This window comes from Ipomoea nil, unplaced genomic scaffold (assembly GCF_001879475.1).
Source record: "Ipomoea nil cultivar Tokyo-kokei standard unplaced genomic scaffold, Asagao_1.1 scaffold3169, whole genome shotgun sequence".
Taxonomy (NCBI): Eukaryota; Viridiplantae; Streptophyta; class Magnoliopsida; order Solanales; family Convolvulaceae; genus Ipomoea; species Ipomoea nil.
Window position 1 is genome coordinate 992501 of NW_017619597.1, and position 66253 is coordinate 1058753.

At 33.5% G+C, this 66253-nt stretch overlaps 6 protein-coding genes and 1 non-coding gene across 8 annotated transcripts in view; 4 read left to right on the forward strand and 3 right to left on the reverse strand.

Annotated features, from left to right (window-relative positions):
* Positions 1-8290: 8290 nt before the first annotated feature.
* On the forward strand, positions 8291-12406 carry LOC109167734 (monosaccharide-sensing protein 2-like). Of its 2 annotated transcripts, none has more exons than XM_019316850.1 (6): positions 8291-8369; positions 8671-8821; positions 9190-9756; positions 10191-11092; positions 11231-11418; positions 11629-12406. In XM_019316850.1, exons 2-6 carry the CDS (start codon positions 8743-8745, stop codon positions 12059-12061), a joined length of 2169 nt encoding a protein of 722 aa, XP_019172395.1. In that variant the 5' UTR covers positions 8291-8369; positions 8671-8742; the 3' UTR covers positions 12062-12406. The 2 variants fall into 2 exon arrangements, with proteins under 2 accessions (XP_019172395.1, XP_019172394.1); XM_019316849.1 differs by having other exon boundaries at positions 8308-8517.
* A 4323-nt stretch (positions 12407-16729) lies between these two features.
* Positions 16730-17852, reverse strand: LOC109167735 (RING-H2 finger protein ATL8-like). Its single transcript, XM_019316851.1, has one exon. The coding sequence runs from the start codon at positions 17761-17763 to the stop codon at positions 17179-17181; it is 585 nt and encodes a 194-aa protein (XP_019172396.1). The 5' UTR covers positions 17764-17852; the 3' UTR covers positions 16730-17178.
* A 12107-nt stretch (positions 17853-29959) lies between these two features.
* Positions 29960-30319, reverse strand: LOC109167518 (classical arabinogalactan protein 9-like). Its single transcript, XM_019316539.1, has one exon. The coding sequence runs from the start codon at positions 30317-30319 to the stop codon at positions 29960-29962; it is 360 nt and encodes a 119-aa protein (XP_019172084.1).
* Positions 30320-38336: 8017 nt separating this feature from the next.
* Positions 38337-38410, reverse strand: TRNAI-AAU. Its single transcript has one exon. It is a non-coding gene; the product is annotated as a tRNA-Ile (tRNA).
* A 14710-nt stretch (positions 38411-53120) lies between these two features.
* LOC109167747 (protein SCAI-like) lies at positions 53121-57477 on the forward strand. The gene is made up of 9 exons (XM_019316874.1): positions 53121-53972; positions 54997-55203; positions 55376-55618; positions 55702-55768; positions 55891-56082; positions 56162-56253; positions 56556-56735; positions 56814-56950; positions 57034-57477. Exons 1-9 carry the CDS (start codon positions 53481-53483, stop codon positions 57212-57214), a joined length of 1791 nt encoding a protein of 596 aa, XP_019172419.1. The 5' UTR covers positions 53121-53480; the 3' UTR covers positions 57215-57477.
* A 1984-nt stretch (positions 57478-59461) lies between these two features.
* Positions 59462-61252, forward strand: LOC109167707 (histone H3.3). Its single transcript, XM_019316798.1, has 5 exons — positions 59462-59569; positions 60302-60373; positions 60461-60537; positions 60646-60736; positions 60818-61252. Exons 2-5 carry the CDS (start codon positions 60302-60304, stop codon positions 60986-60988), a joined length of 411 nt encoding a protein of 136 aa, XP_019172343.1. The 5' UTR covers positions 59462-59569; the 3' UTR covers positions 60989-61252.
* A 2385-nt stretch (positions 61253-63637) lies between these two features.
* LOC109167496 (pentatricopeptide repeat-containing protein At4g02750-like) overlaps positions 63638-66253 on the forward strand; it is a 2883-nt gene continuing 267 nt past the window's right edge. Inside the window, exons 1-2 of the mRNA XM_019316518.1 lie at positions 63638-64494; positions 64752-66253. The exon at positions 64752-66253 is cut by the window's right edge and continues 267 nt beyond it. Coding sequence (XP_019172063.1) covers positions 63723-64494; positions 64752-65710 — 1731 coding nt within the window. The 5' untranslated portion in view covers positions 63638-63722 and the 3' untranslated portion in view covers positions 65711-66253. The remainder of the gene's footprint in view (positions 64495-64751) is intronic.

Below are 66253 nucleotides of genomic sequence, written 5' to 3' on the forward strand. Positions count from 1 at the left end.
TAGTCAATCAATATTCAATAGTACTAAAAGTATTATTTGAATTTTTATACATAAGATATAATATTATTAAATCGAAATAATTAAAAATAATGTGTCCATATTACAAAAAATTTTATAATAGTAATTTTTATTGCATAATAGAATTTGGCAATTATTAAACATTGTTTATGGTAATTATTGTATGACTTTTAATACTAAAATTATTAGGTAGAATTTTTATAATTAAGGTATAATATTCTTAAGGTAAAATATTGCTTATATATGGTTTACCCGTATTAACCATCACTATATTAAATTAATAAATAATTCTTTTAATATAATATATTATTAAATCTAAACATATGATTAATATTTATTCAATATTATTACGGAAGTATTACAATTATAAATTTTACTCCGTATTAAATTTTAAATGGCTTAGCATATCGAAGCAAACATGGTAAGTCAATAACATTATTTTACATTAGTAAAGTGATTTTATATCAAGGAATGTCAGATGAAGAATAAAATCAAAATAATACTCTATTGAAAAAAAGCCACAGTACTTAATCATTTTTTTCCTAAAAAAAAAAAATTAAATGGCAATAAAAACGTCTTGAAGGGAAAGACAAACTACTCTCTTATTACAAAAAATGTACACTTTAAAAACGGAGAAATTGAATCGAAACAAAGTCCAATGCTTTGATATATTGACAACTAAAAAATGCTTTTAATTTCATTTTGGTTTTATTGTATTCTTAGTATGGGTCCCTCTATAAGTCTATATATATTTACATATACACATAATTCGTCCCTCAATCACAAAACTTTATCATCTTGATGAGCAAGGAACCGTTTTGCTTCCCGATCAATCTTTCTAGATCTGTATCTTCTCCACAAAAAAAAAAAGAAAAAAAAAAAAAGACAAAAAAATATATATATCAACATTTTTTCTTATGAACCACTTTTGTTGTTTAAAAACCATAAAATACAAAAAAATAAAAACAAAACAAAACCCAAAAAGAAGAAAAAATAAAAGAAACTAAGATGATGATAACCTCACCAATGTAAATCACGTATCAACCTCAACTGTGGAAGATCACATGATGATTAGAAGTCTATTGCTTCCCGGTCAATCTTTCTAGATCCGTATAGTATCTTCTCCACAAAAATAGACCAAAAAATATATATATATCAACATTTTTTCTTACGAACCACTTTTGTTGTTTAAAAATCAAAAAATACAAAAAAAAAATAAAAACAAAACAAAACCCAAAAAGAAGAAAAAATAAAAGAAACTAAGATAATGAAAACCTCACCAGTGCAAATCACGTATCAACCTCAACTGTGGAAGATCACAGGATGATTAAAAGTCTATTGCTTCCCGATCAATCTTTCTAGATCCGTATCTTCTCTACAAAAATAGACAAAAAAAGAAAAGAATATATCAACATTTTTTCTTACGAACCACTTTTGTTGTTTAAAAATCAGAAAATACAAAAGAATAAAAACAAAACAAAACCCAAAAAGAAGAAAAAATTAAAGAAACTAAGATAATGAAAACCTCACCAGTGCATATCACGTATCAACCTCAACTGTGGAAGATCACAGGATGATTAGCAAAAATCAATAAAATAATTAACCTTAGTTGGGGTTGTGTATGATCATATAAGGTGTATTTGTACACAATGGATGAGATCAAAAGGGTTTAGTATTGAAATTATAAAATGGTAAGAGATCTCAAGAAAGGTAAAATCTTTAATATTATTAAAATGCCATATTTGTCTAAATATTTGATATTACAAAAATGCCTCTAAATTTTGGGGGGAAAACTTGGCTAGGAGGATTTTACTTTTATATATATATAGATATAGATATAGATATAGATTACTAATATTTGTTATGCTCTATGCACAAAAATAGGTGCATAATATTAATATTTTATATTAAAATTTTAGATTTATTTAAATTTAAAATATTTAAATTATCGTAAATAATAATAATAATCTAAAATATTTTAATAAAATTAATATATTTAGAATTTAGGAATTAACTAAAATATAACTCTAATATATAATGTATATAAATTATTATTATTGAAGAAGATAAGAAAATATATGGTGGATGCATGTGCATTATAACAATAGTGGAAAATATAACGGAAGTTATAACGGTAGGGGTATATTTGTCCAAAATATTGTGTAGTACAACTTTTATAGCATAATGTATATAAAAAAAAAAACATAACGGAAAAAATGGACATAAATAAATGGTATAACCATCATTCACACTTATTATGTTTTTAGATTATTAAATAACAGTATCTCTTGAATTTAGGCATTTAAAAGGAAAATAAAATGTTGGTGTAATTGTTTGTTAAATAATGGTTCATATTATTTTGACTAGTTTTCCACTCACGTTGCACGAATGTGATAATGTATAATAATTATTTTTAAATAAGTAATTCAAAATATATCAATGCAAGATTATATAAAAGATGTTCATGCATATGTAATTGAATGTTAAATTTAATTGCTTATTTAAATCAGTAATTCAAAGTATATAAATGTAAGATAATATATGAGAGATTGATTATAATTGTCACTCAAATAAATGTTACCAACTTTGTAATAACGCTAGTCTAAATACTTAGTCTAAAAATGATAGTCTAAATAAATACTACTTTTGATTTACATTTCTCTAAGTCTTCTTAATTGTCTTTTGGGTAGCGTTGTCATTGTTTTCATCTTCAGTACTTGTCATCTTCTTTTTTATTGTTAGTGTGTCATGTGCAATTGGGTTACTGGTGGTATCATAGTGGGCAGCGTCATGCAATGAGATTATGGTGTATGAAGTTTTAGATTTGTCTTGTTGTGTATATGATTGAGATCTTAGTTGTACCATGAACTCTTTATCTTGCAAGCGTTGTTGATATTTGGCAATGGTAGTTTTTTCCCTACACGTTTCATGTGTTGTACTGTGAGATGTGTGGCGTAGATTATCATGTGAAAATACTGAACAAAATATTAATATTTATTATATTTGTATAAAATACTTGGTAATAAATATAACACATTTTGTATTATAACTTTGATATTTAATTAGAAGATAGTGTAAAAAGAAGACAATGAGCTATAATTAATTAATGAATTTGAAGGTAAGGAATCTTTGCATGGTAGAAAAATAAAGATAATATAACTATTGAAATTATATCTCTTTTTAAATTTTTTATAATGAATAATTTTTTTTTTTAAGAAAGACATTATAGAATCTAATTCTAAATTAATTAATAAGAGTGAGGTACTTACTTTAATTTAATTTAATTTAATAAGAGTAATAAAGTGAGGTACTTACTTTTCATCATAATAATGAAATCATTGATTTTTTTATTCCATTCGTTGTTGAGACAAATTGTTTTGGGAGTTTGTCAATTGTTCATACAGTTGCAAACATTTATTTTAGAGATTATTACAATCAATCTCTCATATATTATCTTGCATTTATATACTTTGAATTACTGATTTAAATAAACAAATTCAACATTCAATTACTTATTCATGAATATCTCCTATATAATCTTGCATTAATATACTTTGAAATACTAATTTAAAAATAATCATTGGGCACATTATTCCATTTGTGCAATGCGCATAAAACAACTATTAACAGGGCGTTTGGTTGGAGGGATTTTAAATTCCCTTCTCACTTAATTCTCACATAATTCTAAAGGCCATTAAATTCCGTAGTTTGGTTGGAGGGAATTGCAATTCCCCCATTTTCATGGAATTAAAATCCCATGTCCCTCCTGGGATTTTAATTCCTGGGAAAAAAAGATAGTGATGAGTCAAAATTACCCCTTCATTTTTTAACTTAAAATTAATGTCTAACAACAATAATGGACATTTTTTACTTTATACTACTTAGCGTTTGGTTGGAGGGGGGAATTATGTGGGAAATGAATTGTAATTCCATGGGAGTTGAATTACTGGGAATAAAGTGGGAATTTAAATTCCAGTGTTTGGTTGATAGGAATAGAATTACTGGGAATTTCAATTCCAATGTTTGGTATACATGGGAATTGAAAGAGAATAAGTAGTATAAAGTCAAAAATGTCCATTATTGTTGTTAGACATTAATTTTAGGTTAAAAAAGGAAGGGGTAATTTTGACTCATCACTATCTCTTTTTTTTCCAGGAATTAAAATCCCAGGGGGGACATGGGATTTTAATTCCATGAAAATGGGGGAATTGCAATTCCATGAAATTGTAATTCCCTCCAACCAAACTACGGAATTTAATGGTCTTTGGAATTAGGTGGGAATTAAGTGGGAAGATAATTTAAAATCCCTCCAACCAAACGCCCTGTTATTCCCTTTCAATTCCTATGTATACCAAACATTGGAATTGAAATTCTCAGTAATTCTATTCATGTCAACCAAACACTGGAATTTAAATTCTCATTTTATTCCTAGTAATTCAACTCCCATGGAATTACAATTTCTTTCAATTCCTACATAATTTTCCCCCTCCAACCAAACACCCTGTAAAAGTTTTAATAAGTGGGAGTCATGTAGTTAAACGTAGTATTTTCAGATCTAAAATGTTGGGAGAAGATCTAAAATGTAAACGTTTTGGGTTGGATATTTATTGTGTTGGCAAGATTTCATAATCGGTGTAATACACTCGTAAAGCACAAGACATTTCCGCACGTTTGGTGACTTGGTGTAATCTGTGATTTTAAGGAAATTAAAGACGTTCATTTATTTGATTTGCGTAAATTAATAATTGATGAGTCATTGACGAGTCAGCCATTAGACCCGTAAACGTTATTGATTCTTTGTGTTTCAATAGGTTGAAAACATATATGAACAAATATTACATTGTAATAGAGCCAGTAGCATTAAAAAAAAAAAAAGTTCATTCATTTGATTTGCATAAATAATAATTGATGAGTCAGCCATTAGACCCTTATTAAAGATAGGTATCTCTTGGACCTATTTACATATTTTTTAAAAAATATTACTCATCTAAATCTCTTGAATTGGATAGACTCGAACTAAATTTTATGCAAATACTTCTTCAAATATTAAGTTTCATAAGCTTACATTCAAAAAAACTTCATAAAAATAAAAGTTTTTTTTTTTTTTTTTTTTTTTTTTTTTTGTTTGAGAGCATAAAAATAAAGGTTTACCGTTTACAATCTAATTAAACATAATAAAATGTTAAGTGTTTTAAAAATTTACATTCAAAAAAAATCATAGGAAGGGTTCATCATGGTATGATCGAGGGGAGAAGTCAGATATCAATTTTAGGTTAAAGAAGAGAGGTCTAATTTTGTCTTAATGTTGAATAGGGAAAATGGCGAGTGATGGATATCCATTAAGATAACACTTGATCATTGTCTTAAAAAATGTTAAACACGTAATCCTAAAAGTTCCTGATTTCCCTTACTAAACATAATGGTAATCAAACCATAACTTTTGAAATACAAGAATATCAAATTTCTCATGTTATTTTTAGGACAAATTCACCAAGGTAGTAACTTGAGATTTTTAGTACGTAAAATTCTTCATATGCAATATATGAAAATTATATATATATATATATATATATATATATATATATATACTAGTTTTTTACGCGAATTGCGCGATTGAGATAATGCCCAATATTTTTTTAAATAAGTACTCTAAAGTATATAAATGCAAGATTATATTGGAATTGTTCATGCATAGATACTTGAATGTTGAATTTGCGTATTTAAATAGGTAATTCTAAGTTTACAAATGCAAGATAATATAGTCAAAATTGATTATAATTGTCAATAAAATAATTGTATAGGTATGGTTGAAACCAAATACGGGACATAAGGGAGAGCAAATAAAAATTAAGGCACAAAATATTAAATATATACTAATATTGAAGAGCTAACTGCTAATTGCCAAACAAGGACATTACAAGGTAGTTTTCCACTTCAATTTGTTGTGTAAATGATTTAAATACTCTTTTTGTCAATAAATCCCCAAGGTAGTTTTTTTTTAATGCTACTGGCTCTATTACAATGTAGTATCTGTTCCCCAATGTAGTATCCCTATGGTAGTTAATATGATTGGTTTAATTTTATATTTATATATATATATATATATATATATATATATATATATATTTTAAACAATTATTATTATTATTATTATTATTATTATTATTATTATTATTATTATTATTATTAGGTCATTTTACATGGTAATCTAAACAGCTAATTTTTTCAAATATCTTTTTACCAATCGTTGATATAATTCGCTGATCAAATTCGTTAATATAATCCGCTAACGCTAATCGTTAACTGCTGATTGTCAAACAAGGACATTGCGAGGTAGTTCTCATTTTTTGTTGTGAGATTTGAATACTCTCTTTGTCAACAAATCTCTCAAGTAGTTAATATGATTGGCTTTATTAATTATATTTTTTTTAATTTTTTCATGGTATTAATAAAATACTTGGTAAATAACTATATAACATTATTTGTATTATAACTTTGATATTTAATTAAAAAATAATGCACAAAAAAAATAATAGACAATGTAGTGAATATAATCAATTGATGAATTTGAATGTAAAGAATTTTTACATTGGAGAAATATAAAGACAATATAACTAATAAAATTATTTCTTTTAATTAATTTATTGATAATGAATAATTTTTTTTTTTAATAAAGACATTGTAGGGATAATGTAGCGAATATAATCAATTGATGAAATTGAATGTAAAGAATTTTTATATTGGAGAAAAATAAAGACAATATAACTAATGAAATTATTTATCTTATTTAATTTATTGATAATGAATAATTTTTTTTGAATAAAGACATTGTAGACACATAATTCTAAATTAAAGAAATGCATATATATGCATGTATTATTTTTTGTTGTAGCTACTAAATTATTATTTTAATTTGATAAGAGTAAAATAGAGTACTAATTATGTCAACTTTGATTGGGATGGAGTTCGAACCTAAAATCTTTCTTATTGAAATCAATGAGTAAGTTAACGGTGAACTAACAGAAATTAACGGAAAATATAATATTTAACGGAAAAGTTAACGGAAAATCATATTCATTAAGGATAAATTAGTAAATCTTAAGGAAAAATTAAAATCTGATCAATCTGAGCCATTCATTTGATTAAAAAATTTGACCGCCATTTTTTCTACCCATTATAGGCCTAACTCTCTTGGGCTCTTATTAGTATAGTAGAAAAATTTGACCGCCATTTTTTCTACCCATTATAGGCCTAACTCTCTTGGGTTCTTATTAGTATAGTAGATATATCCTCTGTCTTCTTAAAAACCAAAGTGATGAATGATGAACCTAAGACTCAGTTATGAAAATTCTAAAAACTTTTATAACTTCTAAAAATGATTATTGACTAAACTACTGCATACGAAAAATTTTTACATACTAAAAATCTCAAAGTTATTCCGTTGGTGAATTTATCATAAAAGCAACCTGAGAAATTTGACATCATTTTGTATCTCAAAAGTTCTGGTTTGATTATCTATGTTGCTTAGTAAAGAAAATTGAAAATTGATAGGATAGTGTGTTTCACATGTCTGAAGAGTGAAGACAATGATCAAGTGTTTCTTTGTTTGTGCTAAGTCTTAAGTTTGTTATACGAGAGCCAGGTTCCTAACAAGTCATACTAAAGTTATTGAAATGCTTTTAGAATTGAATAATCTTGAAATAAGAGGCTAAGAAGTGAAAAATAATGTTGTGAAAGTAGTTTTGATATAAGGAGAATAAAATGTGAATTTCCTACTTTACCCCTCAAATTTTAAATATTTTGTAATTTTTTCATCAATTTTAACGATCGGGGGCCAAATGCGTCACTTCGTTCATAACCGAGGGACTAAAACTGCATACAGTAATAACTCAGGGATTGAGTCAGAACTTGGGTATAACTCATGGATCAAAGATACAATTTTTCCTTTTTTTATTATTATTCCTAAAAATCATGGGATTGATACCAAGAAAATTGTAATTCTGCAGATTTGTTTTTACAAGAATGTAGGTATAGTACATGTGAATTATGATTCAGTTGTAAAGAAAAAATGCAAATCCAGCTGGGGTGTAATGCGTTTTGGAGTGAGAAATTTTCGTCTGCAAGAAAAAGTTGAAACATTCACTGTCATAATCACTGTCCAATCTAGGAATATCTAAATCCTTTTAGAATAACTGTCACCTATATAATTGGAAGAAAATGAAAAACACAAACAGAGAGAAAAATAAATTATTATAAATTGTAAAAAACAGATCAGCGATCCACGTTCATCGCTCACAATCACCCTATTTTGAACTGGTTTTACGATCCCATCATCCCTTCTTCTTATTCAGGTTTGTGAAGCCTCAATGTCGCGTTTAATTGCCTATACTTTTATACATTGTCTGTTCTGAATACACAGTTCCTGTTCCCCCCTTTGCTATTCTCTCATTCTTTCTGTTCTGGGTGGTTATTGGAGAAAGGGGCATATGATCCGAGATTGTAAGAAAGCTGTCGTTTTTGCGACCCGATTTTGTATTGGGTTGTGTTAGTGTTTGCATGTTTGGAAGATTCCTGCATTATATTCAGAGATTCGATTCGTGAATAGGATTTCTGGGTTCTATTTGAATATCTTCATTATTTCCATGCATACAGATATTGGATTCTTGCTCCACAAAATACTTTGTTAAAGGTATACTGAGAGAGAGAGAATTCAATTCATTGAGGATGAGCGGAGCTGTGCTTGTTGCACTCGCTGCTGCCATTGGTAACCTGTTGCAAGGATGGGACAATGCAACTATTGCAGGTATATATATATTGTTGATACTGTTGAGCATATAACCATTAATGTGCAATCCAACTATCAGCTTAGCTTAGGCTTTTAGTTGAGATGGAGCATATGTTTCAATTTGGTATCAAAGCCATATAACCAACTATCAGCTCAGGCTTTTAGTTGAGATGGAGCACATGTTTCAATTGATATGATAGTTCTGTGAGTTTCTTTTCTATCCATGATAGTTGAATATTTTTTTCTCAATGTGTAAAAGAGCCTTGATAGATCTGATGGGTATTTTTCATGTTGGTAATTATGCAGTGTTTCAAGTATAGTACAGTAAGTTTTCTTTTTATATGAAATCATGGTTTTTGAAAGGAGATTTCTTGAGTGTGTTTCAGGATCTCTCCTTTACATCAAGAAGGAATTTCATTTGGAAACCCAGCCAACCATGGAAGGGCTAATTGTTGCGATGTCACTGATCGGAGCTACAATAATCACGACGTTTTCTGGACCTGTATCTGATACAGTAGGACGGCGTCCATTGCTCATAGCTTCATCTGTTCTGTATTTCCTTAGTGGGTTGTTCATGCTGTGGGCTCCAAATGTTTATACCTTGCTTTTGGCAAGGCTACTGGATGGATTTGGAGTTGGTCTTGCAGTCACACTTGTTCCAGTCTATATCTCCGAAACGGCTCCTCCAGAAATAAGGGGGTTATTGAATACTTTTCCCCAGTTAACTGGCAGCGGTGGGATGCTTTTTTCGTACTGCATGGTCTTTGGAATGTCGTTGAACGAATCACCGAATTGGAGGGTAATGCTTGGAGTTCTTTCGATTCCTTCTCTTGTTTATATCCTTTTGGCGATATTCTACTTGCCTGAATCGCCTAGGTGGCTTGTCAGTAAAGGGAAGATTAAGGAAGCTAAGAAAGTTCTGCAGCAATTGCGTAGCAGAGAAGATGTCTCAGGTTTGTGTTCGGCTGTTGAGTATATAACCATTAATGTGCAATCCAACTATCAGCTTAAGCTTTTAGTTGAGATGGAGCATATGCTTCAATTTCTGCAACTCAATGCATTTTTCTGCATTCAATAGTGTTTATACATTTATTTTCCATGAATGGTTAAACTGATATTATCTGCTGAGCTTAGAGAATGTGTCTTTTTCCAGAGGACTATTTTACCTTACCTAGAGAAAAATGCAAATTTTTTCGAGTAAAACCTTTTAGAATTTTGTAGTCCGAAACGAGGCAGCTGAAGTAAGTGTCAGGTCCCCTTGAACCCTCTGTCTTTAGTGCAGTTTGTCCAAACAGATGCATCATCAAACTGGCTTTGCTTTAATTTTTTCGATCTCAAGAAAGATTGAGCTTTTCTATAACTGAAAATGGCCCGCTTTTATCTATAGGTGAAATGGCCTTGCTGATGGAAGGTCTAGATGTTGGAGGCGATGTATCTGTAGAAGAGTATATTATTGCACCAGACAACGACCTTGATGACAACCAAGAACAAGTAGTAGACAAGGATCAAATTAAGTTATATGGTGCTGAAGAGGGGCAATCGTGGGTGGCAAAACCTGTCACCGGGCAAAGTGCTCTTGGCCTGGTTACCCGTCGTGGAAGTATGGCAGCGTCTCAGAGCTCTTTTATAGATCCTATGGTCACTCTCTTCGACAGTGTACATGAGAAGCTACCCGAGAATTCAGGAAGCATGAAGAGCATGCTGTTTTCGAATTTTGGCAGCATGTTCGGTGTGGCTGAGAATAAAACCGAAAATTGGGATGAGGAGAACCAAAGGGAGGGGGATCGTAATGTATCCGATGATTCTGGGAACGAGTCCGATGACAATCTAAGGAGCCCACTCCTCTCACATGAAGACACAAATGCAGGAAAGGATATGGAGGCAAGACAAGGAAGCACCCTTTCGCAAGTAAACGAGGACAATGAAGTGAGTAGTGTTGGTATCGGTGGCGGTTGGCAGCTGGCCTATAAGAAAGACGAGAGAAAGGAAGGAGCACTCCGAAGGATTTATTTGCATCAGGAAGGTGGCGGTGGATCACGGCGTGGCTCCATGGTCTCCCTCACTGGTGGTGATAACCCTGCTGCAGATGGCGAATGTGTTCATGCCGCTGCTCTAGTCAGCAAGTCAGTTCTTCGGACATCGGACATAATGGGTCAAATACCTATCGAAGAAGCAATGGTGAAAAAATCCAAGCCCACCCCAGCTAAAGAACCTGGCTGGAAGGAGCTCTGTGAGCCTGGAGTCAAGCATGCACTTATTGTTGGTGTAGGACTTCAAATACTTCAGCAGGTAATTAACCATTTTGATATATAAAACATTTCTAGATAGTAATATGGTCAAATTGCTATTAAGTTTAATTTGTTTGAAGCATGGTTTCTTTTCCTGGTTATCTATATCTAATTCATGCTGTGATTGACCATTGCTCAGTTTTCTGGAATAAACGGAGTTCTCTATTACACGCCTCAAATTCTTCAACGTGCCGGTGTTTCACTTCTGCTTGCACATTTGGGTTTGAGCCCAGACTCGGCATCTATCCTCATTAGCGCTGCCACAACGCTTTTGATGCTTCCCGCCATAGGTGTTGCAATGAAACTGATGGACCTTGCAGGCAGGAGGTAATATTGAATTTTATTTTAATAATAATGACCAATTATGTTCTTGAGAGATCAGTGTTGAGAGCATATAACCATTAATGTGCAATCCAACTATCAGCTTAGACTTTTAGTTGAGATGGAGCACATGCTTCAATTATTAGAAGATTTCCATTTGCTTTAAATTCAATTAAACACACATTGGACATTGGTTTGAGTCTGTCGTCGTGGCAGGTGGCTTTTGCTCACGACTTTGCCAGTCTTGTTTCTATCACTTGTGACGCTAGTCCTGGGGAGTTCGATCGATATGGGGCAAGTGGTGAATGCGGTTGTATCCACGACTGGCGTCGTCTTCTACTTGTGCTGCTTTGTGATGGGGTATGGCCCGATCCCTAACATCCTGTGCGCTGAGATCTTCCCCACCCGAGTTCGTGGCAAATGCATTGCGATATGCGCTCTCACATTTTGGATTTGCGATATCATTGTCACGTACTCGCTCCCTCTAATGCTCTCTTACTTTGGTCTGCGTGGAGTGTTCGGGATCTACATGGTTGTGTGCGCGGTTTCTTGGGTTTTCGTGTTCTTGAAGGTTCCGGAAACAAAGGGCATGCCCCTTGAAGTCATCACAGAGTTCTTTGCTGTTGGTGCAAAGAAAACAAGTGATTAAATACCTTTTGTCTCCATGCATCATTTCAAGGGGAATTCAGCTTACTGTGAAAACCAGAGGGCATCTAGGATTGAAAATATTGAAGATTTTGTGATTAAGAAGAAAGATATGATGATCAAAGAGGAGAACAGAGAACTCAACAACAAGCTCTCATAATTTTTCTTCAAAAAATTTATTTATTTTGGTTTTTCTGGCTTCTTTTTTATTTTCTAAACCTTGTTTTTCCCACAAATCCTTCAGTTGGGCTTGCTAAGAATATAATGTAATCCAAATGTGGACAGAAAAAATTTGTTGTGTTGATTTCTTGAGATTTTGATGAATACAGACAACATTTGCATTTGTTAATCATTTATGTTCTTGCCTTTTACTCCCAGCATCCTTAGTGGGTTAACTTCATTAATTCCTGGAAACCTTATCATTCTGGGCAGGTCAAATCTTTGGCCTCTTGTACCCGCACCCACTTTCTTACCTTTATGCACTCCACAAACCAACCAATGTGTGATGTGTCCATTCTTTAGACACAAAAATGACAGTTGGCCTATAAATCAACAATCACTTTTTATCTGCAATCTCTACTTAGCCGTAAATCCTGACCTTCATGCTCAAGAAAATTAATTAATAACTCATATGGCCTGGCGTGGACAAGATGACGTAAATCTCTTTCGCCTTGTTCAAAAGTTTCGAGTTTAATCAGACATCTCAAGTTTGAGCCCTGAAAATACAGACGTCTCGAGTTTGAAGCCTGAAAATACAGTCCTAGAGTTTCTATACATACAAGTTTGAGACCTGAAAATACAGTCCTAGAGTCGAGTTTGAGCCCTAGAGTCTTCTATACATACAAGTTTGAGACCTGAAAATACAGTCTTAGAGTCGAGTTTGAGCCGTGAAAATACAGTCCTAGAGTCTTCTACACATACAAGTTTGAGCCCTGAAAATACAGTCCTAGAGTCGAGTTTGAGCCCTGAAAATACAGACGTCTAGAGTTTGAGCCCTGAAAATACAGTCCTAGAGTCTTCTACACATACAAGTTTGAGCCCTGAAAATACAGACGTCTAGAGTTTGAGCCCTGAAAATACAGTCCTAGAGTCTTCTGCACATACAAGTTTAAGCCCTGAAAATACAATCCTAGAGTCTTCGACACATACAAGATTAATTTTATTTTTAATGTGCGGGGTTTTAGTGTATTCTATTGAGGAAACATGTGATCGACAATTAAAAAAAAAAAAGAAATTTAATACTAAGTTGTTTTGTGTTTTTGATGCTGTCACACACTCACCCTGCAATTAGATGAAGATTAGTTTGGCAGTGGTAGGCAAATAATTACTCCATTAATCAAAGATTATTTGATTATTTTATAGAGTTGGGTATGAGAGTTGGGACTTGGAAGTGGGTTTAATAATAATAATTTATTATAGAAAAAGCGAAAAGTATCTTGTATATATTTACTTTCTTCTTTAACAAGTAAGATATTTTAGTCTCATCAACCTTTTTGCTTGGATGGATAACCTTGGCTTTGTCAATTGTCATGTATCCTTTTCACACTGTGCTTTGCTTCCAACTTGAGATATAGATATAGATACACTGATATTATATACAGTCTGCCAATTTGTCACTAAAACAAGTTGTTATTAACATAGTTGCTGTTATAGATCAGACAGGCAGTTTGTCACTAAAACAAGTTGTAATTAACATGGATGGAAATTAGGTTGTAGTTACAGACTGTCAATTTTGTCACTAAAACAAGGTGTAATTGTCATGACAGTGGATGCAGGTCACATTACAATGCCACACAGATCTTTCCACCCACTTTTTTTTTTGGCTTCTTTACATCTTCTCCAACTTTAACAAAGTTACATACATAAAGTTGGCATAGCATTGCCCGCAGTATAGACTGTGCAGTCGCTTATGAGTGGCATTGCTCCTTCTCAACTAAAAGCCTAAGTTTATAGTTGGATTGCACATTAATGGCTAGATGCTCACAAAGGTGTGGGGCACTGGGAGCGAGGACTTTGTGTTTCGTGGGTAATGAATCTTGTGGCTAATCAAGGCAAGAAAAGCAGGGACTTAGATGCCTAGGATGTTGGGCGGGCATTCATGTAAAGCTAAAAAGAGTGGTTGCAGTTTGCAGATGTAGCTAGCAATATGGTCGAAGACATTAATAATATTGTTTGGCAGAAATGTAAAGGTGGTTTGAGGTTTGAAGGTATCTTTTTGGTGAAAAAAAATTAGCGTATTTTGTGAGCAAGATCTAATGAGTGTCTGGGTGGATTGGGAATCCGAATACCAATTATTATAAAATGCCAAAAGGGACGGAAAGTAAAGGAAAGGCATCACCCATTTTCTTCTACCTTTCACTTCTTGATATATATATATATATGTATGTTAGACAACGTATGGTGAGATAAGAGTCATTGATCTTGATGAATTTAATTAATTCGGTGTAGTTCGAATTACTAAACCCGATAATAATAGGACTAGGATAATGTGGTAATAAAGGCAATAAATGTGTGTAGGAGAATTACAAGGTGAAGGTAATAATAAAACTAAGAAGTAGTTGTCCTTAACAAGACAATGATCCCTCTTTTTATATTAGCAAACCTCCCAACCGCCCCCCTCCCCCCTCCCCCCCTTATTCTCGCGAGACGGTTGGATCGCAGTTTAACCGAGTCCACGCGGGTACCCGGGGCAGTCTTCTGCCCCTGGGTCGAAGTAAGCTCTGGCCGAGGTCGCCCCTGGCCGGGCCGCGATTGGCCCCTAGCCGAGGCCTTGGTCGGCCCACGCTGGGGCCGCTCTTGGCCCCTCGCACCACGCCTTCCCGGGTCGGTTCGTCCCGAGCCCATGCCTAATATACCCATCAGATCGATCTTGCTAAACTCAACATCCAGGATTAATAAGAATTTTTAAAAAAGGCTACAATTTGGTCATTTTTCGTATTGGTCAAACTTAAGGTGTGTAGTTTTTGTACTTAAGGTGCGTCATGTTCTTTATTAAGGTACACGGTTTCTGTGTTTAAGGTGCGTCAGTTATTCAATGAGAACTTAATGTGCGTTTTTGTTGAAACTTAAGGTGTGTCATTCTAAACCTTTAGGTGCGTCTTTCCATAGCTTAAGGTGCGTCATTTTAACATTTAAAGTATGTCAGTTATAAACTTAAGGTGCATGAGTTTTATGTTTAAGGTGTGCTATTTTTATACTTAAGGTGCATGATTTTACTATTTAAGGTGTGTCTTTCCATAGCTTAAGGTGCGTCATTTTAACATTTAAAGTGCATCAGTTATACACTTAAGGTACATAAGTTCTATGCTTAAGGTGCGTCATTTTTATACTTAAGGTGGGTCTTTGTAACACTTAAATGTGTGTCTTTGTAACACTTAAGGTGCGCCAATTTTAGCATTTGCTTCTTATCTCCAGACGCGCGTTTTTTTTTTTTTTTTTTAATTTCATTGATTTGAGCCGTTGATCTAGATTTGATCAACGGCTCAGATCTCGTTCGCACTTAGGACATCATTCGCACATAATCTCATCCATATATATATACTAGTCGTGGACACGCGCTTTGCGCAAAACGTCATGCCCAACAATCAATTAGTATGTTCTAATTTTTTATTTTTTATTTTTAAAACGAGTAAGTTCTAATTTTTAAATAATAATATATATAATTTTTAATAATTGTTATATGACAAAATAAATAAGAATACATAAATAAGTTATTTAGATACCAACATGATATACAAGAATTGAATTAGGAACATGCGGGAGGACATTAGATTTGATTTTGAGGGAGAGAATGGAGATGTTAGCTAGAATAATGTAGTGATTTTTTTTTTAAAAAATTGTTTAAAAAAAAAAAAAAGAAAAAAATCACATCAAGACAAAGAGGAAGAAGACAAAAAAATAATGGTAAAGTTGTTATTTCTTTAAAAATTGAGGGCAATTAAAATGAAAAAATAAATAAATAATTAGATAAAAAATTTCATCCATTAGATTTGAAATCAATGATAAGCAAGGAATATCATTTTTAAGGGGTAAATGGCAACTCCCAAATATAAGTTTAGGAAATATATATATATATATATATATATATATATATATATATATATATATATATATATATATATATAATGTGTGTGTGTGTGTGAAGTGAAATCTTGATGTCTTCCCAATTATTCCTTTATTTTTGAAAAGGATATTGTTTTCGTTAAATGAGCTCCCACTTCCCAATATAAAGTATATCTTGCAAAATACAAGGTATAACATTATATAACACACGCAACATTGTAATTTGCAGCATTGTAATGGCCTCATATATTAAATACCTCGTATTGTAGTCTTTTAAGAGAGAATATAATATGACAATGTTATTATGGTCACTGGCTCGATCTAATTAAAATAATGCTGAAAACTACATACGAATATATAATAGTTTTCTAAAATAAATAAATGACCTATAAGGTACGGTACTCACAGCAGCAACTTAGAACTTTCACTAAATTTGTACTCCGTATTTTAGCCAAAGGATCTCAAATGCCAAAGTGCCAACATTCTAATTTGTTTTAATCTATCCATTAAGAAACATAATTGTTGTACGAGACTCAAAACCCAATAACGTGATTCTGCATTATTTATCTGTAAATCAATTGATTTTACTGTAAATTAAGCAGCATTAATCTATGTAAATCTAGAGTAATGCATCCATTAATACACGCTAATAAAATCCTCGTTCAGCTACAATATTAGGTGAATTATGACCAAACTCATTAATTTAAGAGTTACCAAACATGTTAAGTTTTTAATTTGTATGTACAAAAATAAGTATTATAAGTCCGTACGAATTTAACTAACTGGTTCAGTAGGTAAATATTTGAGAGAAAATGAAGAGAAAAAACACTACAACTAATACTAGGAGTAACTAATCCGTGATAACATCCGGAAAACTGCCCTTGTCCTTGCCCCGACCCGGAAGTCACATGAGATGAGATGAGAGCGAGCCGTCACATGGCCTTGCCGGAAATCACGGGTTACAGGCGTGGGTTGTTGGGTCCCACAAGTCAACAGAATTGTCCCGATACAGTTTTTACGGTTACGGCTTTACAGTGGAGGGGATCGGGGCCCAGCTAGCTATACCAGAAAATTAGCGCCGCCGCCGCCGCCGCAGCCGCGGCGGAGCTGAGTTTCATCTCCGGCAGCGGGGATTGGCGGGAACTCCCCTCCGCCGCACTTCCTGCAGCGAGCGACGATGAGGATCTGTCGGCACGACGGGCAGGAGGAGTGGGACCCCAGCCACGTGTCGATACACTGCACGTGGAACCCGTGGCCGCACTGCGGGAGCATTCGGATCTCCTCCCCCTCGGCGTACTCCGCCAGGCATATCGCGCAGTCCGCCGCCAACTGCTTCCCGCCGTTCTCGGCGACGAAAGCGGCGCCGTACACGAACTTCGGCAGCGATTGGAGCACCTTCTTCTTCAGGCCTTTGTTCGCCGCCGGGTGCCCTCTCGCCCGCACGTTCTCCCCGCCGCCGCCTCTCCTCAGCCACGCACACCGAGCAACCGCAATAAGCCCTACCACACAAATCAACGCGCACAGCAGCGCCGCCAGTATAACCACGAAATCAGATTCCACAGTCACCTCAGACGGCGGATCCGCCACAGACGGCGGACCTGTCGACGAATTATTGCTTGATAGAAATCTCCGTGCAATCGCCATATATCATATCAACTGTTAATCTTTACTTCACTTTCTCAGTTTCTTCTCCAAGAGAGAGAGAGATATATATATACATATATATACATATATATTATATATATAGGTAAGAGTGCGAGGCATAATTTTGTCCATTAATGAGGGTACTTAAGATGGTGAACATGTGGTAGGATGAGGTTGCTGTTGAGGTGGTATGTTTCCATCCTACTCGCGAGAGTATAAGAAAAATCATGTACTCTCTTCCGATTGATGCCACGTTTACGCTTGAAATTGTAATTAAATCTAAGTTTCCAGACATAATATAACCTTAATTAATCATTGTGGGGTTAATTATTGTGTCAAATTGTCAAAAGAGAGTCTGAGTGGAAGTGGAACACTCTTTTATATGGCGGCTTCTCTCATCCACCGCTAAAAAGTGTATATAATATTCCTCTTTCAGATTATTTGATCGATATAAATGATTTTATGAAATACATACGGAATATATCTTTATTTTGAGTTTCATGGAAAAAAATAACTTTAATATAAATTTAGAGTTTAAATTTACTTATATCATTAATTTATACATTGATTCGGTTTAAATAAAATTGTTTGAATCCTAAACGGAGAATTTAATATTTAGTTTTCAAATTTTCTATTTATGAGCCAAAAGTTCTATATTCGAGTCATAAAATGCAATTATTTTAAAATTTATGAGAAAGTATCATTTAAATTTCAATTCCTAAAATTTTGCATATAGATTTAATAATAGAATATTAGAACATAGTTAATTTATTTATAATTTAATGTCTTATTATTAGTAGGGCAAATCTTCCTATCTCCCTACAATATCTAAAAACAAAATCATGAACTTTAACTTCCCTCCAAAATCCTAAAAAATCTCTCTTTGTAATAAAATATATTATTTTCTATTTTTCTATTCGTACTATAATTCTAGGTTAAAGTTCATATTCTAATATGATAAAATAGTAAAATACAATTCCTAATAGAATATATTGTTTCCTACTTTCATATTTGTACTATAATTCTATATTAAAATTTCTATTTGTAATACAAAATATATATATATATATATATATATATATATATATATATATATATATATATATTAACAGAACGAAAAATAATAATAATATATGTGGTAATTAATAATAATATCTAAAAGTAATTATGTGTTAATAATAATAAGAATATTAACGTACAAAATATGACGGTGACTCAATGATTCAGTAGACAAGGCCAAATGTTGGTGCGCACAAGGAATCTGTCCACTTTGGATATAATTTCCACACTGTCGCTGTCGAGGTTCAAACCTTGGTCTCTTGTCCTAAATACTACCCACTAAACAATTGAGCTAAACCAAGGACCTTGTGGTCCAATGGTATTCGGTTGCTCCTCTAAGTGGGAAGTGATAGGTTCAAGCCTTATTGGAGGTACTTAGTAATTTGGGTATCCCCCTTCCCTTGTAAAAAAAAAAAAAAAAAAAAAAAAAAAAAAAAAAAAAAACCATTGAGTTAAAATTCTTATTCTAATATTATAAAAAAATCTATCTATACTATCTTATACAATATATATATATATACAAAATCCTGAAATTTAAGCTTAATTCATAAAAAATCTCTCTTTTTAATAAAATATATTGTTTTATACTTTTCTATTCGTACTATAATTCTAGGTTAAAATTCTTATACTTCTCCCAAATTAAAATTATTATTCTTTTTTTTTAATGCTATTGACTCTATTACAATGTAGTATCTGTTCATATACTTTCTCAACCTACTAAAATACAAAGAACCAATAACGCTTCCACTGAGGCTCAAACTCACAACCTTCCAAATGAAAGTCTAACCCGGGTTCATTAGACCACATAGTCTTGATAAAATTATTATTCTAATATTATAAAATAGTGTAATTCAATTCATATTCTAATCTATACTATATATAAAAACAAAATCCGATCCTGAACTTTAACTTCCTGTCCAATTCTTAAAAAAATCTCTCTTTCTAATAAAATATATTGTTTTCTACTTTTCCTATTCGTACTATAATTCTAGGTTAAAATTCCTATTCTAATATGATAAAATAGTGTAAAACAATTCCAAATAGAATATATTGTTTACTACCTTTATATTCGTACTATAATTCTATATTAAAATTCATATTTGTAATACAATAGGACTATATATATATATATATATATATATATATATATATATATATATATATATATATATATATAAAAGTAAAATCATCCTTCTTGTATTTTTCGGCACAAACTCATTGTATTGGCCAAATTATTTAATTATGGTACATATAGACATTAGCTATTAATTTGAGCAATTATTTGCACAAATTCAAGCAATGATAACATCAAAATACATTAACGATTCAAATCATATATTTAATTGCACTATATAATATTTGATGTTCTAATTTAAATAATTATATATCGATTCAAATATTCTTAATATATTACAACAAATCCATTCCGTGCATCGCACGGGTGAAAATACTAGTTATATTATAGACTATATACCTACCGTTAACAAATTATTATGTGTTTGTAAATAAATTAAGGGAAAATATCATTTTTTTTCCCTGAGTTATATACTTATAGCACTTTTTCCCCTGAATTATTCAAGTGGCTGACCCCCCCCCCCCCCCCTCTCCTCCTCTCTGAATGATCGAAATAACAAAACATAACAAAAAATTGATGATTTTGTTAGGACTGGGTATAGAAATAGGAGCCAAACTAGGTGTTCCTATTAGAAATTAGTATCGTGACCACCAAGTAAGGATCAAGTTAAGAGATGATATCTTAAGAGGAAATACAGGAATCTATTTAGTGTAAATATCTGCTTAGATGCTCAACAAATGTACGACTCTAGTTTGCTTTCATTCTCGGTCATACTATACACATGTTCACCATTACCTGAATATCATTGATCTTCACAGAGTAATAGAGCATTCTCCCTTCTAATACATGATATCTTGACTGGTTTATTGCGCCATCAACTTTATAACTAAAACCAAAAATTTTGAAGGATTTGATTATTGTCGACTTTTTTTTCTTTCTTTTTTGCCAACGCCTAGGTATCAGTCAAAATCATATCGTATCATTTAATTGGGGTCTGAAATGGATGTTTGATATAAAAAGTCATACTCCAAATCTGATATATGTAGAATGGTGAGATGAATGCGGGTGGGATCTGACGGGGGCGGCGCCCAGTGGTCTGGAAAACCACCTTGGGACTTCGCAATTGAAACTGGAATCTGTGAACGGTCCAAAAGCAAATTAAAGTGGACAAAATGGTATGATACCATTGTCACAACCAAACACGTACCAAATTCCCTTGCCTTATTTTATTGACCTTCCAGTTTTACTTATCATTGGATTTCGATTGCGTTGTTATCATTCCATTCCACAACACTGATTTCTACAAATCTCTCCTAACATTATAGCATCCTTATCGATCAGGGATATTAGGGGAGAATGTAAGAGTGAACAGAAAGAAAATAATGTGGGAAGAGAGGAAAAAAAAATCAAAACTGATTTAAAAAAAATATATAAAAAATAAGCATGTCAGAGAAATTCATTTTCTCTATTGATTCTCTATTTTCCATCATTAACTAGAGTAATATTCCAACATTTGCAGATGCTCCCCACCCCTTCTCTCTCTGTCACCGTGACGTTTTAACCTCAAAAGTAGTGAATTCTCTCCCATTTCTCCTCTGATGTAAATGCTCTTAATCGGTTAAAATAGTATCGAATTCATTTTTGTTTCTCAATTATACTTAGTATTTTTTAAAACTTTTTCTGTTGAATTTAGAAAGACAGGTATTCTGGTGACATCCTAAATAGATGGTCATACTTTCGAATCTCGATGGTGAGAGTTTATATGTTATTTGTGCTGAAAATGTTTGAAAAAAGCTACCACTGGCTACTGTATCTATCTTGGTGAAGCCTTGATTTCTTGGAGGACTAAGAAGCAACCCACAGTATCAAAATCTTCTTCTGAGGCTGAGTATAGAGCTTTGGCATCCACTGTGTGTGAAATTCAGTGGCTTCACTATCTATTAGCAGATCTGAGCATCACTTTTTCCAAGCCAACTACTTTATTCTGTGATAATTTGTCTGCTATTGCCATAGGGGAGAATTTTGTCTTCCACGAACGTACCAAACACATTGAAATTGACTGCCACATTGTTAGGCAGAAGGTGCAAGAAGGACTCATCAGATTGTTGCCAATTCCATCTCATCAGCAGATTGCAGATGGATTTACAAAGTCTCTGCCCCTGCCAGCTTTTCATACTTTCCATTCTAAGCTGGGCCTTCATAACATTCATGCTCCAGCTTAAGGGGGGGTGATGGACTATCAATATATTGACAAGGGCTTTGTAGTCTTTTCCAATCTTTTGTCAGTTATAATTGTCAGCTAGCTTCCCCCTTCGTTTATATATACTGTTCTATTCTTTCCTTTGGCTGCTGTAAGAGAAAAAAACGGTTCCATGAATAAACAGGTGATGGTTTCCTTTCTCCTGCTCTCTGTTCCAATCAGTTCATAGTGAGTAGAAGTGTTTGTTGAGCCGCAATCAATCCAACAAACAAATACTACATTAAAGAACAAGTAATAATTTTCACTAAAAATATACTACTTATTGATTTATATTTGAAATTCATATCTCGTGAGATTGTTTTAAACATTTTTTCTTTTAATTTTAATGTTTTTACAAATTAGAGGAGCTGAGCTATTGACTCAAATTGAAGGGAAATTTTATGGTGTTGTGTTTTAAGCAAGCTAATGTTACCCGATGTAGTAGAAGACAAGATAGTTTTAAAGTTGGTAAAATTTAAGTTATTTAAATAGGTAATTTAAACAAAACAAAACAAACAAAAAAAGTTTTGTAAGGGGAAGAGAAATAATAATTTAAAAATTGTAGTGAAAAAAGATACTTTGCGGGGCGAAAATATATAGTTGAGATATGAGAGGAATCTTTCTTTATAATGAATGGGGACGATATGTGATGTGACGGAAGCGATTTAAATAAACATCAAAGAAGAAATGAAGAATTGCGTGAATAAGAAAGATTTGATATAATCCCATCACATAATTCAAGTGACAAATGAATTCTTTTATAAGGAAACTTTTAGAGATAATTTGAGTTTGATTTTTACAATTCTAAATTAACTCCTGTGTTTTTCAGGTATTAGTCGAATGAAATCAGACCATAAAATGAAGGAAAAAAGATCCGAAACACCTTATAATTTATACCCCAAAATAAAAAGAAAGATTTGATATAGTGATCGACACTCTCGTAATCCTATCTTATTAGCCTGATATGATAAAACCAATGCCTGCCCAAGCTGGAACCATGTGAAATACCATCGGCAGTTGGGCCCACGCCACATCTACTTCTTCTCCTTAAAAATAAAAATTAATATTACATTTTTTTTAGATAAAAGCTTTTATCATATCCATCAGTATTATACTTGATTCAGTTGATTGTAATGTATATTTCTAATAAGAAAAAAGAAAAATATGTCAAATAAATCACTAAATTTATTGAGGTTGTGCATAAAATTTAAAAAAGTGTAACCGAATCATCGAACAAACAAAATATGTGTAATTAAGACTTGTTTTTATAATTTCTTTTAATGTAAGTAATATGATAAGATGAGCCAATGATCTTGTGGTCTAGTGGCATGAAGTGACTCTCTCAAATGGAATGTCATGGTGAAGACAGTATTAACTTTTTGTGTTTCTGTAAGTTGAGAACGTAGTTATGAACAGATACTACATTGTAACAGACTTTTTGTGCTTCAGTAGGTTGAGAAGTAGTTATGTACAGATATTGCATTGTAACAGAGTCAGTAAGACTAATATATATATATATATATATATATATATATATATATAGATTTTGAATCCGGTGCACACCCCTAGTCAGCCGAGCCCGTGAGCACACTCCCTGATCGTTGATTTTAATTTTTTGACGATTCAGATTGATTACCATTTGGATCCCATATTATACTGATTTTAGATGAAGCATGGATCTTTTTGTCCTTAAGCACTATATTTATTACTTTCCATTTCATTTATTGTCATCTTTATAAAGATTTGTAGCATTATTTCAGCTCTCCTTAATCAATATTTCTCTCTCTCTTAGTAATTTTCTTTGTGCGTGGGTGTGGAATGGTGTGTGCGTTTTACTGTAACAGGGCTCGTACACCATGGCGTGTTGTTTTTTTCATAAAATTATGCGTTTTGGTACGTGCATTTCGTGATACAGGTATGTACATTTTGGTTTGTGTTTTACTAGTTTCGGGCATGTGCGAAACGTAGATATAGTATTGGGCTTGTGTTTTTTTTTTTTTTAAATTGTGGGGAATTTTACGATGGTGTGTGCGCGGGTGTGGAATGGTGTGTGCAGTTTTCTGTAACAGGAGGTGTACACCATGGAAAACTATAAAACGCACACACCATTCTACACCCACGCACACACCGCCGTAAAATTTCTCATAATTTAAAATTTCATATGTACAAAATATAATTAATTATTAGCATTGATAGGGTCCCTAATAATTTAAAATATCAATTTTCATTCATAATCTCCCTAATATAATGCTTAAGATTCCAATTGAATTATATCCATAATTAAACATATATCTACAATTACTATTTAATTCTTTTGATTTAAATATATCCTTAATTACTTTCACAATCTCTTATAATCTCAACCATTTATGGAAAATGAATCAATGGATATCATGAGATCTCATGATCTCATCTAGTATAGGGGTTGCACCAGATTCGAAGCCTATATATATATATATATATATATATATATATATATATATATATATATATATATATATATATGTGATAGGGTGGATTCTACTGAAAAATTTAAAAAATATCTCAATTGCACATATTTTACTTGTTTGATAATTCAATTATGTAATTTTTAAGTTCGGTGATCCAATTGCTCATATGCAATAAGTTTAGTAATTTATTTGACACTTTTTATTTTAATAATACATGATATTAGGGATGACAATAGTGAAATGTAGCGAGGAGAGGAGAGAGAGCACGAAGTATACTCTCCATCCTCAAAACTATTCCCCATTTCCTTTTCTTGTCTCTTGTTAACCCTAATTAAATTAGTACAATTTTTATTAAAAAATTTTAAATATTAAAATTTTGATATTAGAATATGTAAATCTTTATCAAACTAACATTCAAACCCTTATTTGACAAATGACAACTTAAATGCCAACTAAAAATTGCAAATAATCTTTATGAAAACAAGGCCTACAAATTGACAACACATAAAATATCTAAATACAATACAAATAATAATATAACAATATAATCTTAATAATCATAAAATAAAAAAATGGGGTTGGGGCAAGACCATAGAGCTGAGGAGTATTCCCATCACTCTCTGGGAAAATTTCTATCCTTACCTAATGCTACCCCATATGATATACATGATTGTATGTATATCACAAAATATTAGTACCTTAAATATTCAATAATCAAATTAGCAAAAATGATTTGAAAGTGAATTTTGAATAATTCTAAATTTTACTTAATAGTTAAAGAAAATCAAAACCTTCAAATTATGTCGGTGATACTTCACGATTATCATCTTTCTATTTTTACCAGTCTAATCAATCACACCTAATTTCGTCAGTGATTTCATATTTGATCTATATGCATGGGTTTTTGTTTTTATTGTCATGTTTTCATTATCTTTGGGGTGAAAGAAGTGGTCCAATTTCATGCAACAGTTTGATGGAAATTTTAATTTGATTTGTTCAATTCTTCGAGTGTGGACCATTTACTTCAAATCGCCATTATTGATTGAAGCATGCAATAGCTCTTTGGAATTATTAACTTTAAAAAAAAAAAAAAAAACAAAATTCAACAAATTAAAGGAAGGCAAGCAAACAACGTAAGTGCCATGGTACGTACGGTGTCAACTTTTATTCGTAATTAGTTATTTGAAAATGAGAGTTAATAACAGCCTAACACATGGTTGATCTACTATTCAACCTCCTTTATTATTGTTTTGAGGTAACAACTTGTACGAGACTGGCTCGTAGATTATTGTCCGTTATATTAAATCAGGATTAAAATATTTAAGGAAAATGTCACTTTTTCTCCCTAAATTATATACTTATAATATTTTTCTCCCTCAATTATTTATGTAAGCACATTAGCCCCTCAATTATTTTAAAAGTGGTGGTTTTTCCTCCAAATATATTAAATTGACATTTCTACCCTTAAAGCAAACATTTTATTTATTTTACTTCTCCAACAAATTATTGCGTATATGTAGCGATTACCACGGTTCGGTTCCAACTGAACCAGATACTATAGCAATCGAATTAAAAGTTTTCAGTTATGATTCAGATCTAGAACCCAATATTTGGATTTCAATTTATTAAATTTAAGAATAAAAAAAAAAACTGGATCATGAACCGTGAACCGGCGGTTCCGGATCCAGTTCGCGATTTTGAACCGTCTTTATTTTAAAATTTTATTTTTTATTTTAAAATAGTCTAAATTCAACAATAAATGTATTTTATTTTTTCAGTTCGGAACATGAACCGGCCATTCCGGTTCGCGATTTTAATAAACTCTAAATATCGCGTTTTGATTATAAATTGTAATTGAAATATTTTGGTTTGTTTGCTATAGTATCTGTTTGGTTTGAACCAAATTATAGTAATAATTTGTTGGAGAATAAAAATAAATGAAATATTAATTTTAAATATTTATTTGAAGGGTAAATATGTCAATTTAACATTTCAGGGGGAAAAAGAGCCACTTAATATGTGATTACATTTTTGTAATTTTGTGCACCATGTATATTTCCGTTGTGCATTAAGCATTGGTATGTGGGGCACTAAGCCATGGTTTGTGGGTGCCCCACCAAGTGGCTAAAAAAATGTGGTGGGTTTAATAGAGTTGTTGAGTAATACCGTTGAAACAGCGGGTCTATTGAATCCGTTGACAAGTTTATTGAGCTCGTTGATATACCCGTGACCAATGGGTTTGACACCCCCGTTGAATGGTGCACTAAGGGAGGTTTGTGGTGCACTAATGGTCGGTCTGTGGCGCATAAGTGAATACTTGATGGTGCATTGGATTCAAAGTATCACATTTTTTATTGAGCTATCAAAACGGGCACAACCCGCCAAGTTGAACTCGTTTAACCCCGTGTTTTAGGCGAGCTGGGTATGATAAATCACAACCTAATAACCCGCATTCAAATCGGCCCATTTAATCCATATCAAATCCGAGTTATACGGGTTGGCTCGTGTAACCCACGGTCCAATCCGTACCCCACCCTCATATTTATCTAAATTTATTTTGTGTAATTGGAATTTGTACTAGTATTTAAAAATGTTATTTATTACAAATATCAAACCCTTAAGCTTTCAACTAATCTAATACTATTGAAACCACTATGCTGAGGACACTTCTTAAACACTAAATATTATAATTATATATTAAAATTAAAATCTAATTTTGTGTGTGTATTGTATCAAATAAGAAGAGAAATAAGAACTCATCTCAGCTTTACATTTGGAAAAATCGGATGAATCTAATTAATTTTTTTTTTTTAATTGCGGTAGTGTTAACTCTTAACTTAGAGGTTAAAAGGGATGTATTCAATAATGAATTTTGTAGACTTTGAAAGACTTCTAAAATGATAGATTTTAATAAACTTTGATTGACTTTTATAGAGTCGTTCAAAACTTTTTAAAACTTTGTAAGACTCTATAAAAGTCCATTTAAAAAAAAAACATTCATAAACTTTTATCAACTTTTTTTTTTTATTTAAAAAAGTCTACAAAAGTCTTTGAAATTCTAAATTTAATACATCCTTACAAACTTTCAATGGTTCGATTCTTATCATTTATAATTTTCTTACAAAACATATATGTTATAATATATCATAAAATTCTTATTATTATATAGTTCTTCACTCACATCAACATTCTCAACATTATTATTTTTATCGACCTATATGCTAACTACTTATATATTATTAATAACTATCGATAAAAAAAAATATTTCATAAAAAATTCATAACAATATTGAACATTAAAAATTATAGTAACAGAATTGTTCAAATAAAATATTTAAAAATAGAATATTAATGATATATATATATATATATATATATATATATATATATATATATATATAGAGAGAGAGAGAGAGAGAGAGAGAGAGAGAATTACATTCAGGTAAAATCACAACTTAAAATACAAACATGTGGATTAAATGAGGCCGTTAGATCTTAAGTTGGATGGCTTGGATCTGCGCATGATATGTGTGGGTTTGTAGTGTTATTTTATTAAGTTTTTATGTTTAAGAGGGTAAATATGGTATTTGTCTATTGTAGAAACCTAGTCAGATAAGTCTTACAATTCCACGCGTGTGTGCACGCTAAACTCTAACTGTGTGCACGGGTTCAAAATCGCATGCTTCGTCGTCCATTCACTGCCCTAAGAATGTATTACCATGTATGTTTATTTATTTTTCCAGCCGTATGGGGATTTCTAATGTGTGCACGATCGTCTCTAATTGTGTGCACAGGTTCAAAATTGAATTCTTCGTCGTTCATTCTCTACCCTAAGAATGTATTACCGTGTATGTTTGTTTTTTTAGCCGTATGGGGGTTTCTATTGTGTGCACGCTAGTCTCTAACTGTGTGCATGGGTTCGAAATTGCATTCTTCGTCATTTATTCAATGCCCTAGGAATGTATTACTGTGTATGTTTGGTTTGTTCATGCATATGGGGTTTTTGTATGGGCTGGCCTGGCTTGTTTTGACACCTCTAATTTTTTTCATTTTTATTAATTTCAAGCTGTTGATTTAAGCTCATCCAATGGTTGCGATATCCTCACATGTCTGTATGGGAGGAGGCAACCGCACTAGAACCAGACCCTATGTATGTGTATATGTATATATTATATATTTTTATATTTTTTAAAATAAATAAATAATTAATTAATTATTTTGATTCACATTCATATTTACTATCAAACAAAGTAATTCTTCCTACTTAAACTTATTACCATTACTAAGTATTTGATTCTCATTATTATTCTGATTCCAATGTTTGAACGAAACACTCCCTAAGCTAGTGTTTGGTAACTTATAAATTCAAACTTTCATGATAATTTAAAAGTAGTAACATTATTCTCACGCTTGGTGTAATTTTTTACTTAAAAAAAGTTTGAGTAAATTAGGATTCTAATTTAAAAAAAAAAAAAAAAAAGTAAATCCTGTCTACAGCCGCCAGCATGTACTATTCTTTTTTCCAATACCTCTTTGGAATTATTAAATTTTTAACGAAATTCAACAAATTAACGGAAGGGAAGCAAACAACGCAAGTCCCATGGTACATACGGTGTCAACTTTTCTCGTAATCACTTCTATGAAAATGAGAGTTAATAGCAGCCTAACACATGGTTGATTCACCATTCAACCTCCTTTACTATATATTATTTATCTTAAATATGTTAATATATAGGTGCTTTATAAACTAGCTTCCTAGTATTATTTAGAACAAATTGCACTTTTGGTCCTATGACTATTAGGGTACTGATAATTTGAATACGTGACTTTCAAAACTCTCAATTTAAACCTTTAACTATGTAATTATTAGCAAATTTGGTCCTGCCGGCCAATTTTGGCCGGAAAAATTAAAACTATTTTTAATTATTTAATTATGAGGGCAAATTGGTCATTTTAGAGTCTTCTTCTTCACTTCCTTCAGATATTGGGAGTTCTTCGTCTTCCTTCATGCAACGACGATCGGAAAAGAAAAAAATGAGAGGTAGAAGTCGAAGCCAGAGTCGGAATAAACATGGTGACCATATGGACGCTTGCGCCGCCAAAAGTCTCAACCAGAGCCACTCGAAGTCGAAGCCGGCGAAGAAGCTGAGCCCGACGGCGACCGGCATTCCGACGAGGCAGAGAAGCCCGACGTGCTTGCTTTCCCTCTGATCACGTTGAGATCTAACCTCGGTATTCTTCGATTCCATATAATTGGTTGAAGACGAGAATACATATGTAAAAAATCATTGTCTTAAAAATAATATAAAAATGTAAGATATATGTTGATGATAACAATGGCCCTCGGGCCTCGACTAGGCATTTATTACTCGATCAAAACAAAGCAACTAACACGATAATGTCAACCGTTATAGACCATACGAAGTTAAGGATAGCAGTGGCGGTAGTGGATGACGGAGACGGCGGAGGCATGGCGATTGAAGGCGAGGGAGCGGCGGCGACGGCGGCACTGGACACCGGAGAAGCGGCGGAAACAGGGGACGACTCAGCTTCTGCGGCGGAGGAAGGCGATGGCGATGGAGTCGCAACGAGAGGAGCGGGAACTGGGGTCGGTGGCTCCGCGGCGGAATACGGCGATGGAGTGGCGGCAAAACTCAGTGCAGGGGATTGAGCAACGGATGAGGCGACTAATAGTGCCACAAGAAACATTACCAGAAACTTGGAAAAAGCCATTGATGACCGTCGAGAGGAAACTATTTATTCCGACTCTGGCTTCGACTTCTACCTCCCATTTTTTTCTTTTCCGATCGTCGTTGCAAGAAGGAAGACGAAGAACTCCCAATATCTGAAGGAAGTGAAGAAGAAGACTCTAAAATGACCAATTTGCCCTCATAATTAAATAATTAAAAATAGTTTTAATTTTTCCGGCCAAAAGTGGCAGGTAATTTGTCCGGCAGGACCAAATCTGCTAATAATTACATAGTTAAAGGTTTAAATTGAGAGTTTTGAAAGTCACGTACTCAAATTATCAGTACCCTAATAGTCACAGGACCAAAAGTGCAATTTGTTCTATTATTTACCAAAATTTGTATCTTCAAGGACGGATTCACGGTGGGGCCACTTGCCCCCTTCTCTTCCCTCACTTCTCACCCTATCTCTATATATATTGTGTTTGGTTCACAAGATGAATTTTGAAAGAATAAGGATACTATTCCATAAGGAATGAAATAGATAAGGAATAAAATATAAATTATATTTTTTGTGTGGTTCACTAACGAGGCATTTGGTTGAAGCGAGGGAATTATGTGAGAAATGAATTACAATTTCATGGGAGATGAATTATTGGGAAAAAAGTAAGAATTTAAATTTCAATGTTTCGTTTACAGGAAAGAATTACTGGCCTTGGAATTTCAATTCCAATGTTTGGTATACATGGAAATTGAAAGGAAATAAGTAGTATAAAGTCCAAAATGCACATTGTTGTTGTAGTTATTATTAGTATTATTATTATTATTATTATTATTATTATTATTAAATTAACGCCATTCATAATGCAAATTATAGTTGTTGTACATGAAATTATAAACAATGCAAATTTTCATTCATTATTGTATAGATTCATTCACTATTATAATCAAAATTAAGAAACACACAACTGATGAGATTCACTATTGCATATATTCATTCACTATTATAAACAAACACACCATCCACGCTATATACACATTAAATTAAAATACTTGAGAGTTTTGAGAAAACATACTTAATTAAGGTTGACCTAAAAATCTAAAATGATATTGTTCAGGAACGACGTTCTTTATGTTGATTGAAGAATAATACGCGGCTATCATCTAGAAGGAAAGGTCAGGCAAGTAAAGTCACTTACAAGTGCAAGTAATTTACCTTGTTAACATTCGTGCACGTAGGTGTCTTTAATGATAACGTTAGGTGCACTTAATATTGATGTTCAGTGTACACTTTACTTGCACTTAGGTGTACTATATGAAACTGCCACTTACACTTGTAATACATTATACTTGCACTTCGATGTTCAATTATTTACAAAAATATCGCCACATTTTTAAAAAAATTTAGTGTTTCTGATCCGTTAGATCTACACACGTGGACGAATGTCATGCGTTCTCTTGCAAAGCAAATAGCTCATTCCTAGGAATGCTATTACCATTTACCATGACAAAATGACCAAAATAAACAATGAAATATGCTTATTCACAAGAATGTTATTGTATTCCTGACCTATTCCATGAACCAAACATGCTAATAGTAAATAGTCCCTTGTGTGTATCAGTGTATGTATATATATAATACATGTTTAAATATAAATTTGTCAAGAAATTTATCTTGCATTTTTAGATAGATAACAACTTTCAAATTCTTTATTTTAACGTCACTTTCTTTTCTGTTCAAGCTAGTTTTAGATTATTATTATCACCACATCGTCGCCGCCACAACTATCACCACCACCACCCTCACAACCATGACCACCACTAAACTAACACCATGTACCACCATCACACCATCGCCAATTCCACCACCACCACCATTTTTCAAAAAATGTCTTCCTAAATTTTTAGTCAAAAGATATTTTTTGGATTGTATATTTTCTTACTTGTGTCAGCTTTCTTCATGCTAGTTTTTATATTATTATTACCACCTGTCACATCTCTCTTCATTGTTATTATTATTATCACCGGTTCACCATAACTATCACCATTATTATTATTATTATTATTATTATTATTATTATTATTATTACTCCCTCCGTCCCGAATTGCTTGTTACATTTGTTTTTTGCGTGATTTTTAATGCAACAAAATAAATATTACTAACTTCTCAATTTTACCCCTCAAAAGTAGGTGTCATTAATTGTCTAGAAATTTGAAAAAGTGAAAATAGTAAATTGAGAAATGTAAAATTATTCATGTTCAATTTTGAAAATAGGACATTATTTTGGGACAAAGTAAAAAAGTAAAGTAAGACGAATAAAATGAGACGGAAAGAGTATTTAATAACAAAAATACGTTCATTTTTAGAAAAATGAATCAAATAAAAAAAATGTAATTTTTTTTTTTTTTTTTTTTACTTTCAACCAAACAAAAAAAGAAAAGATAGTTTCCTGTATTAGTATATTGAGTTAGTAGGTTTGACTATTTGATATCATTAACTAATTATAGAAAGATGTTTGGTAAATTAGATATAACTGATTACATGAAAAATGATTTTCTCAAAAAAACTGATATGAAAAAAAAAAAAAACTACTTTGAGCAGCCTTTTGAATTTTAACATTTTGGAGTAATAAGTTGTTATAAAAAGTTAATTAATCAAACACTCATATGAGCTGTTTAACCAAGTCAAACAGCTAATAATAGTAGGTAAAAATAAATAAAATTGACTTATAAACTAACTATGTTACTAAACCAGGCCTAAACTAAACAAACATGCAACCTTAAGAAACAGCAGAATGCACTTAAGACTGCTGCAGTGTCGGACAGATTGCATCATTGTATTTACCTTTGAAAAGCAGGCTATAATTTGAGAGTTCAAAATCATCGATCATCTTCTTCTTCATTCTTAATTCCCTCTCCAGTCTCCACCATGATCATCTCAGCACATTTTCACTTCATTATCATCGCAATCAACTTGTACAATTGCATCCTTTTCCAGGCCACCCTGCTCATTGAATTGTCATCATCAAAGATACATAATGCAGGAGAATGTTTACGAGTAGAATAAAATGTGGCCAGCGTAGTGCATTTCCACCCTGAAATGGATCAAATAATGTGTCCATGACCCGCTGGTAGCTTGGCGCGACTTTATTTTCTTATACCGCCACCACATTTTCGAGTGACAGGGTGCTGGATTTGACCCTTTCGACCTTTGTCTAACAATTTTCTAGCCACTTGATGCTAGACTTGGCCTTTCACCGGCCTTTGTTCAATAATTTCCCTCCCAACATCTACTAGTCTTAACTGCACAGTTTTTACTTTTGTTGAGACTCGAATTCTTGACCTAGCTTGCTCGTAGCAAATGCCCAAATTTATTTCTTTATATTGTCACCATATTTTTTAGATACATATATGATATTGTACTTGACCCTTCAAACTTCAGCCAAACAATTTAATTTTCTAATAACCTGGTGCTGGACTTGACTCTTCCCTGGCATCTGCCCCTCCAACAAAGTGAAATAGCCAAAGACAGGTCTTAGCCATTTAAAGTGGCCACTTCCTTATCCATTGTCCTACCTTGTTGACCTTATATCTACTTTGGCCTTGCACTCACTATATATGCCACTTTATGTCAAAAAACACATATGATCAAACGCGTTTTTCACTATAAAAGTGTCTTACGATGTGAAAGTATATTGAAATCCTGGTACAGAAACTGGTGTGATTCCATCCATGCATGAATCTGAAGAATATAGTTTCGGTGAATATACCATATCCATATGTAGTTATTATAGATGCACATAATATAACCTCTGAGTTCTTAGGACTGAATAACAATTTTTATGCACTTATCTGATTATCTCTCCAATTCAAACAGGAAATGGAATCATCATATCAATTGTGAAGACCATTCAGTCGAGGTTAATCAAGTTTATACTAACTTATCAATTCAAAGAACTAAAATTTAGAGATAATCTCACAGGAAGAAGTACAGAAAGTCTAGTGGCTGGTAATAAATCATTGTATTCAGGGGCGTTTGGTTCACGAATGTTAGATTGTTGGGAATAAACCGGGTTAGCAAAATGGTTCGGTAACATATATTAAATAAAATAAATAAGACAAAGATAACATATATTAGTACATGATTTAAAAATACATAACTAAGAGATTGAACTTGAAAAACAAAATTGCTTTATAAGTTAACATGACGTAATAAGAAATAAAATGAAATATATAATTATAAAAAATAATTAAATATGATACATATAATAAGGTAACATAAAATATATATTTCATACTAATTAGAATTAAAAAGACAAAAATAGAGATTATGCAAAGAAATCTTACAAAACCTAAGTGATGTAAGGGAATTACATTCCTTTTAAAATCTAATGTAGAGGAAATACTTGAACCAAACATTAGAATGTGATATTGTGAATCTTACATTCCCTTAATTATGTTATATAACTTGAACCAAAAGATAATTACTAACGATTATGTGGAGTCAGTTTCATTAAGGATCGGATAAGGAATCAATAAACACAAAACACACAGAACTGAAATTAAGTTCAGCTGCCTCAGATAAGGAATCAATAAACACAAAACACATAGAACTGAAATTAAGTTCAGCTTCCTCGGATAAGGAATCAATAAACACAAAACAAGGAATCAATAATCACAAAACACACAGAACTGAAATTAAGTTCAGCTGCCTCAGATAAGGAATCAATAAACACAAAACACATAGAACTGAAATTAAGTTCAACTTCCTCGGATAAGGAATCAATAAACACAAAACACATAGAACTGAAATTGAGTTTAGCTGCCTCGGATAAGGAATCAATAAACACAAAACACATAAAAATAAAAATAAATTCAGCTGGCCCATACAAGTGTCAAACCTACAACCTTCACGTTATTAACACAACACTCTAACCAACTGAGCTAATAAGCCATATTGAATATGTTTCCTTATATTTATCATAAGAGTTAATCAGTCGAACATAAATGGAAGTACAGGCCTTCGGTGGTAGGTCATAGTGTATTGAGTTGAAGGAAAGCACGAGAATAGTTGTTATATATGGTGCCATACAATATTGTGTGGATTATGGTTCAATATGGTGCATTTTGTCATTACCGTAAATCATGACATAGCTTATACAATAACATATATTGTCAACTGAACATGAAATATAATTAAAATGATACTGCAGCGTTACTACAATAAAACTAGTGTATGGAAAAAAAAAGTTCATCCAATAACATATATTATCAATGAACTTGAAATGTAATTAAAATGATATTTCAACATTTTTTTGTACTCAATCTTTTGTCATTGATCTTCTATTTTTATTTTTTTTTTAAATAAGACATCTATTATATCAAGTTTTATACCAAGCTAACAAATATTTTTCAAATGATACAACTATCAAATTAAAGTTTGTTTTTGGGGGCTAATTTGGGGCCAAACCCCAACTATTGCTAGAGAAGGAACCCAACACAAACTCAAATTTCTAATGTTTGTGACAGGATTTTAATTCACACATTGCCACTAAACAAGTCTTAAGTGAAATTCGCATCCATTAGATCAATTTCCCAAGGACCCACACACCCATGTCTAATGAGGCGCCTCCGGAGGCAAATTATGCTGTGGAGCCGTGTCCACCTTGCAAGATAGACACAATTTCAAGACTATTCATAATTATGAATATATAGTACAAAAATTATGAACATATAGTTCTATAATTATGAACATAGAGTTGTGAACATATAGTTCTGTAATTATGAATATAGAGATTCAATAATTCTGAATATGAAGTTCAAAAATTATGAATGTATAGCTTTATAATTATGAACATATAGTTCAGTAATTATGAATGTAGAGTTCTGTAATTGTGAATATAGAGTTCAATAATTATGAATATGAAGTTCAAAAATTATGAATATATAATTTTAAAATTATGAACATATAATTTAGTAATTATGAACATAGAATCGTAAGATGGACACGGTTCTACAGCATAACAATTGCATTCTCCCTATCTAGTCTATAATAAAATGGAGAAAATATAATAATATCCATTTCTATAACATAAAAACTCACAAAACAATACGAAGTATAACGCTTTTTACCTCTGATTGAGTGATTTCTTTGTTTCACAGTTCACCTTCAAGTGCCCAAATTTATACATACATAACCCTTTGTTCTCAATCTTCTATCATATATTGACCTTTCATAAAAGCTTTTAGACAAAAGATATATCATATCAAGTTTTACACAAAACAAAACAAACATTCTTCAAATTATTATTGCAATCGCAAGTACAAATTCATTCATAACCCAACATTAATAAGTTGGCCCACGTTGCCTCAATATTAAGAGGCATATGTTTAGACATGTAGTATATTGCGAGACAGTTTTATTCGCATTAACCATTCTCATTTGCCTATATAACGAGTAGTGTTATGAAAACGGGCCCAACCCATCAGATTAGGTCTGTTTAACCCGTATATTGACGGGCTAGGTTGGAGAATTTTCAACCCGACCAATATTATCCGTGCTGAGTTGGCCCATTAATAATTATAATTATATTTAGTAATTTAAGTTCAAGATTATGTTTATAAGTTTTTTGTTATTAATAATTTTAGTAATAGGATATGTGATGGGGTTCTAGCCTCTAGGGCCTGATTAGTCAGTCCATGAGTGGTTTACTAGTTGGACTCAGACAGGTACTTGGTAGACGGCCTAGAACAATTATTATTGTATGGACCATGGTTCACACAAGTTGTGTAGACCATATTTTGTCTACTATAAAATAATGTACATTCAATATAAAAATAATGTACATTCAGTACAAAAATAATGTATATTGTATACAGGGAATATACATTATTTTTGTTTTGAGTGTACATTATATTATATAATGTACATTCAGTACAAAAATAATGTACATTTAGTATATTAGAAATGTACTTTTTGTTATGGTCCACATAACATTATGTGGACCATGGTCCATACAATAATTTGCCCGGCCTAGAAGGCGCAAGTGCCCAAGATACTTGTAGTGATTCGGTACATGGTATGGAAATGGTTTGGTCAATATTTTTGGACAAATTATATTATGGATCAGGGTACCTTGCATGGTAGATCTTGGTTCAAAATTAATCTTCAAATTCTGTATTTATAGTTGACACATTTTGTACATGCAGTTAATAGTTTTTGCACATGTAGCTATCGTATTATGTGTGAGCAATTATTAAGTCAGATTCTGTATCTATAGTTGTCACATTTTGTATCTACAATTGATTGTTTCTGTACATGTAACTATCATATTATGTGTCACCAATTATCAAGTTATTTGTTTTTACGTACAAAAACTGTTAACTATAGGTACATAACGTGTTAACGTACATAATTATTGTATTAGAAGTTCACAATGCAATATAAACCTTAGTCCATGGGTATAACAATTAATATTTTTGAGAGATAATTATGACAACAATCAAGTATTAAAGGAAAGAATTACATAGCAATCGCTCAGTTATGGAAAGACAATCAAGTCAACGTAAATAAGCACCTACTAGTTACTACCTAAATATCTTTCTCTTTCCTGTATCATCTCCACATCCCATTAATTGTGTTCTTCTACCATAAATATTTAGTTTCCGTACGAGGGCCAATTATCATATGTAGTACTATAGCCATTAAAAAAAACAAAAACAAAAAAAAAAAACAAAAACAAAAAAAAAAAACAAAAAATAGAGCCAAAAAAAAAAAAAAAAAAAATCTACATCTACACCTTTCTTAAACCCGAAAGCTCTCTATACATGTATAAGATTTTCTAGTGTGGGGGGGTCCTTAGGGTTACGGTTCAGCCTTTTGGAAGAATGTATAAGATTCCCTAGTGGATTTATTACTATTAATTGTGGTTAAATATTTAGTTAAATCAGGAGTGAAGTAATTGGAATTGATAAATGATTTATTTAAAGTGGTAAGCTAAATTTCACAAAAACTAAGCGTCAAATCCAAACAGTAATTGGCGAGGGGAGAACTTGACCAAAAATGGCCCATGCAGGTCTCGAACCTGCGACCTTCGCGTTATTAGCACAACGCTCTAACCAACTGAGCTAATAGGCCATGTTTTAAAATTTCTGATTATATTTACTTATTCAGATAATGATTCTTCATCTCCTCTCCTTTGTTTGGATCCAATGAACTAAAGGAACCTCTAGGCCCAATTACTCGATATATTGTATAATTTATAATAATTAATGCACACTATTTAATTGGCCCAATGAACCAATCCATTTATCTGATCCCACAATCATCAGACGTTATGCCATGGAACCGTGTTCACCATTCATGGTGAACACGGTTCTAACGGTGTTAGTACACCGTTATCTTTTTTGTTTTTTGTTTTTTTTTAAATTAATTGCGTGACCTTTCTTCTTTATTTTCACATTTTGCGGTTTCACTTTAATTTGAGGTGAACAAAGATTTCGGACATTCATAAATTATGAATTCATGCCTGCACATTCACTTTGGAACCATGCCTACACATTCCTGTCCGAAATCACGGACATTCATAAATTATGAATCCATGGCTGCACATTCACTTTGGAACCATGAGATTATGAATTTTCTGTTATGCGATTATGAATTTTCTGTTATGAGATTATGAATTTTCATTACATTCATAATTTCGGACATTCATAAATTATGAATTCATGCCTGCACATTCACTTTGGAACCATGCCTACATATTCCCGTCCGAAATCACGGACATTCATAAATTATGAATCCATGCCTGCACATTCACTTTGGAACCATGCCTACACATTCACTTTGGAACCATGAGATTATGAATTTTCTGTTATAAGATTATGAATTTTCTGTTATGAGATTATGAATTTTCAGTTGTGAGATTATGAATTTTCTGTTATGCGATTATGAATTTTCTGTTGTGAGATTATGAACTTTCATAAAATTCATAATCTCATAACAGAAAATTCATAATTTGATCAAACGCGCGCCGTTAACTCCACATCCGCGAATTTTTTTTTTTTTTGGCCTAAAAACGACGTCGTTTTGCCTTGTGTTCACCATTCTCGATGAACACGATTCCATGGCATAATTTGCGCACAATCATAATGGAGGTTTTTGGGTAGACTTTTTTGAGATTTTAGCTTATTTTGTAAGAAAGAGGGGAAGAGAGGTTATTAAGGTTTACATGTAAACAATTGGATTTTTATTGAGAAACTATTATTTTTAGTTCCTTGATCATAATACATGTATTAATTTTGGTCAGTGACTATTAAAATTTTCAAATTAGGTGTACGATTATTCAATTTGTATCATATTTGATCCTTTATTATTAACATTTTCAAATTAGATACATGACTATTTAATTTGTATCACATTTAGTCTTGCCGTTAAAACTATCCGACCAAATTTAAGACCAAATCACCGGTGATCGACTAATTAATTTAATTTTTATTTTAAAAATTATTTTTAAAATTTGTAAATTAAAAAAAAAAACATTAAAAAAAAAATCACCGACCACCTATACCCTCCTCCTTCGTCTCCGGGGGTGGCCGGCATTCCCCCTCCCTCTTCATCACCACTGGAGATGAACAGAGCTCTCTAGGTCTCCAGCAGAGATGAAGGAGGGGGGGGGGGCAGAGAAAGCCGATCATCCCCCTCCAGCGGTCGTTTTTTTTTTAATTAAGTTTTTTTTTTAAAGTTATTAAAAATAATTTTAAATTAACAATTAAATAAATTAGCCGCTCACCTATGACTTGGTCAAAAATTTGACCGAAAACTTTAACAACATGACCAATGTGATACAAATTGAATAGTTATACACTTAATTTAAAAATGTTAAATAGTCAAGGGACTAAATGTAATACAAATTGAACAGTAATGCTCTTAATTTGAACATTTTAATAATCATGGATCAAAATTGATATATGTATTATAGTCGATGGACTAAAAATGATATTTTTGCTCGATTTTTATCTAAATAGAAAAGAAAATATGGTGTGGATGACACTTGATTACTCAACGGGCGTGTGTTCTTCATGTAACCAACGGGCAATTGAGAGTGGTCGTTAAACGACAGCCACTCTCCTTTTTTTTTTTTTCCTTTTATCATTTTGTTTTAAATCCATGTTGGCACCAAAAACCTAGACCCAAAAAAAAAAAAAAAAAAAAAAAAAAAAACCTACTCCGTAATTGACTAGGTTGGAAAAGCATTTGGAGTTCATGTTGCATCACTTGGTCTTGCCTTAAGGCAAAAGTTTTCATGGAAACAGAACTTTCATTTAGTAAAATATGGGGAAAGAATACATGCATTATTCTTACCCAAATTAAAAAACAAAAAAGCACAATACATTATTGACAATCCAGAGAATAATAAAAATGGTAATACCTCTAACTCATTCATTCAACATCAAATTTATTATTTAAAAAAAAAAAATTACCTTCGCATTGACTTAAAGAATAAGATCTTATGAGTTTAGGGAAAAAAAAAATTACCTTCGCATTAATTTAAGGAATAAGATCTTATGAGTTTAAGATTAGTTGGACGAAATTGAAAAAATAAAAAGGAATTATTAGTTTCAAACTCTGTCACGGCACCTAGAAAGAAATAGGCGGCCTAAAACTGGTGAATCACAAAACAACAATTAATGCTTTAGAAGATTCTCAAATCTCAACAACTATGATTACAAGAGGGCCATATTTGCACTCACCCATTTTCTTGTGGGCTTTAATTTGGCTCTTTCTTTACAAAGATGGCCCCTCTCTATCCACTCTCAACCTCCAACTTCTTCGTTTTTACCCATTATGATTGCACTCACACGTAGGCAACAAAAGTAAAGAAAAGGGTTTGCACTGAAAAAGTGGCAAAAGAGTCATGCAGGTTTAAGATTGGCACTATATAGTACGCTTTCCTTAGGAATTAAGAAATGATATTTTGTGACCGGACTGACTCAGTTTAATGGTCCAATAAGTAGTACTTGAAAAAATAGATTAAAGTTTCTATCTGATGAGTTATTGAGTCACAGTGATTTATATCCTTCAAAATGTTTTGTCAGGTCAGAGTTTGAAAGGCTCTTGAGGTTGGAGATTTAACCTTTTGAGAAAAAGACATGTTATTTTGTGGATCAAAAATACTACGCGTTTACTTCTTCTTTTTTTTTTTTTTAGTTTTCATTTACCACACATATGAATCGATTGATCATATTATAGATTAATAATATTTAACAAAAAATTGCTCATGCATGTCAAGTGTCAACCATAATTAAAAAATTAAGAAAGAATTTAATACAAAAGTGACACTTGAGAAAATAAAAATTAGCATATTAGGAGTGACCTTATTGAGAATAAAACATTACTCAATTAAATATGAAATAGGCTCTCAAGCCATTTCAAAAATAACAATTCCAATTAAACTCTTGAAGTAAAAAGAAAAAAGAAAAAAAAAATTGTTTTAAGTGCACAATTCAACTAAAAAAAAATTTGCGTATTACTTATTAATTGAACAATAAAATTCAAGACGATGCCAAAACTATACACGAATCATGAATAACAAATCTCTTATAAATACTTCATTTGATTTATAGTAATTATCTCATTTCTACTTTAATGCAACAAATGTACAATTGCCCCTTTGTATACATATTTATATAGAAGTTAATAAATAATAATGAAAAGTGGAAAATTTTAGCATTTTTCTCTTCCCTTTACTATTCTCTCTCTACTCTTTGTACTATATGGTTCATGTATAGAATTACGTTAAGATCGTCTCAGAAGACTATGCTAAAGAATATTAATTTATAACACGTTATCATTACGATTTATTATTACACTCTCTGGTGAATGATATGCTCGATCGATTTCTTATATATGTATTTTATTTTCCGAAAACTATAGCATTGTACATGTATTGATTATTAGTATGTATGCATGAGTTTGAACATGAATTTTCAATTCTTGTTTCTGCGTAATAAACTTCCTTCCCTATGATTATATTATATTATTTATATACATATATACATATATGAATAGTTATCTCGTACGTTCTGCAACTTTGGATGACAATTATAACGCTTGCATGAGATCAGAATGATAAATTTACATGTAAAATCATATGAAATGTTGTTTTTCATCCACTATTTTGAACATGCATGCAACTTATGTTTTTACCCAAGATTGTCACCCACTGCTTTGTAAAGTTGCATGAAAATGATAATTTATGTAGATCATGTCGCCTTCCAATGTAAAATGTGATTTATTGAGCTCGCACCTAACAGAATCAATTATTTAACTTAGGCGCTTAATATTGAGATATATTTGCCATCTAAGGAATTGAGCCAAATTATTATTGCTAAGTCACAAAGCACCGACACCCAGAAGGCGTAAGCTCTCATTTTCATATGTCATCACTTGAATCACGACCTAAAAAATGAGTATCTAATTGAAAAAGACCTCATTGCATTATGGAAGTCCCTGGAAGATCGTTTCAACTAGCAGCCATCAATTGTCCTTCCTCAACATAGTTTGACTGGTTTAATATTAGATTTCAAGACTATAAGGCTACTGATTATAAATCAACTCTGCATAAAATAGTCTCGTAACTGAAACTCTATAAACAGGAAGTTTTAGAGAAAGATTTAATTGAAAATACTATCTACCTTTCATGCGACTAACCTTTACTCCAGCAGCAGTATATATATGACAACGAATTATTATATTAGAAACATCCTGAGCTGATTTTAGCACTATTTGGGGTTGAGAAGCACAATCAGTTGTTGATGAATAATCATAATGCATGTCTAGTTGGTTTTGCACCAGTGCCTAAAACATATATCGTTGCCTAGTCGAGCAACTTTAGAAGGGTCACAGTAGAGGTTGCGTTCAAAGTTATAACCAAGATGGTAGAGATAGAGGCGACAATAATGAGTTCCTGACCCAAAAATAAGAAGTGAAGTGATAAAGATAATCAGGGACGACCAAGCTCATCGAAGTAGAATTCTAACTAGAAACAAGTTTGCTATCGATGTGGATGTGAAGAGCACTGGTCTCATACGTGCTGCACATCAAGTATTTATATGACTTAAAATAATTAATAATTGATTAAATGTTTTTCTTCCTGGAGAAGAAACATGCTAGTAATATGTGACATGCATTATATGTTCATTAAAGAAAATTGCTAATGAAATTATTTATTTATTATCTTAGTCTATGTTGATAGTATAAGTATTATTGAAATACATAAAGAGCTTAATGAAATTGGCTCATACCCAAAATATGGAGTTTGAAATGAAAGACTTGGAAAATCAAGTATTGTCTCAACTTGCAGATTGAGTATCTCCTTGAAGAAATTTTATACACCAGTACAGTCAACCTACCTTCAAAAATGTCTTAGAGATGTTTTATAGGAATAAGTATCATTTACTTCTCACACTAATGGTTTTCAATTCCAATCTCTTAAAATAAATAAGGAACCATTTTGAACTCAAAGAGGATAATGAGTATATTTTGAAACTGGAAGTCCATTACTTATTTGACATTTGATCACTACTTTATGACTAGAAGTTTCATAACTGTATCAAGCATGATATTGTATTTGCGATGAACATGCTAGCAACATTTAGTGCTTTTTCTACCATGAAACATTAGAAAAATGTTGAAAATATATATGATCTGGTATTTTTGAGGTGCAAATGATTTTGACATATTTTAGGTAAGAAACCTAGATATGATTTTTGGTGGACTATTTGAATATCACTAGCTATTTGTTAAATCCCTATAATGTTATCTTCCAAATTGGTTATACTATGAATCCCCCAATGTTCTATACTTCTATGTGAGGACTGATAAAATTGTGTTGCACAAGAAAGTAGTGGGTTTGTTAATGAGAGCCTAACAAAGTATATTGCAATTAACTAAGTTATTTTATCTACTTGAACTCCAAAAGAGAGATAAAATATTTGTTGAGAAAATTTACTCTAGTGATAATTTGACAAATTTGTTCACTAAGTTCCTGCCTAAGCTACATCCACTTTTGAAAATATATGTTCACAAAATTGTGATGCATAAACTTGGAATGTTGTTGACTTCAGGGGGAGCGACAACGTCTAGGTGCATTTAAATAGATAGACCCTGAAAATCTTGAAGATTATGTTTTGAAAACTCATGATTGTACTCTTTTTCTTTTAGCTAGGTTTTTTTCACTGGTTTTTTTTTTTTGCTAAGATTTTTAATAACACAAGTGGTGTAACACTACATGGTTTCACATACATCATGCACTATTTTTCTCGACTAGAATGTTCTAACAAGGCTTTGAACGAGGCATGAGTATGTATGGTATGATAATGACTAAGGGAGAGCGTATGAATATTTTATTTGATGTATGGTCATTATCCCCCTTCTTCTTGCCCCCCACCCCCCCCCCCTTTTTATTTTGGTTGGACTCAAGTATATATTTAAAAAAAAAAATTGTGAGATAATTTAATTATTACTTTTAAAATAATTTTAAAAAATATTTCAACTTTAACCTTATTTTAGTTTAAATACAATTAATATTACAATGAATAATCTTTAATCAATTTAAGGGAAATGGTCAAACGGAATATCAAATTTTATATGAAAAAAAATAATTAGATCATGAACTTAAAAATGTTGCAATTAAACATATCAATTTGCCAATTGTTGCAATTAAATCAAATAGTCAATTATATAAAGGTAACTAATAAAAATACTAACATGACAATATTTATTGGAATAAATTAATTTAGAATTTTAAAAACATAAAAAATTTAAAAAGAAAAAAAAAAAAAAAACAAAGAAAGAAAGAGGGAAGCCAACTATGGCTTCTCCATATAGATGACAATGAAGTGCCGAACAAGATGGAGAGCCAAATTCCCTAACCCTAGTCGGTAAAATATTACATAGAGATAAATCAATCAAGGTTATCCATAGCTGCATTCAAAAAAAAAAAAAAAAAAAAAAAGGTTATCCATAGCTAATTGACTCAAACTAAGAACGTCAATAATTTTTGTAATTATCAAGTCAACTGTCTAACCAACATGCATGGTTCCAATTATAACACAAGATTTTCTTCTCCTAAAAGGTTAAATCCACACCCCGGACTGACAGAGCATTTGGGAGGATGTAAATCACGGTGATTCAATGGCTCAGCAGACAGGGTCAAATGCCGGTGTGCACAATAGATCTACCCACTTTGAGGCATAATTCCAACACTGTCACTGGCGAGGTTCGAATCTTGGTCTCTTCTCCTAAATAGTACGTACTGAACCAGTGAGTTAAATCTGTGTGGACAATAACACAAGATTTTCTTACTGTTTGAACATGCGGGTTGAAAAAGTAGCTAAAAGACACGCATATGAATGGCTCATAAATTTCATTTTATCCTTATTTATCTTATACTATAAATAAGCACCTCAGCATTCAAATTACAAAAATAAAATATAAAACATTGTCAAAAAATTTTCAAATTTATTGACATTTAATTTGACAGTGACGTATATCAGTAGAGGCAAGGCCCAAGAGGTCTAACAATGTCGAAATGTGAAAATGATTGACCAACCACTACCATCTACCATTTCTGTGGCGCTGAACTGTTATTCCAACCAATATTTTAAGTTATTTTTTATCAAACGAATAATGGGTAAATTTTGTTGGAAAAAATAGCTTAAAATGGCATAAAATGACATGTTAAGTGGCTATTTTGTGGTACAATTATCAGTGGGGTCAACTTCTGATTTGGGTCGGGTTAAAGTAGATTCAGGATTCTTCGTAGTGAGACGAAGAGATCGATATATTGTGCGCTCAAAACGGATAATGGGTGAATGAGATATTGATTCTCAAAGTAGACCCATTTGAGTTGGAAAATGAAGGGAAAAAAGTGAGTTTTTTGTCCCACATTGCTTTGGAATGAAGATTTCCCCCCCTTATATACAAGAGCTCTTTTGAAGCTTGTAGAATTGTATAGCATAGAGGCTCTCTCGCGCGGGGGGGTGGGGTGCAAATCAAATTCCAACTAGCAGAGATTGAAAAAGGCTTGATTCAAGCCCGAGCTCGTGTGCGCCGGCACCTGGGGGCATGAATGTCGTCCGAAAATTGGTTGGCCTTGCGAGCTAAGGTTCGGCTAGAACCGAACCGAGAGTGAGGTTGTGGTGCACCGAGAGCACAACTCTCGTGCAACAGCCACCTACTCTCGTGTAGTGGTGCACCGAGAGCACAACTCTCGTACAAGGGCCGAAACTGGATGAGGTCGAAAGTTGAGACCGAACCCAAACTGGATGAGGTCGAAAGTTGAGACCGAAAGTTGAGACCGAACCCAAACTGGATGAGGTCGAAAGTTGAGATCGAACCCTGTACGCTAACGGTCAGGAACCCGAAAGTTCTGACTGTTGAGGTGAGGGGATTGAATTCATCTGTTACGGAATTAATTGTCTATTAATTCCAATTTTGAATTCTGAATTCAATTGCCAGGTAGTGGCCTGCTGTTATAGCTATTGGAAGGCAACTTTAATGTCATTTTTAATTGCCATAATAAAGGCTATTGGCTCCTTCAACCCTATATAAGAGAGGGTAGACGCAGGTAGTGGCCTGCTGTTATAGCTGTTGGAAGGCAACTTTAATGTCATTTTTAATTGCCATAATAAAGGCTATTGGCTCCTTCAACCCTATATAAGAGAGGGTAGACGCAGTAGAGTTTTACACACAGAAACATAGAACACGAAAGTTCGTTTTTTCAGCTTCAAAACCTCTCTGCTTCTACTCTTTCTTGACCTACTGTGTTCATAACCACGTCTTGCTCGCCGGATTCTTTGTTTGAATGCTCAAACACTGAGTCATAGCAAGTTTTATCCTGGGAAGCCTAGGTCACAACGCTCCTAGCATCTTTGGGAGGTGGCAAATAAGGTTTTAAGGAAAGAGTGCTCACTCGACTCTTGCAAAAACCCAACACCAAACACTAGCCACTTTTCTTCATCTTTTCTTCCCTTCTTTCCAGAAAATAATAGTCAATTTTATTTGATTATTATTTGTTTTCCTACCAACGGTACCAACAAATTTAAGGTTAAACTACTTTTTGTTAAAATCGAAATTAAATTAAAATATTATTTAAAAGTTTGATGATACTATCAATCTTATATGAATGTAATGTTAGCTCTCGTAATATTCTTGAAGTGGAGATATGGGTGATCCTAACGAGCCTCTATCACGGGTGAAATGGTGGGTTGAGTCTTTATTATGTTAAAATGCAATTCAAAATTAGTGGTGAACTGAGTAATTAAAATTTATGCACATGAAATTTGTTTATTCATTTATTTTTAAAAGTGCAGATGTTTTATTTGCGAGATGACAATGTAAGTATTTTACAATTATACATGAATGTCAAAAATAAAATAGAGTGAAAAATTAGTTTGCAAGCATCTGTTTAGCGTGCTTGTAGGTTACGAGAAATTATTTATTTCCTCATTAGGAATCCAATTGTCCGAGAAAAATATACACTCATAATGGCTCCCTAACAAACTCTTATTACTCTATTGCTGAAGTAGTGACTTTAAATCATGTAGCTTATCAGGTGAGCTAGCTTCGTAAACATTGTTCGTACGGATTTAATTTACTGGTTCAGTAGATAGTATTTGAGAAAAGAGACCAAGGTCCGAATTTCGGCAGCAGCAATGTTGGAATTATGCCTAAATTAGACAGATCTCTTGTGCGCACTAACATTTAGTCCAATTAAGCAGATCCCTTGTGCATACCGACATTTGGCCCTTCACTAACATTTGACCCTTCACTAACATTTGACCCTATGTACTGAGTGTTATTATGATTTATATGAAGGTTCTTGGAGTTGGAGATTCATGTTTTTGGGAGAAGTTTTGTAGACTTTTTCTAATTTTAAATATGGTTATCATTATCTAGGTAGTTGCTTCGTGGGGTCCTCGCATTTGACGACAGTGGTCATGGTCATAGACTCATAGTACTAATAAGTTGTTGGAGAGATAGTATGACCAAACAAGGGAGTAAATTAGGCAACTAAAATGCGTCGGTTGTAACTAATGATGAATATTATGTAAACATACTTTATCTTCAAAATGATTAATCCTAATTTAGTAATCTCCAGTCTCCACTACTTAGGTGGACTGAAATTACATGACCACCAATAATAAAATCCAACCATTCATACATGAATGAAAATAATTTCTTAAAAAATAATTGTTCCAAAAGTATTTCAAAAATTAAATAAGTCATTAAACTATTAAAAAAACAGCAATTAGGCTATCAGGTTTTTTAAAAAAGCAATTATATATATAAACTCAATACATCCATCAATATAAGTCCTATTCACCAATTAAAAAATAATAACGTAGTAAAACTTTTGCTTACAAGTTTTTTTAAGTGAAATTTGATTGTTATTATTGTTTTCAAACTTGTTTCCTGTCACTACCACCCGTTGCGTCATCGTTCAACCAGTTGAAGAAGGCAACAACCTTCTTTAGATTTGGTTGGAAAAAGTGGCTGCAATGTCATTGATGGCTGAGGTCAGCGCAATGTTGCCACCGGCTCGAACAATGATAGCTGTCGTGATTCGTAATTTTTTGACGCAAAATGTACAATATAAATATGTTGTTGTAGGTGATATGACAATAACAGGAAAAACAATTGTAAATAGGATTTAGATGTATGATTTATTGAGTTTGAATGAAAAAATTTATTGAACTTTTTAAAGTTTGAGAGTCTAATACTTCTTTCATTAATGGTTTAAAAGTTTATTTAAATTTTTAGAAATTGAATCGATGATCTTCTTATCTAACTTAATTTATTGGACTTACTTTTCTGATAAATGTTTGATTTGTTGAAAAATTTCAACATAAATAGATATTTCTAATTAATATTGTTGACATTAAACGGTGATATTTCTAATTAATGAGGTTAGTTATCTTTAATTCTGATTATCAAGTAGCGTCGAAAAGTATGCCAAAAATACTGTTTTCTTGGTAGTGACGTGATATGTTAGGTGCAGGGAACAGTCAGAATTTCTTGATCCTTTACTTATTGTATGTACTTCATTAATCATTTTCCTTGGGATATACGATTATGCGTGGTGAGTTTTGGCGATAGATGGATAAACGTTTTAAGAGCATCTCCAATGGTATGCCAATTTCCATCCCCAAAATACCATTCTCTCAAATTTCTCTTTTTAAGGTGTGTGGCCAAAACACCAAAACGCCAAAGGAAATGGCGTTAATGAACAGTGTAGCGCTATATTTGGCGCTGCACTGTTCATTTGCGCTATAACCCCAAATTGTCCCTTTTGTCCTTATTTTATTTTATAATTTCAAGTATATCCTTAATTGTTTAGAGGTAGAGATAATGAAAGGGGAGTATTGAAAATTCATTTGAAATCATGTTTGAAGTCTTCGTATTTTCCTTAAATTCCTTCGCATGTCCCTTGTGCTTTGCTTTGAAAATTCAGTTGATGGCATGGAGCATCAGATCACAGATACACGGACTCGTTGAAGATGAAGGAGAAGAAAGATCTAAATTTGGAAATGACCTTTTTACCCTTTAACTTAACATCTATTTAACTCTTAGTTAACGGAAGGACCAATAGTGGAACAATTTTAATAGTCAAGGGTTTATTTTGTCCAAATTAAAAGACGAGGACTAAATTTGGAAAATCACAATAGTCGGAGGACTATTGCTGGAATTAACTCTATAGTAATAACACATAGAATTAGGTTTTGGTGTGGTTAGGGTGCCCAGGTGCGGTTGTGTGGTTTAATTTGGGTCATTCATCTCGCTTAAATCAACGTCTAAGATTATCAAAATTAAAAAAAAAAAATGCGGTGGTAATTTTGTAATTTTTGCATCTAGTTCAAAATTAAGGTGAGCGGATATGTGATTAATGTGCGTGAGTTTTGTATATAAGATGCGTGAGTTTTGTGCGTAAGGTGCGTGAGGTTTGTGCTTAATGTGCGTGGGGTTGTGCTTAACGTGAGTAGTTGTTAAAACTTAAAGTCTCTGAGTTAATACTTAAAGTGTGTGGGTTTTGTGCTTAATGTGATTGAGGTTGTGCTTAATGTGCGTGGGTTTTGTACTTAATGTGCGCGAGTTTGTGTTTAATGTCAGTAGTTGTTGAAACTTAAAGTCTGTGAGTTAATATTTAAAGTGCGTAGGTTTTGTACTTAATGTGTGTGAGGTTGTGCTTAATGTGTGTGGGTTTTGTACTTAATGTGCGCGAGTTTGTACTTAAGTTCTAACACTTAAAGTGCGTATTTCTATCACTTAAGGTGCGTCATTTTTAGTTTATGCTTCTTTCTTCCAGACACATTTTTTTTAAAATTTTTTATTTTCATTATAAATCCATTTATTGATAGCATGCATATTGAGTAAGTGACAAATCTTGATTAATTGAAGTAAACTTTGATCACATGTGAAAACATCATAAAGTCAATTTTTTTGGATGCTGTAAACAGTTATACTGGATTTAATTAGGTATTATGATTTATAAGTATGTTTAATTTTCTGAATTAACTGTGACTATCTCTGTATCTCAAATCAGTTTTACTGGATTTAATTAGGTATTATGATTTATGAGTATGTTTAATTTTCTGAATTAACTGTGACTATCTCTGTATCTCAAATGAGATGTCACATATTTAAATTTTAATGGGAAGAGTTACATGTTTGAATCTCAATGAAGACAATGAGAAAATATGTATGGATAGATATTACATTGTAATAAAATCAATAATATATTTTTTTTAAAAAAAATTGAATTACTAAAGGGTAAGATTATGTGTCTTTTATTCTTCCCAAAAGGTTGAATCCCCACGGCAAATTATATCGTGCACCACGGTGCATAATTGATTGTGCACCACGGTGCATAATTGATTATGCACCGCGCATCAAAACGACGTCGTTTTGTTTAATGAAAAGAAACGACATTCGTTTCCCGTCGTTCCGCACCCTTCCGCAAAAAGTAACTCTGTTATTTAGTTTCATTTTGTATACACTGCAGTTTCGGTTCAACACAGCTACAGTTTCATTTCAATATAACTACAGTTTCATTCGATATTTATAAACTCAAATATGTGAAAATGCTATTTAATTTCATTTTATATACACTATAGTTTTATTAAAACATAACTACATGATCATTTTGATATAATTACAGCTTCATTGTACAATATACACTCAAATATGTGAAATGCTATTCAGTTTCATTTTATATACACTGCAGTTTCATTTCATGACAACTACAGTATCATTTGATATAACTGCAGTTTCATTTGATAATATAAAAATAATACGTGAGGCAGTGTCGATTTAGATATACTGTAGTGTCAGTTGGTAATTATCATACAAAAAATGCGCGCTCCGTTAAAATTATCGGCGGTGCCGTTTCTTTACTTAAAGAAACGGCACCGTTTTGACCGCGGTGCACGTGCACGGTGCACCGCAGTCCACAATATAACGAATGGAATCTCCACCCCAAGGGCCTCCCATACCCCGGTCCGACAGAGCATCCCATGGAGAAGGCGCCAATCAATATTTTTTTTGGTTGCCGGTCGGATATTTTCGCCGGAAATATCGTCGGAAAATTTTGACCGGTTATTACAGGTGAATAATCTATAATTGGGTTTAGTTGACTCAAAATAACAAGTTGAAGAGTGTAATTACACTTTTGTAAAGTTGAAGGGTGTAATTGCACTTTTATCTATAGTTCAAGAGTCTATTTAACCCTTATCCCTATATTTTAAAGAAGGAAAATATTGGAAGGTACATATAATTAGGCACATAAACGGTAGGAATTTGAATATTGGTGTAGCAGGTCAACTTGGTTGTCGTGGACCTACCATCAACGACCTTTGGAATAGTTGGTTTGCTTCCACTAAATTATTTCGTGGTCCGAACCAAAAGCAATTCCAATTGTCAACAATGACAATGGTGATCCCAAACAAAAAGTAAAACTGTAAAAAGAGAAAATTGATGGATTTTTTTTTTTTTATTCATTCTATTCTTAACTTCTATGTCCTTATGGTCCCATTGAGAGCTAGTCGACTTCCATGCATTCTGTCTTATCCTTTGCCCATCAAGTATACCGCTCATCATCGTTCATCAAGCAATCGGTAAAGCAATATATAATCTAGTAAAACCAAGTTGTTTTCTTATATAAAAAGTTGTGATTCGAGTCTCAATGAAAGTGATATTTATTTTCTGTGATTTAATAGGTTAAACAGTAATAAAAAAACACTGCATTGTAATAGAGTTAATAGTACTAAAAAATTATAATAGTTTGAATGAGTTAATTACACCAGAGGTTCTTTGTCTTTTAATGTCAATTTCAAATTATTATTTTTGCCATTTAACATCACACACTATTATTTTTTGGACACTTTTAATCCTTTTTATGACCTTTTCTATTTTAAGAATGACATTTTTAATTGTTCATATTTTTCTTTTGTAATTTTTTTAAAAGTAGAAAAAGTTATGAGAATGATTAAAAATGTTTAGAAAAATAATAATTTGAAATATTAAGTAACAAAAATAATAGTTTAAGACTAAATTTAAAATTGACACTAAAGACAAGGGACCCTTGGTTAAATTAACTCTAGTTTGAATGGGCGCATCTTATTTTAATACCTTCGTAATTAAAATAAAAAGGGCAGAAAATTAGAATTAATCATTTTGAGGAGATCAAATCTTGAAATCGGTGACGGGGTGCGTCCCCATTCACGATAACGTAGTCGTTAACCACAGACAAATATTTCCTCTCACCGGAATCGTACTGCGTCATCCACCGCCCCCACAAGCTCTCGCTCTCACTCTCAGACACCCTCTCCCCGATACTTCCAAACAAATCTTCCCCACCACCCACCGCCGCAACTGCAAAACCCTCTGAACCGAAAAGCCTCCTTCGACAAAATACCAAAAAATTTTATGTAAAAAACAAAAGCTCACAACATATTCCCCAGCTACAACCTGGAAAATAGAATTTCTCAATTTCCTAGCCGACCTGTCACAATTCACACGCACGCATGTATATGCACGGAATTGTGAGTGTGTAAAGTTGTGTGATATTTATTTTTTTTTCAGTTTTTCAATGTGAAATTTTGGATGAGCTCCGGCGAGATAGCGGCGGCGGTTGTGATGTGATGTGATGGAAGGGGGCGACGTCGTTCCGAGGATGTTTAGAGCGCTGGTGGAGAGCGCGGAGAAGAAGTTCGCTAGGGTGCGTGACCTGCCGGCTTACGGCAGCGGAGCGCCGACCGAGCACTACTTCCACAAGGTGTTCAAGGCCTACATGCGGCTGTGGAAGTTCCAGCAAGAGAACCGGGGCAAGCTGCTCGACTCGGGGCTGCAGCGTTGGGAGATTGGTGAGATTGCTTCGCGGATTGGCCAGCTGTACTTCAGCCAGTACATGCGCACCAGCGAGGCTCGCTTCCTCTTTGAATCCTACATTTTCTACGAGGCGATTCTTAACCGCAAGTATTTCGAGGGCTCCGCCAAGGATCGCGGCGTGCGGTTTAAGGAACTCCGGTTCTATGCCAGGTTTCTGACGGTATCGTTGATTCTCAACCGGTCAGAGATGGTCAAACTGCTTGTCGATCGCTTCAAGTCTCTCGTCGACGATAGCAAATCCACTTTTGCGGTATGATGAACTCTCTTTCTGCTTCTGTTTCTGCATCTAGAGAACAGTTTCAATTTCTCCCATTACTTGCTTTTCAGAATTACCAATTCTCAAATCTTAATTTGTTGACATTATTGAGCCGATATTGGGACTGGAATGTTCTACTCTGTGGAACTACAATACATTGCATTTTAGACAATGGATTAGTAATTTTCTCCCTTTCTGTTATTTGCCTAATTAACTTCATTTCTATCAATTAATTATTCTACACTTTGGTACATTTCTGGAGGGTGGAAGGTAGGCGGGTAGTCATGTCACAGAGTTGTGTTTTTGATGAAAATGGAAGAGAAAAAAGTACCAAGGAAATATATTTTTATTTAACTTCAATACCAAATTATGAAAATGTGGGATTTAATGTAAAGATAACGATGGTGCACTTCAACTTCATAAAGCTAAGGTCCTCAAAAAATGTGAAATGATTTCTGATTAACTAATGAAAGGAATAGGCCCAATCAAGCCACACTTTTACAACATATATGCATTGTAGCTACCAGTTACATAATGCATCTGTAGGTACTTTTCCATTTTTTTTGGGAGGAGATGGCCATTTATTGGTCTGATTTCTACTGCACATTGCCATTTTTTACTCTACAAATGCGACAAATACAAAAGTCTATCTATTTTGATCAGTTGGGATTTACTTAGATAAAATGCAATATATATCCAGCAAACAGACATGTGTACCTCATGTGCACACAAAGAACTCTGGAACAATGGAATCCTGTTCTACACACACACACACACACACACACACACACACACACATATATATATATATATATATCAATTACTTGTACAAATCTGTCATGCTTGTGGTAACATGGATAACATTCAATACTTGGATACATATATGAGCATAGAAAACAAATGGATATTTATATATTGGATCATGAAAAGAAATATGGAGTACCATAAATCCATAATAAGAATGCTTTTGTCCATCTGGCTGTTTGTATGACCAACTATATTAAGTGTGTAACTGCAGGATACAAACTTCAAAGAGTGGAAGCTGGTGGTGCAAGAACTTGTTCGATTCACGAAAGCTGATTTTTCCTCTTTAATCGTCAGGCCTTTGCGTTATTGTGCTTTCTTTGATTCATATCCATTGTCCCATCCATATGTGGCCCGGTTTCATGCTAATAAGGTCCTAAAGTTTCAAGATGCGCTGCTGACAAGCTATCATAAAAATGAGGTTTTGTGAAATCCTTTTATTTTGTTGTCTAGATGTTGAGTTTAAAGCATCCCATAGTTTCAAGACCCACTGCTGACAAGATATCATGAAAATGAGTTTTCAAATATTCATATTTCTCTGATTAGATGCTGAATTTAAAGTTGTTTATAATCTGAACTTGGTGCCATTTCAGGTCAAATTTGCAGAATTAACTTTAGACACTTTTAGAATGATGCAATGTTTGGAATGGGAACCCAGTGGGTCTTTCTATCAGAAGACACAAGCTGAATCACGTGAAGATGGATTATTAGCTGATCAATCCTTGACTTCTGGACTGATTGATATAAATTTGGCTGCAGACATGATGGATCCAAACCTTCCTCCAAATCCTAAAAAGGCTGTGCTTTATCGGCCTTCTGTTCCACACTTGATAGCAGTGAGTTCAAAGTTATTATGCTTTGCAATCCATTTTGAACCCTTTTTTTTTTTATGATTGCTTATTCACTTCTATAACTGCAGGTCATTGCCAAAATAATCGAGGAGCTTCCTTCAGAAAGTGTGATCTTATTATACCTCTCAGCATCAGGTTACCTTTTTGTAGTTTATGGGACTCAAAGGTTCTTTTTTATTTTTTAAATTAATTTTATAAAGATATATATTTTTAATGATGACCTTGCCAAGAAAATCATACCTGTGTTCTGTTTCCAGGGAGTACTGGTCAGACTAGTTCATCACTGATGGGAAGCTCTACAAGTTCCAGAAAATTTGTGAAGCCCACTGCTCTCTCTCAGACATCTCAAAAACAAATTAGCTCCCTGCATGAGAATCATACAAGTGGCAAGGGAGACTCCACTGGCTATTTTGAGAATTATTTGTGGTTAGGTCCTAGCAGAACTGGAGGTACATCTCCACGCTATTTTTTTCTATTTGTAATTCTTTACCTAATCATCTGATTTGTTTGTTCTTATGTATTTTTCAGGTCTAAACAACCTATACCCAGGGGATCTAATTCCCTTCACACGAAGACCTCTTTTCATAATTATTGATAGTGACAACAGCCATGCATTCAAGGCAGGTTTGTCAAAACTGTATCTTTATCTCCACCACATATGGGACACAATTTAGGTTTTTTGGTTAGATTGTTTTTGGAAGTGTAGTCTTCTTTATTGGCCATGTCAATCTTATTTAGCGAACTAGGAGAACGGGCCTATAGCATTAAGTAGAGAAATGATACTTGTTTTGCTTTTTTTAATTTTAACTGTGATATACACGAGACACACACAGATGTGTGTGTGTGTGTGTGTGTGTGTATAATCGCCATTGAATGAGGTGTTCTTTTTTCATCTACTGATTATATCAATGCATCACTCCAGGTTCTCCAAGGTGCAGAAAGAGGAGAAAGATGTGCTTTACTTCTATCTCCTTTGAGACCATTATTTAAGAAGCCTAGCTCTGGTGCAATGAGGAATGGGAGTCAGTTCACATTCTTCTTGGCTGCTCCTTTACAGGCTTTCTGTGAATTGGTTGGCATCAATCCAATGGATGATGATCTTGTAAGTTGATTGCTGCCGAATAGACAATTCTCAGAGGTATTTTTGTTTTTCTCTTATTCAGTTGTTGATTAATTCCAGGAACACTATAATGATGCTGAGAGCATCATTTCTACTGCATTTTCTGAGTGGGAGATAATGCTCTGTACAACAACTAGCCTAGACTTGGTTTGGGCTCAAGTATTGTCTGATCCATTTCTCCGACGTCTTCTGCTTAGGTAATCACCTCGGGGTTTAATGAGGTTATTTATTCTCCTTTTGATGTGAATCGAAATCATGTTTTATTCTTCATTTCAACCAGATTTATTTTCTGCCGTGCCGTGTTCACTCTGTTTTGCCTACGGGAAGATAGTGACCAGTATTTGCCTGTTTGCCTCCCTGAGCTTCCTGATTCATTCTCTCCAAACTCCATATCCGTGCAACCAGTTATCAGACGCCTTGCAAACCATCTTAAAGTTGCCAATTACTTTCGCGTTCGGTAAGTAGTGGTTATTGACGGGCAGACAGTGGAGTATATGCATAATCAGGCACGCCCTTTCTGGTATATAGACTATGGTGATGGCTAAAATCCAAAGAACTTCTTCATATGCATTTTTTGATAGAGCTGTAGAGATAAAAACTACTCTGTATAAGGCTTCAGGTTCTCGCTCAGTCGCTCTGCAATACACAAAATTCCTTTTGCAGAAGTTGAGGGCATTATTATGTTGTCATTGTGCTTTAATTTCAATTTTAATTTTAATTTTAATTTTAATGTTAATGCCTTCTCCAAATTACAGGCTGGCTTTCTAGTGGTGAAATGGTGAATTAGCTTGTTGGGATTTTAATTTTCCTAGTGTGCAGAAAAATTAGTGAGGATTTCCTGTAAATAGGAGCCACCTGTATTCATTTTAGATTTACATTTATTTTATTTATTTAAATCATCCTAGTTTCTCTAAAACATTTTTTTCTTTTAATGTCACATTTGCAATTTTATGTTGTTGAGTATATATAATATTCCAATGGAACACATGTTTCAGTTTGATATCAGAGTTAATTCAATGTCAAAGGTCATGAGTTTGAATCTCCACGTTACTTGATATAAGAGATGGGAGCCAATTGAAAAGTAATTGGTCTTCGAACGTGATGAGGTGTGTTGAGCATATATATCATAATTTTGATTTATTCACAAATAAACTTAATCATTGAGATCGATATATCACTGTAGCCTATTGAAGGTCAGATAAATTCAACCCTTATAATAATCTTAAGTGCAGTCTTATTTATAAAAAAAGTTCTGTTTACTTTCGTTCTTTGTTTTATATTTTATGTTTTCGAAAACTAAAATTGAAAACTTGTTTATCTAATAACACAAATTATCTAAGTATGGAGTACCTATTTTGGCAGTAACCACACCATATCACACCATATCCATTGAGGCAATATGAGGAAGTTTAGGTTCCATGATAGCACTAATTCAAACAAATAACTCTGGTTTCTTTAAAAGTATCAGCAAATGCATAGTGACCACACCATATCCAATACACCCACATCAATTAAGCAAATATAACCAAGCAGCACACCAATTAAAAGCATCAGCAGTTGCAAAAGGATGCACAGAACTCGCCGCCACGTATACGATGTAGATGAAGATGAGAGAGTCACCAATAACGGATTATCGTCGCCCGCTTAGTGCTGGTCTCATCGTTGTCAACTACTGATTATAGGTACCCATTTAGTCTTGGTCTCGTCATCGTCGAGTACGGACTACCGTCGCCCACTCAACCCTGGTCTCGTCGTCGTCGAAGGATGAGCAATTGAGGGGAATTGAAGGTGTGAGATGGTGGTTGTGAATCAAAGAGACCGTGATAAATCTAGCAAAGAAACATGAGAAATAACGAAAATAAAAGCTCGCACTGAGAATTGATGCCTTTCATGCTTTAATTTTATTGTTCATCTTGTTTCAAATCAGAAAACAACTTTTGATTAAGTTTCTAATTTCCTATTAAATAGAGAACCATTCTCTACTTTGAAAATAGAAAATACCTTTGGCAAACGCTCTTCTTTCTAATTTTTCAAAATTTTATAGAAAATTTACAAAATTTTATGTTAGTAAACAACCCCAAAGTCTTATAAATGAAGGAAAAATATATATAAAGAATTTTTACGCGCTTAGCTTGGCACGTGGAATGCACGCGCCCGGTTGGACGCTTCTTTGCACCTCACGAGCATTTAGGAGCAATTTTTATTTTTTTGGTAAGACTCACTGTTGAGACAAAAATTCACTATTTTCTACAATAATTTCAAATCTTCTCTCTTTTACACGTGTATTAAAACTAATAAAAATGTTCTAATCCACTAATTAATAGTAATCCCTTAAAAGTTAAAACTTGCAAAAATCACCTAAAATTCACTATTTAATAAAGTACTCCGTAATATAAATATGATATAATGTGGTTGGTAGTTGGGCAGTGGGCATTTTAATTTTAATTTCGTAATTAATCCGTAATAGATATTAGAGATTAGAGATTGTAGTGGGGTTTTGGAGTTAAACAAACTCAACTGCTAATTGGTCTATTTATCAACCAATAGGAATGGAGTATTGAGACTTAGCGATCCGGGTCAACCTCTAACACGGAATCCAAACCGTCCATTTCCCATTAGAAAACACAACTAACCCATGTATTTATCGTCCGATATAGTTCTTCGAAAGCACAGGGACAACCAATCCTGTCCGTCCATTTCCATATCTCCTTACACCTTTGACGCCATAAATACCCTTCAATCATCGAACTCTTGAACGTTCTGCTATTCGCTCCAGTCGAAAGGGAGAAGAAGAAGACGGTCTGCAAATCTGAGAGGTGAGAATTCTCCTAATTTCGCTAGTATTTTTCTCCTTAATTATCCGTATCCATTGATTTTCTTTACAAATCTTATGGCGTTGTTGGTGAATCATCGTCTGATTTGGTTGAGTTTAGGGTAATTACCTGATACTAGCCTTGCCTTGATTATTAGTGAGAATCGAAAGATCAGGACTCCATTATCAATTGCGTGAATATATCTTAGTTAATTGATAACTAGATAGATATTAAGGAGTATCTCTTTTGACAGAGATGTATAGTGGGATAGGGTAGAGAGAAGTGCGCCATTTGCTGTGCGGAGTTTGAGGAAGTATTTTGCAGGTTGCATTCGGGTTTGATTTAGTCTAATTGTTGTATTTGTTAAAAATGTTGTGATTTACCTGTTTAATTATCTTTGTCGTATGGTTAGGGTTTTGTTAGCTTTATTGGTTATCGTACATCCTGAATATTGCTTGAATTTTGCTATAGTTTCTACATTCTGGTGAATATCTGAGACACTCTAATCTCTTTTTGTTTTCTAATTTTGATGTAAGAGATGACAATTTTGGGGATAATATTATGTAACTACGATCTTTGGTGCTCTTTTAGATCCTGTGTCAAATTTATTTATGCTTAATTTAATTTTGTTAATCAGTTTTTGGATTCTTCTTCATATGTTTGTTGTGCTTGACCCCAATGTTTCTTATCTTGATTCTCTGCTAATTTACTGATATGGTTGCTGTAATTTTTCAGATGGCTCGTACCAAGCAAACTGCTCGGAAGTCCACAGGAGGAAAGGCTCCTAGGAAGCAACTTGCTACCAAGGTTTCTTTTCTAATCATTTTCAATTAACTCTTGCATATGGTGGGGTATGTAGTGTCTTTGCCTGATATTGTGTAATCTTGGTCATAGGCTGCTAGGAAGTCTGCCCCAACTACTGGTGGAGTTAAGAAGCCCCACAGATATCGCCCTGGAACTGTTGCTCTTCGGTGAGTATATCAGCTGAAGAGTTATGAATCAACTGTTACTCAATGTTAATGGAATAGTGTTTGTATAGAGGAGTTTAATGCTTGTTTCTTTGTCTTTTAATCTCACAGTGAAATCCGCAAATACCAGAAGAGTACTGAGCTCCTGATCAGGAAGCTGCCGTTCCAGAGGCTGGTTCGTGAAATTGCCCAGGATTTTAAGGTAATTCGAGTGGTTACTACTTCCATAGATTGATTTCTGTATTTTGGCTGGGTTTTTCCCTTACAAAGGTTTGTTTTGCAGACTGACCTGCGTTTCCAGAGTCATGCTGTGCTGGCTCTCCAAGAAGCAGCTGAGGCATATCTTGTTGGTCTTTTTGAGGACACTAACCTTTGTGCCATCCATGCTAAGCGTGTGACCATAATGCCCAAAGACATCCAGTTGGCCAGGAGGATTAGGGGCGAACGCGCTTAAGTGTAGTGTTTTCTGGTTGTTGGTTCTCTGTCAAGTTATATAGGTAGAAGATGGTAATGAAGCTTTAGCAGTTGGTTCCTAGGCGCCATTGTTTTCTTTCAGTTTTGGTGGTGGCTGTGTGATGTAATTGGTTGGTGTCTTGTTTTGGGGAAGAAGATGCTAGTATCAAACTGTTTGTTTTTCTTGTCAACAACTCAAATGTTTGTGCGAACAAATATTATTATTCCTATTTTGCATCTAATGTAGTGGGTTATTATGTGATAATTTCTATTCCGCTCCTATTTGCAAATTTAATATAAACAAAATGATGATTTATTTTGTAGAAAGTATTAATAAAAAATACTCCCATTTGTGTTATTTTATTTGATCTACTTACTATTTGTTAGTTAAATTGATTCTTTTTTATATTTTTTTATTTTTTATTTTCTTTATATAATTTTTTTTTTAAATTTGATTTTTTTTTTTTTTTTTTTTTTTTTTTTTTGTGTTTAATAGTATTTTTAGTGTAATTTCTAATAAAATAGAATAGAGGGAGTATTATTGTGTTATGAAGATGAGCTTAGCAAGCTAGCAAATGAGAAATTGATAATGACCCGTTTGATAAATGACTGTTAGTTATTTGGGTGTTTGGTAAATAACAATTAGCTGTTAGTTAATTGAAAAAATTGTTTTGTCAGTGTTTTAAGATTTTAAAGTTACAAAAAGCTGATTAACCAAGGACTTATATTAAGGTTTCGAAACACTTGCCTAAAACCGCCGACGAGAAGGTTTCATACTTTCTGATAGATAACAATAGCGATAAGGTTGAAATCAATCGCAGCAGAGGCGCCGTTCGCCACTGTCTCATGCCAAAGACGATCCCCTTCCTCCACCGTAACGGTCCCCGCCATCTTTGCCGACAGGATGCTATCCAGAAGGTGTCAAACCACCGCTTACCGGAAAACAATCACGGCACCAAGGATTCAAATTCAAACCGTTTGACGAAGGAAAACAATCGCGACAACGTTAGCCATATCCTACGGAAGTGGATCCAGTTCCTACACCAACACGATCTTAACAAAGAGAAGAAGGAAAGCACTCTCAGGAAACGCATGCGCAAGTTCTTAGGTCAATATTTTGATTGAAGAACACCAATCGTATGCACGACGACGCATCAGTTTTGGCCGGATTTCAATTTTCATTTTCCCCCTTTTTTAGTTAGTCTTTGAATAAAATTCACATGGAGCCACCGACGAGAGGGATGTAGAAAGTGAAACCACCCATCGACGAGAGGGATGTCGGAGAAGAGGAGCACGGATGTGGTTGAAGCCATTGTTGTCAATTTTCTTGGTCTAAATGCTCTTGATGCAAACAAAGTTACAAACCCATCATGGGTTCTGCGCTTGGAAGAAACCCAATGGAGAAGAACAGAAAAGATGAAAAGACCAACATGCCCTTATTATTTTACTATTAAAATTTTTCCGGTTACTTTTCACCAAAAATTTGATCGGTGTGACCAAAATTGATAGAAATTGCATAGTCAAGGTACTAAATTAACATTTTTAATAGTCAAGTGTTGCAATTAACACAACTTCAATAGTCAATAAATCAAAATTAAAATTTTCTCTAAATTAAAATTAGCTGATAAGCTTGCTATTTTATCAAATAGGACAATAAGAAGTAAGAAAGCTCTAAAGCTTTGTTATCAAGTACGGAGTATATATATATATATATTTTTTTGAATGCTACTGGCTCTATTACATTGTAGTATCTGTTCATATACTTTCTCAACCTACTGAAACACAAAGAACCAATAACGCCTCCACTGAGTATATATATATAATTGATATGTAATATGATATTTCGATATAAAATAGTTATTATTATTGTATAAAAATAGAGAAAGAAAAAAACATTTTTAGTGAGCGCTTAATGTTTTTATGTAGGAGTTTTTTGCACTTTTAGTCCCACGACTATAGTGGCACTGGCAGAATTGATCCACGACTTTTGAACCTAGTAATTTTAGTCCACGACTATTAATTTTTTTGCAAAAATGGTCCTTCCGGCCACTTTTCCGTCAAAATTTCACCGGAAAAAAAAAATCTCTATTTTTAGTCAGGTTAAAATTGACATTTTACTTATCTCAAAAAATTAAAAGAAAAAAATTGATATTTGACTACATACAATATTACTGGGCTACATACTACTGCCCCAGGCAGTGGAGTACATGTACCACTCCAATGCTGCTGCCGGATAACCCAACTAGCTCGGGGAACGCCATGGCCGCTCCGCCGCTTACTGACAGCCCTGCCTGCTCCAGGAAGGCCGCTCCGCCGCTTACTGACAGCTCTGCCTGCTCCAGGAACTCCGCCGCCTGGGACAGTAGTATGTAGCCCAGTAATATTGTATGTAGTCAAATATCAATTTTTTTTCTTTTAATTTTTTGAGATAAGTAAAATGTCAATTTTAACCCGGCTAAAAATGGAGAATTTTTTTTTTCTGGTGAATTTTGACGGAAAAGTGGCCGAAATGACCATTTTTGAAAAAAAATCAATAGTCGTGGACTAAAATTGCAAGGTTCAAAAGTCGTGGATCAATTCTGCCAGTGCCACTATAGTCGTGGGACTAAAAGTAGCGCCACTATAGTCCTGAGACTAAAAGTGCAAAAAACTCTTTTATGTAGCCTTGAGATTAATGTTTTTATGGTCTGCTCTAGGCCTCTAGTTCTTTGCTAATTCCCATAATACCACTTCTAATGTCCATAAGATCAAAGCTCCATTCCCTCTGTTGGATTCAACCTTATTCTTCCCGCAACTCCCCCAAGCTCTCATCTTTTTCGGCCCACCATATTTACTCCTGCAATCTCAAGATTGTGGAGTTATCTCACTCAGGGAAGATCCAATCTGCCCGCAAGCTGTTCGATCAAATGCTCGAAAGAGATGTTGTGTCTTGGAATTCAATGATCACCGCGTACTGGCAACATGGGCGTCTGGACCAATCCAAGAAACTTTTTGTGTCCATGCCGAAGAGGAATGTGGTGTCTTGGAATTCAATGATTGCTGGTTGTGTACACAATGATTGCTTAGATGATGCTTGCCTGTACTTCAGCACCATGCCTGAGAAGAACCTTTCCTCATGGAATGCAATGATTGCTGGGTTCATCAAGTATGGCATGGTGGATGAAGCTAGGAGCTTGTTTGAGCAGATGCCAAGGAGGAATGTCATTTCCTATACTGCCATGATAGATGGATATATGCAGAAAGGAGAAGTTGACAAGGCTAGGGCGTTGTTTGATTATATGCCAACAAAAAATGAAGTTTCTTGGACTGTGATGATAAGTGGATATGTAGACAACAATAGGTTTGATCAGGCAAAGAATTTGTTTGAGCAGATGCCAACTAAGAATATTGTTGCTAAAACTGCCATGGTAGTAGGGTTCTTCAAGGAGGCTCGCATGGACGAAGCAAAGATACTATTTGATGGGATTTCTTCTAAAGATACTGTTGCCTTTAATGCAATGATAGCAGGTATGCAGACAAAAGTAAAATTGGTAAACAAGTGTGAGCTTGACATTAGTATATTGCTTTAGAAATTGACTTTTATTAAATAACTCAGCTCTTCTGATGATATCATATGGCATCAATTTTCATCAGTTCGATAAATATTTAAATTTCACAAAATTATGTTACTGAAACTGATGATTACATGATGTTCCTCGGAGGGATCACTCCGTTTATCCTTCATAAGTACTTTCTTCATACATATGTTGCTTGGAATTTCCCAGGTTATGTGCAAAATGGATGCAATGAGGAGGCGTTGAATTTACTCGTTCAAATGTTGAGGATGTGTCTACAGCCAGATATTTCCACTGCTGTTTCAGCTCTTAATGCATGCTCAAATCTTGCATCAATAGCTATAGGGAGACAAATGCATTCATTGATTCTTAAAACTGGGTTGGAATCCAATTTCCCGGCATGTCATGGTTTGATTACCATGTATGGTAAATGTGGTAGCATTCTTGATTCTGAATTCGCTTTTGAACTTATCACCAACCCAGACCTTGTTTCTTGGAACACCATCATAGCTGCCTTTGCGCAACATGGCCTGTATGAGAGAGTCGTTGCATTCTTTGAGCGGATGGTATCCAAAGGACATGAACCGGATGGGATAACGTTTCTCAGCTTATTGTCTGCTTGTGCGCATACAGGGATGGTTAAAGAGAGCATGTTTTGGTTTGATTCAATGGTTAGAACCTACAAACTTAGTCCCCAGTCTGAGCACTATGCTTGTTTGATTAACATTTTAGGGCGAGCAGGCGAATTGGAGAAAGCTTTCCAGATCGCCCAAGAGATGCCTTTCAAAGCTGACTCTGCTGCTTGGGGTGCTCTTCTTGCAAGCAGTTTTGCTCACTCAAATTTGGAACTGGGAATGCTCGCCGGGGAGAAAATCGTGGAACTGGGTTCTCGGAATTCAGCATCATATGTTATGTTGTCTAACATATATGCTGCAGCTGGGATGTGGGGGGAGATCTCAAGAATGAGAGGCTTGATGAAAGAGCAAGGGATTAAGAAGCAACCTGCTTGCAGTTGGACTGAAATAGAAAGTAAAGTCCATTGCTTTTTGGGAGGTGATTCTTCTCATCCTAATATGCAAGAAATTCATTCAACAATCAAGCAGATCAACTTGCAGATGAAATCGCAAAAGGACTTTCTAATTGGTAACTTTTTCCTGGATATTTCTTAGCTGAAATGCATTGCTATTGACATATCCCCTAAGCAAATCAGCAGCTGGGATTTGGACACTGGAGTGGTATTACCAAACCAACAGATGGTGAAACATGGAGAGCAAGCATTAAGCAGAGCAACCGAGCAAGTTCAATCTGGTTTAGTGCCCTGAGGCATAGCTCAGTGGTCGAAAGGTTGAGTGTGGGTGGAGTGATCCAACGAATACCCCGGGTTTGAATCCTCAATGGGAGAGGATATCAATCTTAGGGCAAAAAGCAAGCACTCAGATCTTGCGTCACTAAGATACATCCCGTGATTTAATTACCTCCTCTCACAATCCTCCGGGCAGGGAGTGAGGGGCCCTCAAGTTGAGGGTTTAAACCTAGTAGAAAGCTCGCCCCTGATGAATTAGCCGAACCAGCACTCCACCTGCCATTGTCTTGATAGATGAGGTAAATTAAATTATGAGATTTGATTCGATTTACAGTTCCTCAAAATGCTTGTAAACCAAACATTTTGTCTATATTTGGTGAAAAATGAATGCCAAAGTCTGTCATTCAGG

Excerpts from the sequence above, each read along its gene's own strand:
- LOC109167734 (XM_019316850.1), top strand. The coding sequence starts at position 8,743 with ATGAGCGGAGCTGTGCTTGTTGCACTCGCTGCTGCCATTGGTAACCTG. Across the intron at positions 9,757-10,190 it reads TAGCAGAGAAGATGTCTCAG|GTGAAATGGCCTTGCTGATG; the intron begins GTTTGTGTTCGG and ends TTTTATCTATAG. Across the intron at positions 11,093-11,230 it reads GACTTCAAATACTTCAGCAG|TTTTCTGGAATAAACGGAGT; the intron begins GTAATTAACCAT and ends ACCATTGCTCAG.
- LOC109167735 (XM_019316851.1), bottom strand. The coding sequence starts at position 17,763 with ATGGCGATTGCACGGAGATTTCTATCAAGCAATAATTCGTCGACAGGT.
- LOC109167518 (XM_019316539.1), bottom strand. The coding sequence starts at position 30,319 with ATGGCTTTTTCCAAGTTTCTGGTAATGTTTCTTGTGGCACTATTAGTC.
- LOC109167747 (XM_019316874.1), top strand. The coding sequence starts at position 53,481 with ATGGAAGGGGGCGACGTCGTTCCGAGGATGTTTAGAGCGCTGGTGGAG. Across the intron at positions 53,973-54,996 it reads ATAGCAAATCCACTTTTGCG|GATACAAACTTCAAAGAGTG; the intron begins GTATGATGAACT and ends GTGTAACTGCAG. Across the intron at positions 56,951-57,033 it reads CTCCGACGTCTTCTGCTTAG|ATTTATTTTCTGCCGTGCCG; the intron begins GTAATCACCTCG and ends CATTTCAACCAG.
- LOC109167707 (XM_019316798.1), top strand. The coding sequence starts at position 60,302 with ATGGCTCGTACCAAGCAAACTGCTCGGAAGTCCACAGGAGGAAAGGCT. Across the intron at positions 60,538-60,645 it reads CCTGGAACTGTTGCTCTTCG|TGAAATCCGCAAATACCAGA; the intron begins GTGAGTATATCA and ends TTAATCTCACAG. Across the intron at positions 60,737-60,817 it reads AAATTGCCCAGGATTTTAAG|ACTGACCTGCGTTTCCAGAG; the intron begins GTAATTCGAGTG and ends TTTGTTTTGCAG.